The following is a 72089-nucleotide window of genomic DNA, read 5'->3' as shown; positions in this document are numbered from 1 at the left end:
TTGCACAGAAGAAAGAAAGATTCATGTTGTAATAATGAGAAATCAACTTTCCTTGCAGACTGAGAGTGTTGTATGTACCAGATGTTTATGAAGTAGCTGGAAATTCTCCTTGAAAAATTATGCCATGTCAAAGGCCTCTTGTTCCTTAGATATGTGGTATTCTGCAGCAGCATTAACTAGATTAGCTTTTGTGGGTGGGAGGTTATGCTGTTAAGCTATGGACATTCTCTATCTCGGATACTGTGTCCACTCCATGTATGTAATTTGTGCCTGCTATGGTGTAGCCAATGACAGAACCTGGATAATAGAAACTTGCCAAACCATTGCTTCTGTGTGGCTTTTTAGGGACTGATTCTTCTCCGAGGAATCCTCTCTGGTAAGCCTAAAATGCAACACAAATATCTACACAATTTGTTCCAACTCACATAGATACACCCACATGTCTCTTCCACAGACATCTTTTTGTGTTTTGACTAATCATCTGTTATTTCTCATTGCCTATAGGTTAATTCATTCTTACCTTACTAAGAATGGTAACTTCTATTTCTGCATAAGTTGAATAATCAGGCATGCTGCTTGACAAGCGTGATTGTCAAGGCATGTTGCTTGACACCACTTTTTGGGGAGATTACCCCAGATAATAGATATGCAGCAGAGATACAGGAGGTTCACTGGAGAGTCGTCATAACAATAACTCTCAAAGAGTGAAGGAAGCAGAACTGGAAGAACAGAAATGTTGAACTAAGATGCAGTCACAAAGACAACTACACAAATACTTGGAATTGGCATGAAACCTTAGAATTTCCCAGAATGAGAAAATGGCCTGGAATTTTTAATTCCAGATAGATAACTAAATGAGATGTAGACTGCCCCCAAGAGGGGCCATGAAATGAAAGAAAAACTTCTTGTGTAGACTGCATTTTTCTGTGAACTATTAGCACTAAACACTTCTAGTACCTGGGAAAAGGGTGCCTTTACGCTGGAGGAAGAATATGAGCGGTACAACAGAGCATCCACTTTGGGAAGAACATTGGTGTAAATGGAGATAATGTGAAAGGTCACACGTAAGTGGGAAGAGTCTTGGAGACTGCTGACTTTTTGAAATATCCTTTTTTAATAATTTAATCAAGAAATGAATGTAAAAGCACTTTGGACATTATAAGCATCACACCAGTATAAAGGGGCTATTATTATTAAAAGAAAACCTTCGAGGCAATATCTATCTTTATTTAGCTGATGTACTACTGAAAGAAGCTATTGTCAGCAGGCATATGAGTCAGTTAAATAATTTAAAGCTTAGCTATAGTGGCTAACAAAAATGCAAGAAAGAGCAAGTATCATCTTTGCCTGCTTAAACTTGTCAATCCACTGTAAAGATTTTTATGAAACTAGGTATAACTAAACTTTTTAGGTTCATGATGAAGCGTGACAGCAATCAGGAAAGATTTTTTCTTCAAATTTTAGGGCATCGTTTAATACTATGGTACATTGTTACAATTAATAAACTAAACTAGATTGATGCATTATGAACGGAAATCTCTTCTTTATTAAGATTGCTTAGTTTTTACCGACTGCCATTTTTCCATTTCAGAATATCATTCAGAGCACCATATTGGCCGGGCTCGGTGGCTCAAGCCTGTAATCCCAGCACTTTGGGAGGCTGAGGCAGGTGGATCACGAGGTCAAGAGATCGAGACCATCCTGGTCAACATGGTGAAACCCCGTCTCTACTAAAAATACAAAAACATTAGCTGGGCATGGTGGTACGTGCCTATAATCCCAGCTACTCAGGAGGCTGAGGCAGGAGAATTGCCTGAACCCAGGAGGCAGAGGTTGCGGTGAGCCGAGATCACGCCATTGCACTCCAGCCTGGGTAACAAGAGCGAAACTCCGTCTCAAAAAAAAAAAAACACAAAAAACAAAACAAAACAAAACAAAAAACCCACCATATTACATTTAATCGTCATGTTTCTTAACCTCCTTTTGGCCATGATACTTTCTTAGACTTGTTTTTTTATGACCTTGACAGTTTTGAGCACTACTTGTCAATTGTTTTAAAGAATGTTCCTCAATGAGAAATTTTCTGATTTTTGTTTTCTCATAATTGTCCTTGGAGTTATGTGTTTTCAGCAGGAAAATGGCAGAGGCAAAGTGTCATCGTAAAAGTATCATATCAAGAGTACATGTCATTAACATAACTTATCACTGTTCAATGTTTATAATTTACCATCTGACTGAGGTGTTGACAATCAAGTATAATGATATTTGACAAGGTTTTCTGAACTTTAAACATACATACAACCATATGACTTTATTTGGCATAACATTTAACTTCTGAAAGTCTTGTATATTCATCAGTTAAATGGGAATAAAGATGCCTGCCTTCCAAGGTTTTATATAATATACAAGATAAATAATAAATTTATAACCATTTGGTATCAATAAAACTTACCAAAAACGTAGCATATTACATTCACTAATAGACATTATTGAGTAGTTGGGGTAAAATTCACCTTTGTATTACCTTTGAGTAATTATGCAAACAAAACAGACATGTTGTCTAATTTAAAAAAAATTATGTTTAAAGGGAAATATAGAGTATGCATATAAATCACAATAGTATAAGCAAAGGAAGAAAATGTAACTCTGTTTATGAATTTTTCTCTAAAACTATAAATCAAGAAGCATGTGAAGAAGCATGTGATATATTAGAAAGTAATGTAGAGTGCCTCATTTAATCTGCTCATACACCCTGTGAAAAAGGACAGTTTTTTTTTTTTTTTTTAATTTAATTTTTCAGGAGAAAAAACCAGGTCTTGAGAAAAAATGTTTTAGCTTCAGGGGAAAATATATCTAAAATCATGACAAATTTTAATGTGTTTTTCCAATTTCAATCTGACATTGAAAAGTCTTTCTTATTAGATGATCACCATCAGGTGAACTTTCAATTTATTTTTTAAAAAACAGTTGGAGAAAAGATATGGTTGAAAAGCAAAATGTTTTCAAAGGTCACAAAAAGGGGAATGCTGACAAAAGATAACAGGACATTCTCTTAGGGAGTGCCTTACATGATAATTTAATTTCTTAAAACACTCAGATGAAAAACAGATCTTTTACTTTGGTTTTTTTTTTTGCCTGCAGAGACTGGTAAGCCAAGCTCTTCCAGTAAACAACGAAGCATGAAAAATAATTTAACATATTAGAACCTACTGTTTAGTCCTATGTTTTGGCAACTTATTTTTCTATTAACTTATGAGCCTTTTAAATCTAGTTACTTCAGCACTGAAGCTTATGCACAGCTAGTATTATAAATATTCAGTTTGTGTTGAAAATTTGAATACCTGACTGAAATTATAAGCTATTTTTAGTATAAGTAAATAGATGAAGAGATAAACAAATATGCTGAAACAAAAGAACAGAAAGACAATTAACTGTAATACATAATTTTTATCTATTATGTTAAAGCACATGATTCTTTAAAAAGTTGATTGGCATTAAGAGAGATATAATTTATATTAAAAATCTTACTTTGTTTTTACTAGACAATGTAATATTTCTAAAAGTTAATTTCATACACATATAATTTAGAAATGTATTGATTTATGTTCTCCTTTATGCATGATAATCTACAATGGATAAAAAGATGATATCACATTTGAACATTACATCTGAATTTCTGCCCTTATATCCAAGGTATGGATATAACTGTCTCTTTGATATGGAATGGAGAGACTCATAGGTAGGCATTTTTAGTTAACAAAGTAATTTCTAAATTTAAATGCTGTTACATCAGAGAATATTTCAATTTCTGAAAAAGTCTGAACACATTGGCTGGCTATCATCTCCCTTATTTTTTTGTTAAACTAGTCTATGTGCTGAAGTACAAGAAAAGAACAAAGTGATGAGAGAAAAATCAGTTTTCAGCTGATTTCCTCTCTACTTTTTTATTTTACATTATTCCTTTTATTTTTATATTATACAACATAATTACTTTGAGGGAAGTATGTACAGAAAATATATTTCTGGGAAAAAGATAATATCCCTAATTGTGTATCCATTAATAATAGATTAAAAGAGAGATAGAACGATAACAAAAATACTTTGGTTTACCCATTGGATATTAGTAGAGTAGAAGAGTCAGAAAATAGTATTATAGTAAGGAGAAACATTGGTACTATTTTTTCAAGGATTTGAAGTGATACTTAAATATGGCTTCTAGTACATAAGATAGTGGTCTAAGCCATTCTGTTTCGTAGATGCATCTAGTTGAAACCCAATTTGTTTTGTTTTCTATTTTATCAACTGTATTGTTTACATCACATATATTTAATATGATTAAAGAATGGTTGACTTTAAATTTACCAGTGTGCTGGTTGTTTTTCACTCTCACCCGGGAGGAACCCAGTATGCATTTCTATAGCTCTTTTCTTGCCTGTTTCTTTCCACAGCTATGCCTTGTAATTTCCTGTAGTCTCAGCCTCCCTAAACTCTGATATATTTTTTTTGTCCTACTGAAAATCTGCTAGACTCAATTTAGGTTTTCTTCCCAAGCCAATATTCTGGAAGGTGTCTCCAAGTAGAAATATGGGGCAGCTGTGTTGACAAATCTGTGTTGACAAATATTTGGAATATAAAAGCTTACTGGTTAGTATGTAAAATATAATACTTTGGGCAACTGTTTATTTTCCTGAAAGTTACACACTTAGTGTATAATGTTGTCCTTCCATTCCAAAAAAAAAAAGACAGCATATTTACACACAAAAACTTACTTTCACATATTTATAGAATTTTTACTTTTCATTAATTTCAAACTGAAACCAACCCATATGCCCATCCCCATGTATATGGATGAATCCAACTTTTTATATTTGTACAGTGTAATTCTACTCAGCAATACAAAGAAACAAAATACTGATAAATACACAACATGAATAAATCTAGGGTACTTTGCTATGTGCATGTAGGCAGACACAAAGTAACATATATAGCAGTATTAAATTTAGTAAGATTTAATAAAATGCAAGCAAATCATAAGTGGTTACATAGGTCCAAACTCAGTGGGAGGAATCAACTAGCAAGAGGCACAAAGAATCTGTAGGCGATTATGACAACATTCTATATCCTAATTACGTCCTTGACTTTGTGGATATATACATCTATCACAACTCCTCAAAATGTGTGCTTTACATGGATGAAATTTATTAAATTTTATTTAATAAAGTGTGAGGAATAAAACACCCACATCAATTTAAAGTATTATTTAACCCACACGTCCCCAAACTTTTTACACAGGGGGCCAGTTCACTGTCCCTCAGACCGCTGGAGGGCAGCCACATACTGTGCTCCTCTCACTGACCACCAATGAAAGAGGTGCCCCTTCCTGAAGTGCGGCAGGGGGGCCGGATAAATGGCCTCAGGGGACCGCATGTGGCCCGCAGGCCGGGCTGTAGTTTGGGGACGCCTGATTTAACCCATTGCTTCAATCTAGAAGTGATATTTTTATAGAGTAATGTTAACACGTTATGAGACCTTTTATAATAGGACTTTTGCATATCACAGAGACATTATTTGTCTTTCACCAGCATAATGCAATCCTAAGAGTGAGGAAAATTATGTACTTATTTCTTTAAAAGCTTCTTCAAAGTCATCTTACCATATTAACAGCAAAAATCAAACATACACTGTAAATGTAATCATGAATAAATGTCAAACAGAAAAATTGAGATTTGACAGCAATTTATTCTTAAATAGTTCAAGGCAAAAATGTTATTTGTACTGTCATGTTTTTCTGTACACTTGAAATTATTTAAATATCTTAAAATGAGAACATAAAGAGAATATACAATCAATCATATTAGAAATAAAAATCATGTTAATTTGTATGATATTATATGATTACCATTGAGATTTTTGTTTTGTGAACACATAAAGCAAAATACTGTCATTATGTTTGTCAGAAAAAGTGTAGATACTGCGCGTAAGATGAGAGAAATGCTTTTTTTATGGAAACCAAAAAATAAACCACAATTATTTTAAAACAATAGTCTAAATAACACTGAACTACCATTCTAACTATCAATATTATTCTAAAGATATAATTTACAAAAGATGAAAAATTTGTGTAATTTCTTTAGGAGTTTGAAAAGCATTTACTGTTTTATTTCAGTTGCCTTTATTATTTTGTCTCTTCTAATTTAAATAGTTCTTATATAAAAGCTGCTAACTCTTGGTTATTTTCTTCCCATATGCTGTACAACATATCTCATAGAAAGTCTCCTTAATAGACATTAGAGACACATATGATTCTGCTACATGATAAATACTACTTGTTGAAAAAAATCATTGAATTTTTATTTACAATTTTCTTTATGCTTTTTAATATTATTATTATACTTTAAGTTCTGGGGTACATGTGCAAAATGTGCCAGTTTGTTACATAGATATACATGTGCCATGGTGGTTTGCTGCATCCATCACCCCGTTATCTACATTAAGTATTTCTCCTAATGCTATCCCTCCCGTAGCTCCCAACCCCTCTACAGGCCACAGTGTGTGATGTTCTTCTCTTTGTGATCAAGTGTTCTCATTGTACAACAACCACTTATGAGTGAGAGCATGAAGCATTTGGTTTTCTGTTCTTGTATCAGTTTGCTGAGAATGATGGTTCATAGTTTCACCCACATCCTTGCAACAGACATAAACTCATCCTTTTTTATGGCCGCATAGTATTCCATGGTGTATATGTGCAACATTTTCTTTATCCAGTCTGTCATTGATGGGCATTTGGGTTGGTTCCAAGTCTTTGCTATTGTAAACAGTGCCAAAATGAACATAGATGTGCATGTGTAATTATAATAGAATGATTTATAATCCTTTGGGTATATACCCAATAATAGGATTGCTGGGTCAAATGATATTTCTGGTTCTAGATCCTTGAGGAATTGCCACACTGTCTTCTGCAATGGTTGAACCAATTTACACTCCCACTAACAGTGTAAAAGTGTTCCTATTTCTCGACATCCTCTCCAGCATCTGTTGTTTCTGGACATTTTAATGATCGCCATTCTAACTGGCATGAGATGGTATCTCACTGTGGTTTTGATTTGCATTTCTCTAATGGCCAGCGATGATGAATTTTTTTCATGTGTTTGTAGGCTGCAAAAATATCTTCTTTTGGGAAGTGTGTATTCATATCTTTTGCCCACTTTTTGTTTCTTTCTTGTCAATTTGTTCAAGTTCTTTGTAGATTCTGGATATTAGCATTTTCAAGGGTACCTTTTTCATAAATGTTTTCTTCTGACTTTTTTCATACCTTAAAAATCTATTGTATATCTCTATCTATGCACATACATGCATATATATGTGTGTGTCTGCATGTGTATGCACATTACAATTACTGACTTGTTATGAACTACATACTTACGTCCTCCCGAAACTCATATGTTGAACTCTAATCCCCAATGCTATGGTGTTTACAGATGAGACCTTATAGATATGATTAAGATTATATGAGGTCATGAAGGTGGTGCCATCATAAATAAGATTTGTGCCTTTATAAGTGTCACGAGAGAGCTTGTTTCCCCTCTTTATTCTTTGCCATGTGAAGATACAGTGAGAAGTCTGCGTTCTGCTGATTTCTGACTGGTGGAAGAGAGCACTCACCAGAACCTGGCCATCCCCAGATTTTTTTATTTTGAAGATCCAGAAATGTGATACATATATTTATGATTTTTAAAAGCCATACATTCTGGTACTTTATTATAGCAGCTGGAACTTAAACAAAAATATGTCTTTAACTAAAATACTTCATTGTTAAGCAGGAGACTTGTGGAATGTGAATATTGTTTTATTGGCTTGTCAAATGTGAATAATAACTCATTTGAAAGCTTGTGGTGAGTAGAAAAACAACATATGCAAAATTGAGTCAATAAACTGTAATTTTCAATATTTAGGTTACTATAAATGGAGAGGAAAAGAGACTCTAACTTACTTTACACTTCAATTCTATTTTCATTATGGTATTTATTAGAGGATCATTGTAGCTATACCCCAAGCTGGGTAAAGGTAATACAAATTCACAGTTTTGGAATTGATTCAACCAATAAGCTAACGAAGTGGAGACAGAAGGCTAAAAAGCCAGCTCTGTGGTTGGACTGGCACTCTCTGTTCTGCCATTTCCTCCAACTGTCCCATGTTTCTTTCTCCATTTATATATTTTTATAATAGTGTGAATCAACGTAATCACTCCATTTAAATAAAAACATCTTTTTCAAGCACCATCAATTTTTGACATAATTATTAAACTATACATGTGAAAGGAAAGTGAAAACATTATTACATAATGAAAAGATAATTGAATATTAAAATATTCTGCAGTCATACAGTTGAAGAATAGAGATTTTATAAGTCAGAGAAGAAAAATTCCTCCACTGGATTTCTTAATTCATCCTAAGTTTCATTGACTTAAGTTTGTTGATACCTAAATTTCAATTTACTTAAAATTTACTTCAAAATTTAAGAGAGAATAACATTGTAGTTTTTAGCAATTCATGTTCTTATTAGCTACTTAAAAAAATAGTTATTTTAGGCCTGGTGTGGTGGCTCACACTAGTAATCCCAGCACTTTAGGAGGCCAAGGTGGGCAGGTCACTTGAGGTGAGGAGTTTGAAGCTATCCTGGCCAACATGGTGAAACCCTTCTCTATTAAAAACACAAAAGTTAGCCAGGCATGGTGGTGGGAGCCTGTAATCCCAGCTACTGGGGAAGCTGAGGCAGAAGAATTGCTTGAACTGGGGAGGCAGAAGTTGCAGTGAGCTGAGATCACACAATTGCACTCCAGCCTGGGCAACACAGCAAGACTGTCTCACCAAAAAAAAAAAAAATATAAAAAAATCAAAAAGAAAAGAAAAAGCAATTAGTTATTTTATATTTAACAAAGGAAACAAGGAAATAAGGATAAATGAGAAAGTGGCTTTAGCATTGAGAAAGTGGTCAACAAGATTTTTAAAGATTTAAAACATTCATTGAATCTATGATTTTCCAATTTTAGGTGATTATTAATTATAGCATAGGATATTTGAGGATTGTGACATAAAAAAATTTTACTGTAACAAAATGAAATTTAGCTCTTAAAAACAATACTGAAAATTATCTCCTTGGCACTTAAAAACCAAGATTCTGGATATGCAGCTGATTAGGTTTAATGTAAAATGCATTAGTGTGTAGTGCTGAGCACTTCAGAATGCTTTTATCAAGAGGTCCAAACAAATTCAGCGGGTCATAATGTCAAATCAGTGGAATTATTCACGAACCAACTCAGCCCCTGACTTACTGACACTTACCAAACTGTTGACCTTAACCCCTAGTAAACCTATCTTAGAAATTAGAGGTTTACAAAGGAAGATAGATAGAAGATAGATAGATAGATACACACACACATATAGCAGAGAAATATAGATATAGATATAGATATAGATATAGATATAGATATACAGAGAGAAAGAAATCAAACAAACTTTTTACATATATATGTGAAATAAATATATTTCTATTTTGCATGTATATATATTCTTTCTACATAAATATATATTTAATGAACTTAGATTCTTGATTACATAGAGCCAAAATATAATATTTATTGACTAAATATTTATATTTACCACACTTCTTATTTTTGGGTTCATCTCATAAATTTTGTTATATTCTTAGTTGCATATAAATTACTTGCTGAAAGTGTTGTTTTTGAAGTTGATAAAAGATGGAGGTAACTCAATTTTATTTTTATTTTTGACCACTGACTCTTTTAGGATGCTTCTCTGTCTTTTCCTCCTAACCCAAATATAATATTTAGTTACTTTCCTTGCCTAGGGCATCATTCTAAACAAATATATGAATAAATTTATAAAGAAAAAATAAAATATGTGTTTAACATGCAAAGTGATTCTTGATTTGTTATTATGACAATAAAAAATAAATTTCCTTTTAATATCAAGTCATTAATTATGTATCAATCTGATGCCAAGATACAGAGTTCAGAAAAAAATCTAGTTTTTCAATAGATTCAATTATAACTGACTAATTAGAGAATAAAGGACAGGGTAATGAAATATATCACTATAAATGGCAAGTAACTCCAGGGCTCCTAAATATGGTTATGGATTACGCTTAATTTGTAAGTAGTTTTTTTAAGAAGGAATGTTGGTTATTGCTGCAATGGTAACATCAAATGTTTGGCACAACTCATGACAAAATGTCTTTTTTATGAACAAATTAGAAGAGATTAAACAACAACTACCAAACAAAAAAATAAAACCCACAGTTACTGAATCACTCTGTTCGCATACAATTTTAGGCCAAAAATAAAAATGACTCTTTTCTATTAGATAAACATCAAATTAGTAAATAGTTTATTTTCTATATTAGTAACAAAAAGATTATGCCCATGAAATTATCACCACCATCAAAGCTGTAAACATATCAATTATCTTTCTCACCTATTAATATTATTAATACTTTCCTTTGTGTGTAAAATGACCACTTAAAATAAGAAAACTTAATTTCTAGAAACATACAATCTACTCAGACCAAACGATGAAAAAATAGAAACCTGAAAACACTTATATTGATTAAGGATAGGAAATTCGTAATAAAAGTTCTCCTGGGCCAGCAGTGGTGGCTCACGTCTGTAATTCCAGCATTCTGGGAGGCAGAGGCCAGAGGATCACAAGACAAGCCTGGCCAATATGGTGAAACCTCATCTCTACTAAAAGTACAAAAATTAGTTGCATATTATGGCACACACCTGTAATCCCAGCTACTTGGGAGGCTGAGGCAGAAGAATCACTTGAACAAGGGAGGAAGAGGTTGCAGTGAGCTGAAATTGGGCCGCTACACTCCACCCTGAGCAACAGAGCAAGATTCTGTTACATTGGGGTAATTGTAGTTAGAAGGAATAAATTCTCGTGTTCAATAGCACAATAGGATGACTATAGTTAACAATAGTTTATTGTGTTTTGTTTATTTATTTTTCTTTAACTTTTATTTTAGGTTCAGGGGTATACATGGAGGGTGTGCAGTTTTACTACATAAGTAAATGTGTGCCATGGTGGTTTGCTGCGCAGATGAAAATAGCTGGGGCAAGAAATTTGAAATGTTTCCAGCAAAAAACAAAGATAAACGTTTGAGGTGATGAACTTGTTAAATACCCTGAATTGATCATTACACACTGTATACATATATTAAATTATCACATATACCACATAAATATGTATACTTATTATGTATTCATCAAACATGAAAAAAATATATTTCACAAAACATATTAAAAATGGGCTTTATTTGTCCAAATATAAATATATTATTTTAAATATGAATAACAAAACAAAACAAAACAAAAAGCAAACTTGCAACCTAAATCTACTTTTGGTACCTTTCATGCTAAACTCTAACAGAATTTTAATGCCTTCGTATAGATAAGGAAAAAGAAATGAAACCTATGCTTGGGAAATTGATAGATGGATTATTAATTCAGAATGAAAACAAAAACAAATCTGCTTAGATGATGAAGCAAAAGATGCTATGGAACTGTTGGGATAATGTGTACTGTTTCTAATTTTAGTTAGACTGTTCCTGATACCAGTTCAATTGGACCTAAAACCCATCTCACATCTTTCTATCCTTCCTATCAGTACACTACAGGCAGCTTACCTCAGAAATACCAGACATTTTAACAAATACCAGACATTTAATTTTAGTTGCTGATTACTGAAAACTGTTCTAGAAAACTGTGTATCCTTCAACCTTTAGGACTAGGTTATTATAGCACAGGAATTGACCACAAAATATTGGTGAAGTTTTGCAAAAATAAACTGCAAGGTATAGCACTACACGCATAAAATATTTTAAATTTTCATGCCATTTAAAGGCCAAGAAGGAGCTGAAAGTCACCTTTTGTTACTAATATTCCACAATGTGGCAAAAGCCATGAATCAAGACAAGAGCAAAAATTCAGCTAAGTGTCAGAAAGAAGCCCTCCTTCTACCTCTTTTTGGTCATTATCCTTACTTTCATGATATAATGCACGAAATAAGCTCCATCAGGATGAATAGAACTGCTGACTCCCTAGTAAAATTCCAGTACCTAGTACAGTTTCTCATTTAATTTTCCTCTGAATTCTCTGGCAGATAATTCTTTCATGTTGACACTTTCTTCTATATGTCACATGTGAATATTGGAATTCCTTCTGAGTCTTTTCTCTTTCCCATTAGTAATTAATATATTTCCATGCCTTTAAATTCTATGTAAACACTGGATATCTACATATTTACATTTGGGCATCTTACAGCTATCTTAAGTTTAGCACTCAAATCAAACTCTGCCTAGGCCCCCAAAAGTGAAACCACATTCCCCCTATTACAGATCAAATTTGTTAATTTTATTCCTGGTTCCTTACAACTGTTGTATTTGTCATCTATAGATATCCTTAAAACATTAACTGGGTTATTCCACTACGGTGACTACAAATCATTAAACTTTCCATTGACTTCAAATAAACTCCAACCTCCTTACTATGATCTAGAAGCTATGTTAGATCTGAGCCCTTTATATCTTTCCAAATATGCATTGCTCTACTGGGCTTTGGTCTCATGACATTTTAAAGCCAGCAGCCTTCTTTTACTTTCTAAAACACACTGAGATCTATCCTGGTCAGAGTTTTTTACCTGTGCCTTTTCTTTTGCCTGAAATACTTCCACAGGTCTTCATCATGTTGATTTGTTTACCCTTCAGGTTCACAGTTAACTATTACCATGTCAGAGAAATTTCCTTTTAAATTGCCCCAATTCAAAAGTCATCATTATACTTTACCGTTGTAATCTGTGAAAATGTTTAAGGAACTTACTACAATTTATTGTCTGCCTTCCTGACTATAAGCACCACGAGGATGAGTAGTACTGCTGACTCCCTAATAAAGTGCCAGTAACTAGCACAGTTTCTCACATATCGTTATGGACATAACAAACGTCCAAAAAATTCTCACAGTTGTTGTGGACATTTGTTAATTTTTAACTTTCGTTAAACATTATCCAAACCCAAATCTTTAATAATATATTCACTTCTTATTTGTTTCTTTCCTTTCTGTTCTTTTTTCCTCCCTCCCTCCTTCCCTCTCTCCCTCCCTTCCTTCCTTCTTCTCTCCCTGTCTCTCTTTCTTCCTTTCTTTTCCTTCCTTCCTTTCTCTCTTTCTCTTTCTTTCTTTCATTCCTTCTTTCTTTCAAAACTACCTCTGTTCTATTAGACAATGTCTCAAGGGACTGTTAATCTGATGATCATTACTCCTTTTACCAAGGAGTAGACACATAGTAGAAGTGAGAGTAATTAAACTCTTTCTTTCTGGCATTTATATCTTCAGCTAAATGAAAACCAGAATACAAATGTATTTACTTTCCTTGGTAACATTCTTATGAAATTGCTTAGTACTTCCTCCTTCATAGGTTACTGTAATTACTCTGGTGTCTCTTCACATCTTAGTGGTTTTATCCTTTGAATTTTTTGATTATTGCAGTGTACCACATTGACCTTCCTTTGTGGATTTTATTAACCAGATCAGTTGAGATGATTTTTACTTATAACAGAAAATCCAATGAAAGTGCCTTTCCGTGAAAGAAACATTTATTGTCTTACTTTAAATGCGGTTCTGAGATAATGAAGCTCCAGATTTAGTTTAGTGGCTTATTGCTACCAAAAAAGACGAGTTTTTTCTTTCTCTTCTACCATCCTCATGTTATTTAGCTCTCCTTGATATCACAAGATATAAGTAGCAACAACAGATATTATATCTTCATGCACAAAATTGCAAAAATGAAATAGAAAATATATTTTTTTTTAAATCAAGGAAATCTTTATCCAAATTCCCATGACTGCAATAATTTCTCTCACATTGTATTGGCCAATATTGGGTCACCCATTCTTTCTGTCTTAGTGTGTTTTGCGATGCTAACGGAATGCCACAGATTGGATGATTATAATCAGGCATCCCCAGGCTTTTTACACAGGGGGCCAGTTCACTGTCCCTCAGACCGTTGGAGGGCCGCCACATACTGTGCTCCTCTCACTGACCACCAATGAAAGAGGTGCCCCTTCCTGAAGTGGGGCGGGGGCCGGATAAATGGCCTCAGGGGGCCGCAGGTGGCCCGTGAGCCGTAGTTTGGGGATGCCTGATTATAATGAAAATAAAATTATTTCTCAGTTCTAGAGGCTGGCACATCCTAGAGCATGGCTGCAGCATTCCGAGAAGGCCTGCAGGATGCATCATAGCATGGCAGAGGAAGAAGCAAGCCGAGCTCCTCCTTTTTATTAGAAACCCATTCCTGTGATAATTAACCCCCTCTATCAATAACAGCATTAACTCATTTATAAGGGTAGAGCCCTCCTGACCTAAACGCTGGTTAAAAGTTCTGCTTTTTAATATAGTTACAATGACAATTCAATTTCAGCATGAGCATTGGAATGGACATTCAAACCATAGCAATTTCTATGTCAGTTAATTCATGAGGAAATAACTAATTTGATTTACTTAAAATAACCAAACTGTAGTTCCACAGATTTGTTCATTAGCCTTAAGAAAGAATGTGAAGAGATGAAAAATAAACTTTTTGAAAACAAATCTTCCCATAGGTTTCCAAACACAGATCTTTTCAAAGGTCTTATAACTCAATCAACATAAATGTTAAGTCTCAGTTTACCAGGGGTAAAATCATTGAATGGTAGTACATAATATTGAAATACCATGGATAAACCAGGTAATATAGTTACTAGTTCCAATTTTTAAATGAAATGAATGACATTTGATGAGTTACTTAATCCTCTGGTTGTTTCAGTGTTCTGATTTGGAAAATAAGATGGCACTAGAAATTTTGTCAGTAACCTTTCACTTATAACATTCTCTAAATATAGAGCTTGATCTCTGTACTAAACCAGGTACTCATCCTTGTATTGGTCCATTCATTATTTTTAAATTGATCTTCTTGTTTGTTCTGTCTTGGCTCTCAATATTAAATTAAATAAAAAATTTTAAATCCTTGTATCCCTTCAGAGCCATAGATTACATGGTGACTTATTCCAGGTCATTCTTTTTATAATTGAAAAATAAAAAAAAACCTATATATAGGAAAAAGAGCCAAATAGATAAAAGGGCTTTATCAACACACATCTACTGTAAAATTAGTGTTTAGAAAGCAGAAAATCTAAAAACTACTGCTATGCTAAACCTAGAGAAGATTTCTTTATTCTGAAAGGCAAAATATGTTGCTCTTATTTATTCTCTACTTAAAAAAAAAAAAAAAAAAAAAGAGATGTTTTTTGCAACCTTGGAAGATGAATCAATAGGAAAAAAAAGAAAAGCATGTTATTTATTTACAAGGATACTTCTCCATGAATTGCCTTTCAGGAAGCTTTCTATAATTATTCAAATAGACTTCATTCTCTGACTATGTCTCATGCCTGAATTGAAGTCTTGCTACAGATCTTTGAAATTAAAGATTGAGGTTTATCCCTATTTTTATTAATACAATCATGTTAAATAGTTTGAACTATGTTGCACACTTTTTTTTGAGTTAGGACATGAATAGTTAAATAATAGTTAAATAAAATAGTTAAAATTATTTGGTACTTTTCAGAATTAATGATTTTTGCTTTGCTTTATCTTAATATAAAAGCTTTTTGAAATTGTGCTCAAATTTGTTGTAAGGTTCAATTCTTAATCCAAATAATCACCCTCAATGTTTTGATTAGTAAATTTAAAAATGTATCAAAACAAAGTAACTAACTATACTTCCATAGGTTTACAATTAATTAAGAAAGAAAACTGAAAATGGGATTTCAAAAAGTAACTACTGGTTGAGCAATCATCTTCAGCAGAGAAGGGGATAAAGAAAAGACACCAAGGAATGTTTTGGGGTTGCTTGTCATTATTAGGTGTGGCAAGTTATGCAAACTGAGTATATGCATGCAATTGGGGTTTCAATGAAAAACAGCAGATTTGACAGGTTAATTTATAAAAATCACTAATACATTTAACTTCATCAGCATTTATGGCTTAAACATTACAGTAGCCTTATGAGTTAATGTTGCTCCGAGGGATAAGGTTGCCTGTCCAGTGAATAAATGATGAAACAAAAATTTGCACCAATTTTGCCTGAATCTCATGCCTACTCAACCTTTAATTGATCCAATAAACTGTTTCATGGGAGCATTAAGAAGGCAAAAGAGTAGACATCTTGAAAGAGGAAGGCTTTTGTAAAATATTTGTGTAGTACTGCATTATCAACTCTCTTGGGCTTCCATGTCACCCCTTGAATTTAACTTGTCATAGTTATCAAGAAAGATTCAAGTTGTCATAATTATGTTGGGGAAGTAAAGAATCCTATTTTAGAATGGGTCAAATGTGATGTCTTAAAAGTCAACCAAAGAGTGTATTTATTTAAAAAGTCATTAACAATTGACATAGACAAAGATTGAACTAGATGATCACTGAAAATGACTGTTGGTTGAGTAATTAGAAGATTATTGGTTAGTTTCAATAGAGCTTTTTGAGATAGTATTAGTGGAGCCATAAATCTAACTTAAAGTTTTATGAAATAATTAAAAAGAAAATCTAGAAAGAGAATAAAATCTACTTTAAATGAAAGTATTTATGTCAATTAAATGTTTGAATTATTAGTATTTGTCAAAGAAAGAAGAATTGCAAATTGAATAACACAAGATACACAGAAGATCAAATAGGGTTAAGAAGGACATAGGAATAGTGTGTAGGTATAAGGAGATTCTTGAGGAGTATGGATGATACAATTCCACTGTGAATGTAGAAGAAAACACAACTGATAGAAATTTTAAAAAATGAGAAGAAAAACAATTGAAAAAAATTCAGTAAGATAAAATCAGGCTTCACAGTAAAATTGTTGTACAGTCATTAGTCACTTGAGGGAGGGAGGAGTTTGAGTGTATTTTGAACAGTACAGAGGTCTGAAATAGTTATGTGGAGCAGTCAAGGGCAACAAATTAAAGAAAAGCATTTTTAAGCAGTTTTAGCAATCAACTCGATATATGGACTTATCAGGGTCTCAAAAAATAATGCTAGATTTCTCTTCATTTCATTGTAAACTGTTGAAATTTACCTCTATAAAATTGTAGAGAAAAAAGGAATATACAGTGTTCTTAAGACTCAGATGGGCAGTCCCCTCTAGAGAACTTAATACAAAGATATTTCTAGATGGCAGATGAAGCTTTTGTTCCATTTATCCTGCTGATTGAAAAATGAATCCATTAGTGCTGGTTTTAAAGGCAGTCATTTCTCTCCCAATATATTTCACCTGCCTTGATTCACATTGAACCCTTCTATATGACCCAAAAGTTCCAGTCAACATGAACTATCTGAGATGGCCTAAAATGCTCCATATTAGCAAACATTTGTTCCTGCCATTCACATCATCTAAAAGCATCTTCCTACACAATACACCCAAGAAACAGTAATTAATCTTTCAAGAACTACCTTAGACAAGCCTCTTTTATTGAAGCTTTGTTGATTTACTTACCAGATATATTTCTCTTTTGTATATTTACTTCACTTTTTCTTCATTTATGGTAATTGTCATTCTAAACCCTGAGGTTTAGTGACATATGGCTCTCTCTGTTCCTCTCCACCTCCTAACCTATTCCATGTTGCTAAATACATGAACAATAAAATATCTTGATCACCTCTGAATCCTAAATAAATAATTTCTGAATTAGTGTCTCTACATAATGAAACAGTCTTCTAATAGAGCTAACACTAATTTGTTTCTCATTTATGCTCTGTCCCTCGAACTTTTTACTCTGCTTACTCATTTGATTTCTTAATGAATATGTTAAACATGAGAAAATATGCATGTTCTATGGTCATAATGCCTTTTTTCCAAATGCTAATAAAATTTGTTTAAATGTCCTTATCAACTTTTTAATGGATCTCCCAAAAGTTTTTAATTTAGGTAACCAAGTTTTAATTAGAATTAAAAGTATTTTACATATATTTTCTGAACTACCTTGTATTTAACAAATATTAAAGTAAAACTATAGAAAATAGTTTATGCATGGAAAGCTTAGCATGTTTATAATAACTTCCCAGATGTTTTTAAAAGTAGATTAAAAAGATTGCTACATAACATGAAAAAAAGTTACCATCTAAAATCTAATGATGATGGAGCAAGATTCGATATCAATAATCTGCAGCCTCCCATGATAACAATGTCATATTTTTAGTTACCTCTTAAGGCTACCCAAAAAGTATTTAACAAACTTCTCAAAATCAAATACATAAATGTATTTGGATGTTTGTTTTTCAAAAAATCAAGAGGTAAACATCAGAATGTGATTTTTACACATTTCTAAAACTTCTTAACAAAAATTTTCACTAATGTTTTTTAAAGTTATGAACACCTAAGATTTTTTTTTTTCTGGTTTGGGACATCATATTATAAAGGTGTTCAAATATTCAAAATTAGAATTGTGTTACCATGTTATACTTTTTTCACTATTTTTAAAAAAGAAATACTGTCAATTCTATGTGGCTATGGCAATATTTCATTCTGTTTTCTGAGAGTCTTTTTTCCATAACTTGCACTTGGCTTGTTTGTATAGAAAGCAAAGAAACTATTAGAACATCTTTGAGAAAAATTATATTCCATAATAATTTTAGATCTTTGCTTCTAAAGAGCCTTAAATATTTGAAAGAGTATGCCATGTTTTATGAGAAAGCTTTATTTTTATTACTGCATCTCCCTTTATTTTATTTCTAGGGGTCTGTAAAACTTTTAATTTATACTTTATTGTTTATCAGTAGGTTACCTTATCAGCAATGCTCAGATCTTAACGTTGGCAGTATTCTTCTTTAACATTGACAGTAAGACATGAAAAATTGCTTGATCAACCTGTAGGGCAAGCATGCTTTTCATATGCTCCCTTTGGTCTTTCTGGTCAAAGAAAAGAGAACTTGTAAATCCAGAGTAGGAATTAAATACATACTTAACTATGTAGTGAGGCTCCACTGGAAAGTGAAAGAGAACTCACTAGTTTTTCTTTTATCATTGTGGCCTGGGTGGAAAATAATTAATTGAAACAAAAGACTAACATTTATGTTTCATTTGTCTATTTTTGTCCATTAAAGCTTATTTTCATTATTCAGATAGAACTAAAAACACACACAGAGGGATTTTAGTGAGGAGAAAAATGAAGTAAAACAGTGCTCCATAAATATCAAAATGAAATTAAATGGTATCTTACACAAGGTAACAGTAGAGGACGTACTTTCCATTATTTAATTAAATAGTTAAATGTTTAACAACATCTGGAGATTTTATATTTTCTGGAAGGTCTAGTAAAGTTGGTAATCAAGGATCCACTAAATGGATTCTAGTTTTTTATAACATCTTCCATTTTGGGGACTTCTTTTCCCACACATATCTATTGTACAGTCTTAGAAAGTAATAGGCTTATACTCAGACATTTTTTATGGGATTATTTCATTTATAATAATGACAGAGCAGTACTTTCTCATATCAGTATTTGTGGAATCATCAGGTCATTAATTTATTCATTCACTTCTTTGTTTGATAAATGCTTACTTTAGAACAGGCACTAGGATAAGCCTTAGGAAGTGTGCAGAGATGAACAAAGCCTGTGAAGTAATCAGGGTTCTTTTCACTATATCAATATTTACTCCACTAGAAGTAAGACAGGGGGTTTGAGAAAGGAGTGAGAACAGGGTTCAAGTCAAATATTTTTCACTGGGCGACTCTGAGGAACCCTCTGGCGATCTTTGCTCTTTGAATTGTAACTTGTTTAAATTCTACTGAAAACTTAAAATTCAGTAAATGCAGTTCCTCAAGTATACAGCAATCATTTTGAAATGTGTAGTCTCTTCCTATTATGTACAGTTATTACAAGACATTGTTTTATATTAACATTTTGTGACAAGTGTCTTTATCAGTTATTAGGACTGTAATTACCAATCCTAAAGTCAGATGGACAATGATTGTATATTGCATCATCCATACTACTAAAATAGAATTTGATCTCCTCTCCATGGGCATATGAAAAAGTAAATGCTAACACTTTGGGGTACCTCATCACAGCACAGCTTTTTGAAATATTACTAAGTTCCTATCAATTGTCAAAGCTTCAAAATGCTTCAAAGTATCTACTACCTCTGCAAGTAAATTCAGGCATGGGCTGAGACGATTTATGGTAAATTAGCAATAGTATTTGTTTCATGAAAGTGTGGCTTGAATGAAAAAATTCTATATTAGCTGTATGGATTATATAAATGTACCCAACATTAACACCTTTATATATGGTAAAATAGCCACAACTGAGGTTAATATTTACTGATTTTTCAATAAAAATATGTAAATACTTCCATGAAAATTAATAATTACTTTCTAAAAATAGTTTATCCCTTTGTATAAAATGATAAGGAAGATTTAATCCTCCTTAACTTCAAAGTGAGTAATATCTGAACAACCTTATAATGCTATAATTGCTAAAATATCACTGGCATTTGATTGAATGTAGATCCTTTCATACTGAATTTTTATTATATGTTTACCACATTAATTACTAACTGATATTTAAAAGTGATAATAGTCTACAAAAGCAAAAGTAAAAGGGTATATTGGCTTAAACATATTTCTTAAAGATAATGAAGCCTATTCAATATTTTAAAAATAATTATACAGCAAGGAGATACGAACCATTTTTCATAATTGACATTTTAATGAATTTCTTATTAATTCAAAAAATTTTTAATAATGTCGTGAATCTGTTCTCCATGGTTAAACATTTATATGTCAATACTATACACATTTATAGTTGCAGAAGTGTTTACAGATAATAAAAATACCTAATGTAGGTGATGGGGGATGGATGCAGCAAACCACCATGGCATGTGTATACCTATATAACAATCTTGCAAGATCTGCAAATGTATTCCAGAACTTAAAGTATAATTAGAAAAGAGAGAGAGAGAGAGAGAGAGAGAGAGAGAGAGAGAGAGAGAGAGAGAGATACCTTTTGTTAGGAAAAAAAGGCGAAGTAGAAAGTTGTTTTAAAAAATTAGAAAATTAATTTTCTGTATTTCTTTTGTATTCCAGGTCAGTTATTATGCAAAATGAAAATGCAACAATGTTGCTCTCCTAAAGTTGAAAGTACACATTTGAAAGTATGCACTTTTTTGTATGTACAATATATTGATTAGTGAAACAATGATAAATTTGTTGCTCATGTGTAAACAATTGCTTTCACCAAACTGGAAATCTGAAATAGCATGTGGCTCCACTAAATAATTTTTTTTTTTTTTTTTTTTTGAGACGGAGTTTCGCTCTTGTTACCCAGGCTGGAGTGCAATGGCGCGATCTCAGCTCATTGCAACCTCCGCCTCCTGGGTTCAGGCAATTCTCCTGCCTCAGCCTCCTGAGTAGCTGGGATTACAGGCACGCGCCACCACGCCCAGCTAATTTTTTGTATTTTTAGTAGAGACAGGGTTTCACCATGTTGACCAGGATGGTCTCGATCTCTTGACCTCGTGATCCACCCGCCTCAGCCTCCCAAAGTGCTGGGATTACAGGCTTGAGCCACCGCGCCCGGCCTCCACTAAATAATTCTAATGTACTCATTCCTGGTATACAGAAACAGCAGGAAACAACAACAACAACAACAACAACAACCACCAAAAAAAAAAAAAAAAAAAAAAAAAAAAAAAAAAAAAAAAACACCAAACAAACACCAAGCAAACAAAGGTTTCAACTTTTTGGTAGAAAACATATTTTTTACATCTAGGTTTTATTTATAATTCAGTTACAGATAATACAAAATGGATTATTTTCACCTCCCAGGCAAGGCTAAATATACAGTAGTAAAGACTGATTTTATCTGAAAACTAATTAGAAGGTACCTCATCAAAATCACCCTTGTCTTTTTTTTTTTTTTTTCTTTAAATCTCTGAGCTGGTAATTACCCTTTAATCAAGTTGACAATACTAGAGGCTGTAGTGAAGATGACAGTGACACAGTTTTTAATTTTTAATGTTACTTTTTTCTTTTAATTTTATAATTAGACAGGTTTTATCTTTGAAAGTGATAAATTTCTTTGTATCTCAGGAGCTAATAAAGACTAGGAAAAAATGTTATCATAATTTATATACATTTTCTAGGAGTTTACATGATAGAATAATATTCATATTTAATATAAAAATAAAATTTAATATCAAAGTGATATACATTTCAAATAACAAAACAAAAATTTAAATAAGGGTTAGTTAAATATGAAGTACATTTATAGCTTCTTTTAATTATTCTCTCTTTCATTGAAAAAATACTAAGCACCTATTATGTTTTATGTATCTTTTTTTGTAAGTTATACCTATAATAGTAATGAGACAAAGTCACACCTCTTTTATACGTCTGACAGTCTGTTAAACTGAGACAAGTATTAAACAAACAAATAGGTCTTAAGACTGACAGAAAATTAAAATAGAGTGAGGTGATAGACTCATGGCGGATACTTGTTTCTTTCTTCTTTTTCTTTTTTCTTTTTTTTTTTTTTGAGACAGAGTCTTGCTCTGCTGCCAGGCTGGAGTGCAATGGTGCAATCTCTGCTCACTGCAACCTCTGCTTCTTAGGTTCAAGCCATTCTTCTGCCTCAGCTTTCTGAGTACCTGGGATTACAGGCACACACCACCACACCCAGCTACTTTTTGTGTTTTTAGTAGAGACGGGGTTTCACCGTGTTGGCCAGGATGGTCTAGATCTCTTGACATTGTGATCTGCCCACCTTGGCCTCCCAAAGTGCTGGGATTACCAATGTAGCCACTGCTCCCGGCCCCATGGCGGATACCTTTAATTAGCAATTGAACAAGCTGTCATGAACATCTTAAGCATAAAAAGAAAAGATACAGTGGAGGGCTATGCATTCTGCAGATTTAAAACAACAAATTACATTTTAAAGAGATTTGATGAATATGAAAATAACATATATATGGTTACATAAACATATACATTCATGTAGTTATTTTTACAGGTTTCTACATTCTTTAGAATATCCCCTATTTTTATGAGTAAAATTTTTGCTTTTTTTCCATACTTAGTTCAAGATGCCCCATAGGCAGCCAAGTAGTCAGATAATAGAAACAAATTATGACTAAATTTATTGCTTTAAGAGTAGCAGGGCTAGTCTATTCTGTATAATTGGCATAGAACATGTAACTCAAAAAGATCTCTGAATTAATTTTAAAAAATAAATTATGTGAAGAACCAGAAACATATATGCTAAAAAGATAGTATAAATATAATAATTAACATTATATATGTTAATAAACCAGTCTTTATATTTGTGAACACTGAAATTGCCTTTGCAAAAATTATAACAATGACAAAATTATGACAGCAAAAGGGATCTGATGAAACCAACCCCATGTTGCCTTTAACCTTCAAGGTGCCCTTTGACATTCTTGACTGTGGGCCAAGTTAACTTTGGGAGAAATCTGGTTTATAATTTAAATTATAACAGCCCTTCCCTCATGAATAATCCACCCCTTGTTTAGCATATAATCAAGAAATAACCGTATAATCAGTTGATCAGCCCATGCCACTGCTCTGCCTATGAAGTAGCCATTCTTTTGTTTCTTTACTTTCTTTTTTTTTTTTCTGGTTCAAATAATATAAGTGAATAAATAGTCTCAACTCTAGTCCTAATAAATTCCCTTTGGCATGATTTTGAGTAAGTTTATTATCAATGAACTTATCATTAGTGTCTCACTGATGTCTTGGAGAAAGCACATGCCATGGAAAATCCCCTGAGATTTTACAGTGAACATCTTTGCCTTTTAATTTTAACTATCTATTGCTTTATCTGAGCCTTAGTTTCACATCAATGTTGATAAAATAATTGGTTAGAGTAAATTATCTTGAAAAGTCTTTTTCAGATTAGTAAAATTGTTCTAAGAATGGCTTCACCTTTGATCTATTTTGATCTGAACCATTTTTTGGAGAATATCCTATTCAAACTATTGTTCTGATGATCACTATACTAAAAGTATACATTTTCCTTTTTGATATTCTGCCTTTCCATATTATAAATTATATCATGTAATTTGAATATTTTATATTCAGGACAATATCTAAACAATATAAATGAACCAGCACTAAGAATGTAATCCCCAAAAGGGTTCATCTTGCCCACTGCTCAGATAAAGCCAATTTATCAAAACAGGGGAATTGCAATAGAGAAAGAGCTTAATATATGTAGAGCCAGCTAAATGGAAAACCAGAGTTTTATTATTACTCAGTTAACCTCCCTGAAAATTTGGAGGCTACATCAAGGGCACTTTGGTGGGCAGGGGGCTAGGATATGGGGTTGCTGATTGGTTGGGGATTCAATGACAGGAGTGTGAAAAATGGTCCTGATTTGCTGAGCCAACCTCTGGATAGAGGCCACAGAGGAGTCTCTGGTCCAGGTGGGGCCATCAGGTCACCAGAAATGCAAAAGCCTAAAAAGACATCTGAAATGGACAATCTTAGATTCCACAATAGTGATGTTATTTACAGGAGTAATTGGAGAAGTTACAAATTTTGTGACTTCCAGAATAATGGCTGCTAATCATTTAACTATATGTACATCTTAGCAGAATTCAGGACCCTCATCTTTCTAACCTGGTTGTCTTTCATTAGTTTCACAAAAATCATTTAATTTTGGAAAGGATTATTATCATCTAAACTATAAACTAAATTTCTCTTAAAATTAGCTTGACCCACACACAGAAATGACCAAGGGCAGTTTGGAGGTTAAAGCAAGTTAGACTTCATTAAAATACATCTGTTTCACTGTCATAATTTCCACACTGTTATAATTTTTCCAAAGATAGTTTCAATCAGACTGTGCAAATCAATGTTTTATGATCAAAGTGTTCAGCCACTTTAAGCACATGGACGTACATCAGTGGCTTTCAGCTTTTTCTCCATTTTAACTGAGCCAAACCAATTTTCTCATCACGGTAGCAAAATGACTAGAGCATTTGTTATGCTGTGTGGTTTAAAAAATAATATGTTGGTTTCTTACTTAGAATAAGGTATTATAAATGAAATTTTTGTCTTATTTTCCAAAAAATTAAATAATTCTCTTTATTTGAGATTACAAAAATCAATGTGTTTCTAAAAGCACTTAGTGGATATCATTATCATTAAGGGGAATAAGGTTCACAACACCCCCATGGAAAGCTGATTTACTTATATTCATGTGCTTACTCAAGAGGCAAAATAAATACATAAGCATTCAATATGTGGCATTACTTCAAGTAAAGAACTGCAGGCAAAAAAATATTTTAAGAAGATGACTTAAGATTTTTAATGGCCTACTTATTTTCCCTGGCTATCATTTCTGAATTTAGGTTTTTAATGAATAAAATAATTTTAAATGAATATGGGACCAATGCCTGAATGTAGCTACTATAAGATTCTTTAGGAGTAAAGCCCATCTCCACAGTCATCTTTGAATATTTACCTTTGCCATGTTTCACATTAATTAAAGGACTTACAAGCATGTAAAACCTTGTTATTTTAATTCCTTTAACATGATCACTTGTCAATGCTGGATATTTTTATATTCAAAGATTTTCAATTTTCATTCATAGGAATGGGGTAACAGATTACACTTAATAAGAAAGGGCAGCTGCTTAGAGTTTTCTTTATGTAGAGTAGTTGAAGAAGATCACCAGTTATAACCTGTATATCCCAGGCGGCTGCCACTAGCCCATCCCTGACTTATTTGATTACAAACCAGAAAGGGCACCTGTATGAGCAGAAGTAACTTGCTGGGAGCCATAGCTTGATGTGCATAGTGTGGACTGAATTTCTGTCCCAAATGACCCCCTTATTTGGGTCCTTTCTCTATAAATAACTTTGAAACCTATAAAATATTTCTTATAATAATAATAGCTCTGCAATTTTCACAGAAAAGGTTCAAAGGCTAGCTCTGCTATTTACTTGGTAACTTAGCCTCTGCACCTCTGAAATTCTGTAAAATATTATAAAGTTTCAGAATTGCAATAAAACTCAGTGGTAATTTATAAGACGGATTCTAACTGGATGACTGAATATAAAGTTGTACACATACATTAGGATTCATTAATGGTATAGATTATTATTATAACAGTTGTACAACTATGATATCAAATTGAGAAAATTACAACTTATTCTGTAAACTAAATAAATTAAAAATTAATTAAATGCATAAGCTTTTCCATCTTAAAGATATTAGAAGTTAGAATACTCTAATAACAATTAGAATCAGCTAGGAATTGAGACCTAAGGTACATGTGATATTGTTTGTCTTTATTAAGAAAAAACTGCTCATTACCAATCAACTAAATGTTTAATTATGTTTACTTATATTCTAAGAAAACAAAAGCAAATATGTACCTAAAATCTTGTAAAGATAAAATTTTTAAAAACATGATTTTTAAAAGAGTACTGCAATTAGTTTGATTTTTTATGTTTCTCCTTTATGTCACTAAAATAGTAGAACTGCTAACCTATCCTTAACACTTAACTCATACTCCACCCTGAAGTAAGCTACAGTTTTTAATAATTCAGTAATTAAGTCATGGAAACTTGCATTTAAAATGCCAAAAAGCCAAGGAGGCTATATTCCTTATATGTGATGGTATATCATCAAAGATGACTAAGAATGACCTTAAAATGTTTACTCATGGCAAAGAGATGAAGATGTTAGGCTGAAATCTCCAAGCACTGGTTTCCTTGGTCATCATATTAGCGTTATACCTGAAAATACAGTTCTTCATTCATGCAAGATGCATAGTTTTACCAGGATTTCACCAGTCAAATAGAGTATATCTTATTTCCCCTTTCCTAATATGCATTTTTTTGTTCTCAATTTCACACTTCTGATATAGTGGTTTACCTTATAATTACTGCTTACCTTTTGCTGAGATTTTCTCCAAAAGCTGTTATAAACCTACTGGTACAGTTTAAAATCCAGGAAGTAATGTGCTGTTTGTCTCCTCCTCCTCCTCCCAGAACTCTATTTTCAACGTGAATGTTAGTGCGAAGGGAATCCAGCATGGACGCATTACTCAGTGTACTCACGTGACAGACTTGCACTTGTATTCCCTGTATGTAAAATAAAAGTTGAAATTAGTTTTCAAAAATTAGCAAAGGGTATTCTGGAAAGAGGAAAGTAAAGGATATATAAGTATTGATTGGGGGAAGTTAGGCTGCAAAGTTATGCTTGTACATGTAATCATAGCATATAAAGGAAACCACACAAAATAGGCTCTGCTGTGCATTTATTTGCCCCATCCAATCTGGAAAGGCATGAACCTACAGAGATGTCAGGGTCTCTTAAAGACGTGACACTTTGGTCATTATGTCAAAGGCCAATTCATGTACTGTTACTTGAAGTGGCTTTCTTTCCATTATTTTTACCTTAAACAGAGCAGTTAACTGGGGGAAAAGTGTGCATACCCAGCACAAAACAGGTAACAGATTTTCCAGAGACACTAGTGAGCAGGTGAGACCCATTTTGTTTCTAATTTTGGTTTTGCCACCATTCATCACATGCTTATTATCTACTAAGAGCTTTATACTCAAGTCTTCCTAACAAAATTACAAAGTAGATGTTATTTTTCCCATTCTACAAATGATTACCTGAGGCCTAGAGAAAGGAAGTAACTTGCTCACAACTGCAAAAACAGAAATAAACAAATTGATCAATATAATAAAAGAGACATAAAATGACAAATAAAAATTGTGTATGATATTTAGCATTTCAGGTAACTGGGGAAATTATAGACTTTATAGACTTATTTTAGTAGAAATTCTAATACAATTATAGAAAATAAATATTCCGTAAAGAAAATAAGTTACATTGATTTTCCTTAAAGAAAAAAACTAAATTGGTTTTCCTGCCTCATAGTGTACACAATTGATTTTTAAAGCATGGTGTCTAGTTCAGAGTGTCAATGCAAACTACCCACATGTTAGAATATATTATCTTGGGCCCAACCTCAGAGTGGCTGAATCACAAACTCTGACAGTTGGGCGAGCAATGTATGTTATAATGAACCATCTTTGTGATACAGATGCACAACTGGATTTGAGAACAGCCTTTGTAACCACAAGTCCAGCACTTGTGAATCAAACAAGTAAAAAAACAGATACCTAAATATTTTCAAAGGGTATATTAGGTATTTTTCTGATGTTGGGATCTGAGTAAATTTCTTAAGCAAGAGTTTCTTAACACAAATTCTGTTAACCATAAAATAAAAGAATAACAAAGTTTACCACATGGAAACTAAGAATTCATTTTAAGAAAATAAAGTAAAGCAAGACTAAATCTTGAAAAGATTTTCCATATTTTACAAAAAGTTAATGTTTAGTGTATATAAGGAACGTCTATAAATCAATATGAAAAACACAAGCAAGGCAAGAGAAAAATGGGGAAAAGATATAGCAGAAAAAAAAAGAAAACACATGTTGAGTAAACATAAGAACAGATGCTCAACCTCATTAGTAATCAGGAATATGTAAATTAAGCCACAATGTGATACTATTTCACACCCACTTGATTGGAAACATCTAAGAAATATAATAATACCAACTTATTACTTGAATTTAAAGAGCCTCGTACATACTCTGTGGAAGTGCTATGCAAAAATCTCTTTTGAAAACAATTTTAACATTGGTATCCCCTTGTTCTAATAACAAGTAATTAATTTCATAAGAAATTTAAAGTAGTTTTTTCTAATTCATTGAAGAATGTAAATGGTAGTTTGACAGAAATAGCATTGAATTTATAAATGACTTTGGGCATTACGGCCATTTTCACGATATTGGTTATTACTCTCTACAAGGATAGAAATTTTTTCCATTTGTTTGTGTCCTCTCTTATTTCCTTGAGTAGTGGCTTGTAGTTCTCCTTGAAGAGGTCCTTCACATCTCTTGTTAGCTGTATTCCTACGTATTTTAGTGTCTTTGTAGCAATTGTGAATGAGAGTTCATTCATGATTTGGCTTTCTGCTTGTTTATTGTTGCTTGTGATTTTTACCATTGACTTTGTGTCCTGAGAGTTTCTGAAGTTGCTTTTCAGATTAAGGAGGTTTTAGGCTGAGATGATGGGGTTTTCTGAATATAAAATCATGACGTCTGCAAACAGAGACAATTTGACTTACTCTCTTCTTATGTGAATACCCTTTATTTCTTTCTGTTGTCTTATTGCCCTGGCCAGAACTTCCAATACTGTGTTGAATAGGAGTAGTGAAAGAGGTCATCCTTGTCTTGCACCAGTTTTCAAAGGGAATGCTTCCAGCTTTTGCCCATTCAATATAATATTAGCTATGGGTTTGTCACAAATAGCTCTCATTATTTTGATATATGTTCTATCAATATCTAGTTTATTGAGAGTTTTTAACATGAAGGGATGTTGAGTTTTATCAAAGGCCTTTTATCAAAGGCCTTTTCTGCTCTATTGAGATAATAATGCAGTTTTTGTCTGTGGTCCTGTTTATGTGATGGAGTATGTTTATTGATTAGTGTATGATGAACCAGCCTTGCATCCCAGGGATGAAGCCTACTTGATCCTGGTGAGTAGGTTTTTTGAAGTGCTGCTGGGTTCGATTTGCCAATGCTTTATTAAGGATTTTTGCATCGATGTTCATCAGGGATATTGGCCTGAAGTTTTATTTGTGTGTGTGTGTATCTGCCAGGTTTTGGTAACAGGATGATGCTGGCTTAATAAAATGAGTTAGGGAGGAATCAATCATTTTCAATTGTTTGGAATAGTTTCAGAAAAAATGGTACCAGTTCCACTTTGTAACCCTGGTAGAATTTGGCTGTGAATCTGTCTGGTCTGGGGCCTTTTTTGTTTGGTGGGCTATTAATTACTGCCTCAATTTCAGAAGTGGTGATTGGTCTATTCAGGGATTCAACTTCCTCCTGGTTTAGCCTTGGAAGTGTTTATAATATTCTCTGATGGTAGTTTGTACTTCTGTGGGGTTAGAAATTTTTTTTGTCATTTTGTGTTGTGTCTATTTTATTCTTCTGTCTTTTCTTCATTATTGGTCTAGCTAGTAGTCTATTTTTTTTTTTTTTTCAAAAAACCAGATCCTTGAGTAAATACATTTTTTGAGGGTTTTTCATGTCTCTATCTCCTTCAGTTTTGCTCTAATCTTGATTATTTCTTGCCTTCTGCTACCTTTTGGACTAGTTTGCTCTTGCCTCTCTAGCTCTTTTAATTGTGATGTTAGGGTGTCTATATGAGATCTCTCTGGCTTTCTGATGTAGATATTTAGTGCTATAAATTTCCAATTAACACTGTTTTAACTGTGTCCCAGAGATTATGGTATGTTGTCTCTTTGTTCTCATTGGTTTCAAATAACTTCTTGATTTCTGCCTTAATTTCATTATTTACTCAGTAGTCATTTGGGAGCAGGTTGTTCAGTTTCAATGTAATTGTGCAGTTTTGAGTGAGTGCCTTAATCCTGAGTTATAATTAGATTGCACTGGGGTCTGAGAGACTGTTATGATTTCATTTCTTTTTCATTTGCGGAGTGTTTTACTTCTAATTATGTGTACAGTTTTAGATTCATTGCCATGTGGCTCTGAGAAGAATTTATATTCTGTTGATTTGGGGTGGAGAGTTCTGTACATTTTGGGGTGGAGAGTTCTGTAGATGTCTGTAGAGCTGAGTTCAAAACCTAAATATCCTTGTTAATTTTCTGACTTGTTGATCTAACATTGACCATGGGGTGTTAAAATCTCCCATTATTATTGTGTGGAAGTGAAAGTGTCTTTGCATATCTCTAAGAATTTGTTTTATGAATCTGGGTGCTCCTGTGTTGGGTGCATATATATTTAGAATAGTTAGCTCTTCCTGTTGAATTGTTTCCTTTACCATTATGTAATGCCCTTCTTTGTCTTTTTTGATCTTTGTTGATTTAAAGTCTGCTTTGACAGAAACTAGGAATGAAACCCTCTTTTTTTTAGTTTTTCTTTTGCTTGATAAATTTTCCTCTATCCCTTTATTCTGAGACTATGTGTCCTCTTGCACGTGAGATGGGTCTCCTGGATACAGCACACCAATGGTCTTGACTTTTATCCAATTTGCCAATCTGTGTCTTTTAATGGGGCATTTAGCCCATTTACATTTAAGGTTAGTATTGTTATATGTGAATTGCATTCTGTCATCATGATGCTATCTGGTTATTTTGCAAACTAGTTGGTGCAGTTACTTCGTAGTGTCATTGGTCTTTATATTTTGGTATGGTTTTGCAGTGATTGGTACTGGTTTTTCCTTTCCATATTTAGTTCTTCTTTCAGGACCTCTTCCAAGGCAGGCCTGGTGATAATAAAATCCCTCAGGATTTTCTTGTCTGAAAAGGATTTCCTTGTCTGAAAAGGATTTCCTTTCTCCCTTGCTTATGAAGCTTAGTTTGGCTGGATATGCAATTCTGGGTTGAAAATTCTTTCCTTTAAGAATGTTGAACATTGGCCCCCAATCTTTTCTGGCTTATAGTTTTTTACTGTGAGGTCCACTGTTAGTCTGATGGGCTTTTCTTTGTAGGCAACCTGGCTTTTCTCTCTGGCTGCCCTTAACATTTTTTTTCGACCTGGGAGAACCTAATGATAACATGTTTTGGGGATGATCTTCTCATGTAATATCTTAGTGGTGTTCTCTGTATTTCTTGAATTTGTATGTTGGTCTGTCTTGCTAGGTTGGGGAAGTTCTCCTGGATAATATCCTGAAGTATGTTTTCCAGCTTGTTTCTATTTCTCCATCTCTTTCAGGTACTCAAATCAATCATAGGTTCAGTCTTCTTATGAAGTCCCATATTTCTTGGAAGTTTGTTCACTCCTTTTCATTTTTTCTCTAATCTTGTCTGCATGTTGTATATCAGTAAGGTGTTCTTCAAACTCTGACATGTTTTATTCCGCTTGGTTGAATCAGCTATTGATACTTTTGTATGCTTCATGAAGTTCTCATGCTGTGTTTTTCAGCTCCATCAACTCATTTATCTTCTGCTCTAAACTGGTTATTCTAGTTAGCAGCTCCTCTAGCCTTTTATTGAAGTTCTTAGCTTCCTTGCATTGGATTAGCACGTGCTCCTTTAGCTCATGGTAATTTTTTATTACTTGTGAAGCCTACTTCTGTCCATTTATTCATCTCATCCTCTGTCCAATTCTGTGACCTTCTGGAGAGATGTTGTAATCATCTGGAGAAGAGGCACTCTCGCCTTTTGAGTTTTCAGCATTTTTTGGTTGATTCTTATCTTCCTGAGTTTGTCTAGTTTTGAGGCTGCTGACTCTTTGATCGGGTCTTTGTGGGGGCTTTTTTCTTGTTGTTGATGATATTGTTGTTGCTTTCCATTTGTTTTTCTTTCAATGGTCATGTCTCTCTTCTGTAGGGCTTTTGCAGTTTGCTGCGGGTTCACTCCAGGCTCCATTTATCTGGTTTGCTCCCACTCCTGGAGATGTCACTCAAGGAGGCTGGAGAACAGCTAAGATGAGTGCCTCCTCCTTCTTTAGGGATCTCTGACCTCAAGGGGCACCAACCTGATGCCAGTAGGATCACTCTTATATAGAGTATCTGACAACCCCTGTCAAAGGGTCTCACCCAGTTGGGTGACACAGGGAACAGGACATGTTTAACGAAGCACTTTGTCTTTGGTGGAGGGTGTGTGATTTACTGGTGAGAAACCCACTCATCTAGGCTGTCTAGATTCCTCAGAACTATCAGGAGGAAAGGCTAAGTCTGCTGGTCCAGAGAGTCTGTGGACACCCATCCCATAGGGAATCAGACCCAGGGAGTTCTGGGTTCTGTCCCTGAACCTCTGGCTGGAGTTGCAGAAGTTCCTGCATGGAAGCTCCACCCAATGAGAAAGAATGAGTGAGAGTCAGGCCTGAAGAGGTGCTCTGGCTGCAGTCCTCCTCAGCTGATGTGTTGGGCTATAGGGGACACATCTTGGGACCAAGCCATCCAGCCTCCCTGGCTCCAGCAGAGGAAAAGCACAGCCTGGAACTGTAGAGTTGAATGTTGTCCTTCCCTTGCCCAGGGAGCTTAGTGTGTTAGGAAGTTGTGAGTCCCAGTGCTGACAGCTCTCCCTTCCCCAAGAAGCTCAAATGGCTTAGATAGCAGGCAGCTGCAACTGGGGTGCTGGTCACCTCCCCATGGGTGTTTGCTAAAATGTGACCATTTTAAAGAAACTTTTCACACATACACACTCAAGAGCAAACTTTCCCCCATGCAATGTTTGATGTATGAGCATAGAAAAGTCACATTTATGACAAATGTTTCCACCCATGGAGTAGCTCTAGCAGCACACCTGAAATATGATCTATAAAAGTGATATATAAATGCATAGTTATTATGTTAGGTGAATTAGCACTCATAGGTAGCATATTTACTACATGTTAAAGTAAATGAAATAAATGTCATCCAGCAAATAACATCAAAAACATTGGCTGAATGATTTCAATATGTCTGGTTGAAGTTGGTTTTCTTTGTGTTCGTTTTTTTTTTTTTTTTTTTTTTTGAGACGGAGATTCGCTCTTGTTACCCAGGCTGGAGTGCAATGGCATGATCTCGGCTCACCGCAACCTCCGCCTTCTGGGTTCAGGTAATTCTCCTGCCTCAGCCTCCTCAGTAGCTGGGATTACAGGCACACGCCACCATGCCCAGCTAATTTTTTGTATTTTTAGTAGAGACGGGGTTTCACCATGTTGACCAGGATGGTCTCGATCTCTTGACCTCGTGATCCACCCGCCTCAGCCTCCCAAAGTGCTGGGATTACAGGCTTGAGCCACCGCGCCCGGCTCGTGTTCGTTTTAACCTATAAATTTCAGAACAAACTTGCCTATTACTGATTTTTTTTTTCACATACAATGACAGAAGTAAAAATATTTATTTTATCTTAAAAATCTGGTCCCACAAAAAGGCCAACACTTTTTTCAGTTCATGGTCTTGACCCTTGAATAAAGAAATCTTTCAACTGAGAGGTAAATTGATAAAAGGAATTTCAGAGGTGCGTTCAGATTTCTTACAAGCCAATAATCCAAGCAACCCTGGACTTCTAGTTTACTGAGCTCCTTTGACTAGTCATTCACAGTTCCTGAAGGAGAAAAGAAAGAGGTTGTTTGCAGATAAGGCACTTTAGAAACCGCCAGAGAGAAACCCAAGTCTGCCAGGAACTGCGTTGTGAATCGGTTAGCCCAGAGGGCCATGAGCTGACTGGAGTGCTGACTCCCACAGCTCCGTGGTGACAGCTTCCACCTTCCTGCCCCAACACCATTCCAGCCGGCTTCCAGCACCCGCCTTGGCTCTGTGTTGCCTAACTGGCCAAGAATACATGGAAACCAGACAACTGGCCAGAGAAGAACACTGCTGCCTGAAGCTCAGGGCAGCCACTGACAGTGAGGAATGCCTTCAGAGACACCGCTGGAGCACACTGAGGGAGCAGTTCTTTTTGCAAAGATGAGTTAGTGAGGATCAGCACTTTAGCAAAGCAAAACATTTGAACATTTTTAAAAGCTGCGTATTCCTTCCAATTTCCTTTCTGGTTGTAAGCTCGAGCTATAGCCTCTAAAACTGCTAAAAATCAGGAAGGAACCCCTCCTCTGAAGGGCTGAAGTGGCTACAGCCAAGTGTGGGTAAAGAAAGCCCCCCCACTGAACAGTGATCACATGACACCTGCAGACCCTAGAAGGGCTGATCTGAATCCAGGCAGCAAACTCAACCCATTATTTTGCTTTGGGGGCTTGTGTTTAATACGTGTCATCGCGATAGCAGAAGTCTGAGAGTCTCTCTCATGTCAAGAGTACAGATGGGGACAGGGATCCTGGAGCTTTTCTTCTCCTGTGTACTGGTGGCATACTTGAATCCCAGGAAACAGTGTGACACGATGCCAATTTACTGCCAAACTTGACCAGTTTGTCAACAGAGCCAGGCAAGGAGAGAGGAGAGATTCATGCTCCAAACACAGGCCAGCCGAGGAATGCTTCGCCCTCCTTCCTTTGGCCCAGATGAGGGAGCTCCTTCCCAGAAGTCACATGAGGAAAATTGTGCTCAGGTCAGAACTGGACCCAACCTGGTTGGGTCTGGCTGGAAGTTGATCCTGTAGATTTGGTAAAGTCTCCCCAGATGTCAGTGCTGGCAGCGGTGGCAGGCTTGGGCTGTGGCCAGGGTACAGAAGCACCTCCTGAAGTGGGAGCAACTGCTGGCTGGACCAGGGATCCCCCACCTACAACTACTCCCCAGGAGGAGGGATGAGGGTGGAGGTTTTGCCCCCTGAGGGAAGGGGAAGCAAGCTCAATCCTCCGGTACCGACAGGCCGGGCTCGGGGACTCCCGGCTGCTCCTTCCTTCTTCTTCATATTTGCAATGTTGAGCTTGATGGCCTGGCCCTCCTTGAAGCCCAGGTCCAATCTGGGGCTTTGGTCTGGGTTCTGGGCTTGTTTTGCAAATTCACACTGCTGTTTCACCCACTTGAAATGATCCTGCGATGCAACAGTGAAGTCAAAAGCATCACCTCGGTCCCCGAAGCCAATTCCAATAAACGCCCGTTGCCCGTTTCCATCTTCAACGCGGATAACGAGGTACCTGCTGGAATCCGTCATGCTCTCGACAGCCGTGCCAGGAAACTGATCCACTGCGGCCTGAACACAGAGCTCCCCTGAGGTCCTGTCGTCCAGCTTGATGTAGGCCATCTGCCCCTTTGCAGTGATCCTCAGCCGGCCACTCCATGAGGGCTGGTCAAGCTGCCACTCCGCGGCCCTGTAGCCACGGTTGGTAGCCCGCGGATGGATGCGGTGGACGTGGACTTCAGGCTTGACACACAGCACCGGCTCGAACCCGCCCTCCTCCATCGCGACGCTGGGAGCCCACCCACCGGTTACTGATTTTATGGACATTGTAAGTTGGTTATTTAAGGACATTAAAAATACTCTTTAACAGTATCCCCTCTTTATTTTTTACTGTGAAGCTGTGTTAATTTCAGAGGAGTTAACATTACCAAGGAAAAAATTATTTTAATTAATATGACTTAAACATTATGTGTAGGTAAGTTATATATCTATATGTTTGTGTACTGATTTTATGTACATACAGATATGTATGTATATGTATATGTGTGTGTATATATATTATATGTAGATATATAATGCTAAATCTAGCCTTATAAACCCTTTTAAATTAAATTTCAAATAAAAATCATAAGGTATAGGTGATGTAACCTTACATTTTAATTCAGGAAACAAATCATAAAATGGAGAGAAATCTCAAAAAGAGAAGAAATATCAAGAAGGACTCAATTGCTAAAGTAGGTCAAGGGCAATTAAATCGCCCTTTTCGTATGGCTGCTCATAATTCGATTATTTCTGTAAATTATATTTTTACAAAGTTCCTTTGAAAATATTGCTCTTTTGTTTTGATAAGCTTTTAAGACTTATTTACACACGTCTTACTGTCTGTCGGCCGTTTTCTTTCATGATAAAAGTCATTTTGTTAGGGTTTTGATTTAATTATAGGCTCTATTCATTAGGGCAACTGACCAACTGAAGAATCCCTGCTGCTTTATTCAATAGAAGTAGCTCCTGGAGTTCTGTGTTTAATTCACTCCATTTCCCCTGGTTCATAAAGCATGAAAACTTTTATTTTATTCAGTATTTTTCTTGGCTCTCTGATTGAATCAGTTTCCAAGGAATAAGACATATGTGCGAGTTATATCTCCTCTATAAATTTTCTTTCTTGCAAGGAGTTACTTTTTAATTGCCAATATGGGGATTGGCTAGGCTAAGTACTCAGGTATTGTGAAAGTGTATTTTATTAAATGGCCTTAAATGTTTATGTTTATTGTTATAAAAATCCATAAGAAAAGAAAATTGCAAAAGATTTTTAAAATTTTCAAAATATGTGTATTTGTAAAGTTAATTTAATTAAATTAATTATTGTCAGTAAAATAATCTTGACACCTAAAGGACTTTTTAATAAACATGCTGACAGAGTTGTTTCTTCTGCTATGCCACCTGTCTTCTGCACCATATTGATTCCAAGGTTCTTAGGTGTGGGAATTTGTTTTGGACAATATTGGATAGAAGGCCCTTGAGGAGTATAATAGGGGTACGTGGTGGGGGAAAATTAATATTTCAGTATTTCACAATGGGGTTTAACCTATGGACTTTAAAGGGGAACAAAGAAGTTGAATCTTGATGTTCACTAATAGCTAACTAAAATTTACTATATCTTAGGTATATGCAAACAATACAAAGTAGTGTTAGAGTGCCTGTCACCAAATAAAATTTTGTATATTTTTATATCACATTACCTTGCTGCAGATATATGGAAATATGTCGAATGGAGAATAATTCTCTGAGTGATCTTACACCAACCCATTTCTCCCCATTTTCTCACTTACAGTTCTCAAGAATAATTGTAGAATGTGCTATGAATGCAGTGTCCTAAGATAAGAAAGAACTATCTGGAACAGCCTGGTTTCTTTCCCGGTCCTTCCCTAGAAACAGAATGTCCTTCAATGCTTTAACCCAGTGATCTATGGAACTCTAGGATTATAAAATCAAGGATGTGCTGGTTTCCAGGACCTCTCAGCTGTGGTCCAGTTAGGGTATGCACAGATAATACTCTATCCACACTGGGCAGCTTTCCTGAGCCATGGCAGACTGGCTTACATGCAGTACTAGGCTTCTCTTGTCTTTTTATGTCTATTTGTAAGTATTAAATCTATTTCATATAACTCATTATGTATAAGTGTTCTGTCTCATCAGACTCAAGCAAATTGGCAACCAGTGCAGAGTAAACCTGCTTCACATGTACAATCAAAATTACTGGTGTATTTTGCTACTTATTAGTCCTGCCTTAAGACTTCATCATGTGATGTATCAGTATTATCACATACATAACTGAATTTTATAGTCTCTATAGTTTGACCAATATGTTTCAAAATAATTAAATTTATTCATGATCCTAAGTATTTTATTTTACAAATGTATAAAAATCATAGTGAGCACACAGGCAATAAAGGCAAAAGTTGGCCAATGAGACCTCATTGAACTTAAAAGTTTTTGTTTGGCAAGGGATATCATGAACAGAGTAAAAAGAGACCCTATGAAATGGGAGAAGATATTTGCAAACCACATAGCTGATAAGAGGTTAATATCTAGCACATATAAAGAACTCCTACAATTCAAGAACAAAAGTTCAAGTAGTCCAATTCAAAGTGGGTAAAACTTGAATAAGCATTTCTCCAAAGATGATACGCAAAGTCCAGCAATCATGAAAAGATGCTCTGTATCACTAATCATTGGAGAAATACATTTTACTGTGAGATATCACCTCACATCCACTGGTGTAGAAACTATCAAAAACAAACAAAATCAGAAAGTAACAAGTGTGTTAGCAAGGATATGGACAAGTTGAAACTCTGGTGCATTGTTGGTTGGATTGTAAAATGGTGCAACATTTATGGAGAAGAATATTGACCTCTTCAAAAAATTAAAAATACAAATACCATGTGATACTCAACAATTCACACTTCTGGGTATTTATCCAAAAAAGTTAAAGTGAGGTTCTCCAGGATATATTTGTACGTACATGTTCATAGCAACACTAGTTACAGTGTAGATATAGAAAGCATAAGCATAATAGTTGTTACCAGGGGTTGGGAAGAGGGAGAAAAAGGTTTTGTTGATTAATCCATACAGAGTTTCAATTCTGCATGAAAAAACATTCTGGAAATCTTAACATTACTAAACTGTACACTTAAAAGTGGAAAATCATTTGCTATGTATGTTTCACTTCTGTAAAAATCATATACTGAGAACGAGTCTGTAAACTTCACTAGATTTTCCAGGTCTTTGGTGTGAAAATAGTTACAAATCCCTACACTAGACCAATATTGGACAAGTCTGATTTGCCCTTTCATACTGATTCTCTCAGAACAGGTTTATTAATTTTTAATATTCTGAGATGAATCATCATGCACTTCCTCGGTTTAGTAAAGTATCTCTGCACAGTCCAGAATTTTGAAAGGAGAGTAAAATAATAAATAATGTTCCTTGCCAACAGTTACCTGAATTTAGTTGAGACTGCCATGTGTACACATTTGAAAAATATTTGGGAATAATCAGAAAGAATCCCCTCTCTCTCCCTCCCAAATTATCTATAACTCCTAGGATTTTCTTCATAATTTCCAGAGGTACATAAACATAAAAATCTAGTAAACGAACATTTGAAGTAAAAGAAGACTTTATCCTGTAGACAATAAATGTAAGATCTGGAGATAAATGATCTGATTATCTTATTAGAATTGAACTTTTGTCACTGAGTTTTTGTATAAACCAAGACTGAAAATATTTCTGTACCCTGTAAATCACGATGACTAATGATTCTTTCCTGCTTCTGAAAAAAGGCACAAATTGAGAGGGAAATTTATAAGTTTCATCTCAGATACAAGCAATAACTTGCCATATAGGGGAGATTGATGGTAATTATCTTCACATCCCTATGGTACTATTATTAATGATAATGGTGACTCAAATTGGAAGCTCTTTGTATATGAGGAAGTCGTTTTAAAAACGGAAATTTCAACCTGATGAATTAACATGTAATCGCTTACACTTCCAGAACTTCCCAAAAGGATGGAACTGGCAATTGCAGAGAATTTATTCAATTGGATTTGGCCTTTGGATTTTATGTTTGAGAGCTTATTTTATATAGAAGTGCTCATTAAAAGAAAAAGTTAACAGAATCATATACTGGATATGTTTTTCTGAAAAATAATGTGTAAGCATAAATTGTCTTTTGCCTATTGTTTTATTAAAGCCATTCTAGTGTTTGAAAAGTGATGTTTTCTTGTTTTCATGTGCATTTTCATAGTGGATAGTGGTCTTGACATTTTTAAATATAATTTTTAGCCATACATAAGTCTCCTTTGGAGAAAGATCTATTCAAATCCACTATAAATTTTGATTTATTTTCTTAGTGATTGATCCGGGAACAACAATATGAACCTTAAACTAAAACATTTAATTTAAGAATAATAGCAGCGTTAATTATTTAAACTTTGGAGAATTTGCTTCTATATAGCTCCATTTCATTTTGGCTTTTATTATCATGCACAGGTATATCTCTGAGATATTGAGGCTCTGATTGAAGACAACTTCCATAAAGCTCTGCCATATCACAATAAAGCATGTTACACCAACTTATTTGTTTCTTAAAGTATATACAAGTTATTTTTACGTTATAATGCATTCTACTAACTATACTAGGATTATGTCTAAATCAAACAATGTATATACCTTAATTGAAAAATATTTTATTGCTAAAAACATGTCTTAATCTGTGCAGCCACACGAAGTAAGCACATGCTGTTGGAAAATGGTTTTGATAGACTTGCACTACAAAAGTTTGCCATAAACTTTCAGCTTGTGAAGAAACAAAACACAGTAACTTTAAAACACAACAAAACAAAGCACAATAGGAGTTATGCCTGTGCACTACATCTATATATGTTATAAATTTATTTGTAAATTAATTTTTATTCAAATTTATTACTTGTAAAGAACTTAAAGAAGTATATGGATTTTTACATATTTATATTTTAATATAAATATACAAAATAATATTTAAATATTTATATTTAAATATATAAATATATATTTTAAAATATTTATATTTTTGGTGGTCTCTCTGTATTTGCATGTACTTGTATTATTATCTGTTGATATTTCATTTCAGCCTAAAGCTCTTGCTTTAATATTTCTGGTAAGCAGCTCTGCCAGTGATAAATTATTTCATTTCTCCTTATCTGAAAATGTCTTTCATTTTCCATTCAACATCTCTGGACTCAATTATATGATTTTTCTTCTCTAAGCTTTATTGATGAATAAAAACTGTATATATTTACCACACAAGTATTCTAAATCCATTGCTGTCAGTTCAGTAATGTTCACAGTATCTTCCCCAAGAGCTGATTTCACCCTAAGAAATCATTTTCTTGGAAATCCATGTTTGGATCCCCTTCCACAAACACCCCTGTGCTCATGAAAGCTGTTTTTCTCTATCCTGAGAGTCCCCTTCCACGAACCCTCCCTTTGTGGAAGCCTGTCTTCCCTCCTAAACTCTATTTCTCTCTATTCCCTTCCACTCAGGAAGCTGCTTTCCTCTCCTGGATTCCATCTTTCTGGATTGTCTATGTATACCTTTTTCTCATTTTTAATCACTTATTTGTATTTTTTGCTATTGAGTTTATTATATGTTTTGAAAATTAAACTCCTATCAGATGTTGTCCATTAATGAAGCTATTGATTTTACAGTCGGTCTGTTCTAGTTAGAGTACTATGCTACAGAGCTGGGTAAAAATAGGAGTTCATCCAAGTAATAACAAGTGAGACTGCTCCTGCTCTTAGTCAGTGTTCTATCATTTATAATAAATAATACTTCCCAATTTGTTGAATACCTTTGGTTGATTTTAATAGCCCTGAAATGATTCCTAAAATGACAACATATTTAAATAAGTTTTCATTGATCCTAGATTATAAATAGTGATGAATATTTATGGTAGATTTCTTAAGAAACATGTGAAAGATTCTCTGAGAAATAAATAAAATTTATTTCCCATATGAAACAAAATATGTTAATACCATAACCACAAAGGTATACATGGATAGTGCTATTGTCAATAGTGCCACCATTTACAATACAGTCTTAAGCACTTAATGTAGTAGGATTTGCTGTTTATTCTACCAATGGTGATTGTATTCTCCACTGAACTATTTAAACAAAGGGGGGGTTAATCCCTGGTTTCTACTTTTGATGTGTCACTTCTCAGAGGCAAAATATTTTACTTGTATTACAGAGATATGGAAGGCTAACTTGAAGACTTAAGAAAGAAAAGCGGAAACCTTTCCTCTAACCAAGCTCAAGGTTATTTGATAGTGACACATGTTAGAGAAAGAAATGAGCTCACTAAAAAAATGCCAATCTATTTTCAAAAACATAAAGCATGAGTTATTTTAGTGATGTTTATTGTGCAAAAATGCTTAGTAACATGAATACTTAGTAGTACATTCTTTCCAATGTATTGTGCTATTAAATGTAACAGATTAGAATCAAAATTTCTACATATCATTAAAAAGCAGCTGTTATATTTATTTTCTGACACCAAATTCTTCTCATAAATATATAACATTTATTTAAAATCTGGCATACTTATTCAGAAACATGCCTGTAGTCCCACTTACTCGGGAGGCTGAGGCAGGAGAATTGCCTGAACCCAGGAGGCGGAGGTTGTGGTGAGCCGAGATCACGCCATTGCACTCCAGCCTGGGTAACAAGCGAAACTCCATCTCAAAAAAAAAAAAAAAAAAAAAAAAAAAGTTACTTTCACTCATTCTCTGTCAAGAATAGTTTACATTATAACACTTGTTGATGCACCCTTATTTCTGTAAATATTATATGCCCATAATTCTCTTTCAGACACTCGACCCTGATGCTTTCTTTGTGGGGGCTTCCTCTCTATCCTCTGTGATTTTCATTAAAAGTAGTTATAATATGAACTGTCTTCTTATTCCCCTGTGCCACTTCCAGATAATTGATCCATGATTCTCTTTCCTTATTAATATTTAAACTTCATATATTGTGTATCTCACCCTTTTTAATTATCCTAGTCATCTATTGTCTTGTATGACCCTGTCAAGGCATATATATAAAGATGTGTCAGCTTTTTCTTTACAGAGACCTTGGAAATCATCTTCAGTGATGTTAACAACTATATTAAGGATTCTTTTGAGTCATCGTTTTAAGATTCTTCAAACTTCTTAAGAGGACAGAATTTTATTTTCCTTCTAGATCATCATGATCTTGACTATTACATGGCAAATTATGTCTCATTCCTCTTTTTTCTACAGTGTGAATACTGTCATCTCCCTTATTCCAACTCCTACCTACACACTAAACTGCTTTGGTTTCAACATGATTCACTAATTGATCATATTCTCTAACTTTGCCAATGATTTTAGGACACGTATTCATTGCCTTCCCCCCACCCCCCTCCCGCCACCGGTTCCATAGTCATTAAAATGTAAGTGTGAAGTAAAAGTGTATTAAAAACAAACAAACAAACAAACAAAACAAAACAAAACAAAACAAAAACTCTACAGAGAAGAATTGTCCTAATACAACCAGACCTTTGCCTTTTCAATGCGGAGAGCCCAGTCCCAAAGAAGCGCCTGAAGCTTGTTTTAGCTTTCATTCTTACGGTAAGAATACCTCAAAGAAGATGAAAAAGACCCTCAAAGCACTAAATCCAAGGAAAGAATTTCATAAAGTTGCTAGATATTGTATCCTCTATGCATAATACATCAAAATACAAGGTTTTTCTAGGGATAAACTTGAACTGTCTTCAGAGCTAGGCTCCTTTATCAGGGATGCCTGAATATCTCACAGGTACAAAGTAGAATACCAAAGAGACACTTCGTTTTGTGCCTGTAGCAGGTACTTCTTTTAAAAATCTAGCTTTACTTTATTCCAAACTGCATATATTCATTCATCTCTGTGTCTAGACTTCTGCAGACCAATGGAACATCTTGTGATGATAAATATGTTGTACAGCTTCATTGTGCTGTGGTATCCACTGGGCCAATATGGCTACTGCACACTTGAAATGCAGATAGTGGACTGAACAACTGGATTTTTTGTTTTATTTAATTTAAACTCAAATAGCCACAGTAGCTGGCAGTTGCATTAGATAGAAATGCTCTAGAGGAGAATTGCTTGGACTTGGGAGGCAGAGGTTGCAGTAAGCTACATTTTCTTTTTTTTTAAAGTATCTGCTACAGGCACAAAACGAAGTGTCTCTTTGGTATTCTACTTTTTAAAAATTAACCGCAGTTCAAAATCCAGCACCTGGTTACATTTATTAGATTAACAAAATATCTTATTTTAAATTGAGCAAATTAGCTCAGAGCCTCTTTTCCAATCTTTTCACTGATTGATTGCTTAAATCTAATTACGGAGCTCTGCTTTTATTTGGCATGACCATATAAAAGCTCATCCTGAACCCCTTAACATATATATTAAATATATAATGACCATAAAATATTATCCCTTTCCTGTTACCTCATCTTTTGCATGGCAGATCAGGAGGTAGAAATAAATAATATAATGAGACTGGAGTCCTCATTAAGTAAAGGTACAGTTCAGTTTATTCAATTCTCATATAAGTTCATACCAACTCGTGAAAATGAGAACAACCGAATTTTACTTTCATTGTTTTTGCATACAGCATTTCTGTTCATCAATAGAAGGAGCTCCTGATTTTAAATATGTTCTACATAATTAGCAGGCATTTAATCATACTCATACATAAAATATGAGTAACGAATTGAATAAACACAGAAATTAGGTGTGGTGGGTTGAGGTACCACTTGTCAGCTATCACAGAGAAAGCCTATGATATTTCTTGATAAATGTGCATGTACTGTCTTGTGTTTTGGGGGCCAGGAATCCTTGCTCATTACAGGGCTCTGCTACTTGCTGTGTCCCATGCCCATAATCCCAGCATTTTGGAAGGTCAAGGCAGGAGAATCACTTGAGCTCAGGAGTGAGACCAGCCAAGGGCAACATAATGAGATCTCATCTCTATGAAAAAATTCATAAGTACTTTGTTTGGTGTACTGGTGAACACCTGCAGTCCCAGCTGCTAAAGAGGCTGAGACAGGAGGATTGCTTGAGTCCTGGAGATTCACGCTGCAGTGAGGTTGTGATCATACCACTGCACTTAAGCCTGGGTGACATAGCAAGACTGTGTCTCTAAAACTAAAATAGTTTTTGATTCAAGACACTTTGCCCTGTCTGACTTGCAGGCCCTGACCCAGAGATGTATGAACGAATGCATTCAGACATAGATATCCAGTGAAACAGTGAGCTTAGGCGTCTGGGCAAATCACAGACACCGAGGAGGGTGCTATAAAGAGTCAGCAGCCATGGCCCTCACCAGCTGGTGCTGTGGGCATTTATTGAGCGTAGATTTAATGACAAAGGCTTTGAGTAAACTCACTTGTGGATAATTAACATGGTCGTCACGCAACAAAGAAAGTAGTCTTACAGATGATTAAAGGCTGTGTTCTGACATCTGAGTAAACTAACTTATCTAAATCAGTTCCTTTACATCCCCTAGTAACTTAAGCTTTCGGGCACTGCATAAGAGAATCTGGCTGCTTTCAGCCAGACCCTATTATGAGGCTTTTGCTAGACCCTCTGGCCTTCCAAGAAGGTTTGCGTTCATTTTACAATTTTTCTCACCACATTGACTGAACTCCAACAACACTTTTAAATGATTTTGATAGTTGCATAGATATATGTATTATAATTATACATGTATAGAAAGATTGATACACATATAGAGATATGCAGATTAAATAATGTTAATGTATTATTGTTCTATTGCTTTTCTATTGTCTGTAACAAATTACTGTGAGAGCTGCGGTTTTTCTCCAGCCCCTCATGGCTATTGGGTGTGACTTTTGCATGCAGTGAACATGCCCAGATGTCCGAGCTTGGAAGGGACAGGGCATGGATGTGTGGTGTGCCCTGATTGCCTGTGGCTGTGGGGACGAAGGTGAGCACTGTACCTCCAAGAAAAAACAGAAACCTTGTTCTGATTTGAACTTTTGATGGCTGAGCCAAATGCTCATTCTATTTAATATTATAGCCATAACCTGTGGCAAAACGATCGGCATTATAAAGGAAAGATAAGAACCATTTCAAACCGTGAGGGAAGAAAAGACATCAAAGGAAGTCTGGGGTTCTTGGCCAATGGAGTTCAGTCTTGGATCCTTCTAGCAAAAGATGCCTTCAGTCGCCCCAGGACTTTACACTCTGGTCCAATGTAGTGGTTAGACCTCTCTACAGGAAACAGAGTAGGAAGGAGAGAGGTGCTAGGGTCTTGGAAAAGAGGCAGATCCGACAGCTTTGCATTTCAACTCACCCTCTGATGGAGCCCCCAGCTGAAATGGCCACGCCCAGTGGCCATGACGGGCAGGAGAAAAACCACAGCTGGCACTGGGAGCCTGCACAGCTGGCCGGCTGGCCCTTTGCTGCCTGCTGCACCAGCGGAACTCTACCTCCTGTGGCCAAGGAATTCAGCCCTGTCTGAACTAGGGAAACCATACAACGATTAAAGAGACACTGAGCAAAGGGTTCCTGGGTTCCTCCCCCAGGACCTTCCCCTTTTGTTCCTTAAATTGTTTTCTTTCTTTTTTTTTTTTTTTTTTTTTTTTTTTTCTAAGTGAGATTTCCCTCCCCAACACGCTGCTCTGATAGGGAAGTTAGTGGAGGAGCGACCCCTGCTGGCCGATAACTGCAAATTTAGCCGGGTTCTTCGGAGGTCGTTTAAACAGATACTTGAAACACTTTTCAGTCCCAAACTTGATGACAAGCTTCAGGATGAGGCCCTAGAAAGGAAAACCAGATCTGAGGGACCCAAAGCCAGGCAACGGGCACGAGGTAAATGGGCAGGATCAATTCCTGCTCACCAAAGCGCCCACCCCACGGAAGGAGACCATGCTTCATGGCATCAGTGAAACCTTGGGAACTCAAAGGTTGTCCACAGCAGGGGAAGATGGAGGCATAGGTGAGGGTAGATAATTCCTCTTCCCTACGCCTTCCCTGCTTTAGGGGTGCATGCTGCGTTGGCACCCATGGGAAGCACCTGCTGTGGTCGCTGGGACACAGGGATAAAAAGATGGAAGAGAAAGGGAGGACACTTCTTTTCTCTCTCCATCATATCCCGAGTTTTTGCTGAAAGAAGGAAGGGAAGTGAGGGACGTCTCTATTCCTTGTCTTTCAGAATGAGAAATCACTTCACCACCCCCGGCTTGCACTCTTCTGTAATGTATCCTGAACCACTGGGACTGCTTTGACCTTCAAAATCTGGAGGACAAAATGCCGCATAGTCCTCTGCACAAAGGTTTGGCCAAATTATGACTGACAGCAGAAACTGACTTGGCCTCAGGAGGGAACCATTTATTTTGAAACTATCCCGCAATTGGACCTATTCTGTAAACATGAGGACGAGTGGTCTGAGGCCACATATGTGCTTTTTATATCTTGCAGGGCAATCCCAACCTTTGCCGGCAGTGTGGGGTTGATCCAGCCCTCCTGTTGGCCCTCTTAGGAGAGGCTGTCAGGGACAATCTCAAGGAACTAAAGAAAGAAACCCCAGCGGTTCCCCCAGCAGAGGAGCCAGCTCCCTCCAACCCTGCTCCTGCAGGTCCTCCCCAACTTCCCTATCCAGCTTCAGCCTCTCACATTTCCCATCCTGGAAATCCTCACCCTAGACAAGCCCCAGTCTTCCTCTTGTCTCTCCAACAAGCTCCTGGTGAATGTGGTCCCAGTAAGCTCCAGACCCCTTCTCGCTACAGGAATTAACGCAAATTAAGGGGGATATTGACAAGTTTTTAGATGACCCTGATAGATATATAGAAGCTTTCCAGAATTTCCCCCAAAGATTTGAACTATCTTGGAGACATGTTATGTTGTTACTTGTGAATCAGGCCCAGATGGATACTGAGAAGCAAGCCATTTTGCCAGTTACAGAGAAATTTGGGGAAGAGTTTTGTGTAACATATAACATCAGGGAAGGGGGTGAACATTATCTAACTGGCAGAGAAGCATTACCATCGAATGACCCTGGATGGAATCCCAGTGACGAGATGGGAGCCTGCAAGTGGAGACACTTTCAGGTGTATGTAATGGGGGCCTTTCCTAAGACTAGGATCAAGCCTCTCAATTATACTGAGTTGTCCATGATCAGTCAGGGATTTGATGAAAATCCCACTGCCTTCTTGGAAAGGCTAAGGGCTTTGTAAAGCACACCTTTCTGTCTCCTGATTCAGTTGAGGAACAACTAATACTAAAGAATAAGTTTATTACTCAGGCAGCCCCTGGTATCAGGAGGAAGCTGAGGAAACAGGCCCTGGGAACAGAGAGCACTTTAGCGAACCATCTAGAAGTGGTCACCTCTATCTTTTACAACAGGTCACTGGAATAGATTCTTGAATTTATTATACCTGAGTAAAGGCCCGGGACATGGAGGGAGCTACTTTTGTCAACCCAGAAGGGCACCCAAAATAACGACGTGAAGAGATTGGGGACCTCAAGCTAGAAATCACAAAAGGTAAATGCTAATAACTAACCCTCCATGGATATCCTCTATATTTCTTGGCTATGCTTGCTGTTCTTACATTTGTTCTGCTCTATACCAGAGGGCACAATAGTGTTTTCAGAATAATTAGCATATTTCACTTCTTATTTCTGTGATCATTGGCACTAACTTCTTTCCTTTTCCGATACACATGTTTAACCCATACATACATGACTTCATAAAACTTGCTTTTTTTCTTTCTCACCAAGAGGCTATCAAACTCCAAACTGTCAGGCAAACAGAGCCTTGGACAATGGTTCCCTTTTGCCAGGAACCCTTAGAATTACACTGGAAGGAATCTGACAGCCGTTTTCCTCCAAACAATGTACCTGTCAGCAGGAACTACCTAAGACCCATCATTGTCCATATCCCCGCCCCCTCCCTTTTTTTTTTTTTTTTTTTTTTTTGAGATGGAGTCTCACTCTGTAGCCCAGGCTGGAGTGCAGTGGCATGATCTCAGCTCACTGTAACCTCCTCCTTCCAGTTCTGGTTCAAGCAATTCTTCTACCTCAGCCTCCCAAGTAGCTGGGATTGCAGAACAAGCCACCATTTGTATTTAGTAGAGACAGGGTTTCACCATGTTGGCCAGTCTGGTCTTGAACTCGTGACCTGGTCATCCTTCTGCCTGGGCCTCCCAAGTCCTGGGTTTACAGGTGTGAGCCACCTCGTCAGGCCTCACTGTCCACATTCTAACAGCAGTTAGAGGTGCTTCCTCAGAGGGAGGAAATGATGTGGAAGTGGGACAGGGAAGTGCTGGGCAGAGAAGGGCAGAGGCTTTGGTGAGGGTGCCGCCCTCAGACCTGTGCCTGTGGACCTAAGTGAAAACAGGCACTCTTGTTTTCATGCCTGATTGTTGCATTTTCCAAGACCACTCTGGCCTGCCAAGCCCCCCATTCTGTGTCCACATAAACTCAAGACTTTAGTGAACACACACTAGTGGCTGAACATCTACAGGGGCAGAGGAGCAGAGCAGCAGGAAATGGCAGAGGACAGTGGCAGAGGAAGGAGGGAAGAAGTGACTGAATGTTGAGAGGAGTTCATCCAAGAATGACTAAACTCTAGGGGAAGATTTTCTCCCCCGCAACTCCACTTTCTCACTCCAGATCCCCATCGCCCTGAAAGCCACCTCCACTACTCAATAAAGTCTCCACATTCCTTACCTTTTAAACAGTTCATGTGATCTGATTTGTCCAGGATGCTGGGCAAAAATCCCAGGGGATTTAATACTTACATGCTCCCAGGCGGCAAGGCTTGTAACACACACCCATTTGAGCTCTGACACCTATCCATCTGCCCATCTGCATGCTCCTCCTTCCCTCAGGGGTTTGAGCGTCAGGGCAACCTAACAGATGAGCCACATCCCTGTTACAGGTCCTGTGAAGGGAATCAGGGAACTCTACAGTTTCACTATGCATATTTTAAATCAAATAGCTCGGCTACTGAACTAATTAAATTAAATGACACATGTCTTGGTTCTTATTTATTAGTGTTAAATTTTAATTGTATAATCTCAAGGACAATTTGTTCTTTTTTTAATATGTTGATTATGAAGATGCTGAATGAGCTGATTTATTTTCAATGTTAATAATGTGAGAGATCAATGCCAATGTATCTACTGATGGTCTCAGCCATTTTTGGAGGACAAATCTAACCCCTAATATTTAATAGGTAGATATTTTAATTGCAAAAATTCCAAGTTACTATCTAAACAATAGATACACAACAACTGGAATCTTTTGTTATATTAGAAGCAATTTTAATTTATGATATCTTACTAAGGAAAAATAACCTATTGTTAGGATTGAAGTTGTAAAAATGCAATATACAGTTAACTCTATTTAATGATCACTAATGTTGTAAATAGTATTTATATTAAAATGTAAGCCAAGATTTTTAAATTTAAGAAAAGATACTATATTACTGGTACATTAGGGTTCTCTAGAGGGACAGAACTAATAAGATATATGTATATATGAAAGCGAATTTGTGAAGAATTGGCTCACATGATAACAGAGTAAAGTCCTCTGATAGGTCATCTGCAAGTTGAGAAGCAAGAAAGCGAGTGGTGGATCAGTCCAAGTCCCCAAACCTTACAAGTGGGGAAGCTGGCAGTGCAGCCTTCAGTCTGTGGCCAAAAGTCCAAGAGTTTCTGTCAAAGCATTAGTGTAAGGCAGAGTCCAAAAGCTGAAGAACTTGAAGTCTGATGTTTGAAGGCAGGAACCATCCAACACGAGAGAAAGCTGAAGTTCAGAAGACTCAACAAGCCTCTGCTTCCATCTTCTTCTGCCTGCATTTTTCTAGCAGTGCTGGCAGCTGATTAGATGGTGCCCACCCAGACTGAGGGTAGGTCTGCCTTTCACTGACTTAAATGTTAATCTCCTTTGGCAACACCCTCACAGACAAACTGAGGAGCGAGACTTTGGATCCTTCAATTCAATCAAGTTGTTGCTCAATATTAACCATCACAACTGGGTTGTTGTAATATGTAGAAGATTTGATCATTTAGGCTGCTGATGGAATTTGTGCTATGTCAGAAACTGATCAATTAATTGGGAAAAGAAATGACACATTTAACAAAAAAGTTTTTAAAATAATAGATAATCAAATAAATTATATCCAAATCTTGTTTTTCTTAGAATAATAAAAAAATATGGCATTCTTGGTATAAGTTTCATATTTATGAAATATGGAGGTAGAGTAATTTAATAATTCAATTTATTTTACTTTCAATATACTTATTCCAAACTGTATATGGTTATATTTATATAGTAATCATTAAAAATTAAAACAATTTGAAACTCTTATATATAAATATTTAATATATTATTTATAATATGACATGACATGTTAAATGTAAATTTTAAAATATATCAATCATTTTATAAATAAAATTATGATTCACCTCTACACAGTACAGGACACCTTAGAAAGTTTTTCACTGAATTAAAAATATATATATTTTTAGGCATATTATTATTCAATGCTAAATTCATATTTCATGGCTTGTCTTATAGTGAGCAATCATTGTCTAGGTGCATAGTTAATCAGGTTTTCTCAATCATGAACAGCATGAGTGAATGTATTGGTTTTCTCAATCATGAACAGCATGAGTGAATGTATACAACTTAACACTGACTGAAGATTCCCTAAAGCAAAGATTGACTAACTATGGCTAATGTAAGCCAGATGATGCTTGCTATCTGGTTTTGTAAATAAAGTTTTATTGAAACTCAGCCATGCCTACTTACATACCTATTGTCTAAGATGCCTTTCACACTACAATGTTGTAGTAGTTGCAACAGACCATTTTGCCTGCAAAGCCGATTATATAAAATAGTTGTCAAATCCTTTGAGAATAATGAAGAACTAAGCAAACACAGAAAGCAGTAACACTGAACAATAACAAGCAAAATGCCAGAGTGAGCCAGTATAACAAATAGAAATTGAGAAATAAATAATGATGTACATTTTATAAGAAGGATTTTTCTGAGTTGAGTAAATTAAGTAGATTTCACCTGTAGGGTTACATAAATAAAAATTAAATTAATATGTATGTGTGTAACATCAATTTAATAAATAGTCTGGGTCTGTGAGCTTTTTCCCATTGTCCATGAGGTGTAACAAGTTTAGAGTAGTTGCAGAACTATCCGTGAGTCTTCATGGATAAACAGGATGACCAACACAAAAATGGTTGGACATTGGCAATGGACACATCAAATTTAGACAAATGAGTTCTAAATCTAAACAACTGACATACTAGATCTAAAATCATTAAATTATTTAAAACAGTGTAAGTCCCAAGAACTTTATAACTGTAAATGTCAAGAAAGGTCCCTGGCAATAGTTGTGGGGTCTGTAGGGTTTTTGATTACTTTTCATCAATGACAGCTGAAGCTCAACAAGCAAAGTCTTCTGTTGCTGAGCAGAAGCAACAGTTTCTGTTGTTTTAATGAATCCCATTCTTTTATATTATAGATCCCTTGACAACAGTTTGATTTAGGAGTTGAAGAGGGTCGGGTCTTGAAGGTTCAACATCCACACTATTGGCATCCCTTCTTTAGGAGGAAGAAATTTGAAGCTAATACAGTCTGGTAAAATCTACTGTGACTTTATTAGATTATTCTGTAATCTATTTGCATTATTTTAATTATATGTATATTATTTTATTATTTTTATTTATTATATTCACAAAAATTATATATGCATAAATTATAGTTATATATGAATTATACATGCATAAATTATATATACATAAATTATAAATTTATACATAAATATGATTTATTATTACATTTTAATTATATTATTTATTTTTTTCTATATTGAGACTAATAATGAAAGATATCCTGTATAGTTATTCTTATTAAAAGGCCACATTAGTTTGGGTTTCTAAATTTTTTATTAACCATCAATTCTGTTTGTGAAGTCCAAACTATGAATAGCAAAGCATAGATCAGTAGATAAAAGAGAAAAAAGTTCATCCTCTTCCACAGTCCAGTAGATATTGTGGCCCAGAGAAAAGCAGTGATTATTCTTTAAGAACTTAGTGGTCCTATTAGATGAGATGATAATACTTATTTCATGATTTTTGAATAGTTTTGTGACCACCTATAATATATGAGAAAAAAGAAAATCACAAGGAAAATAATAGGTTAAAACCTGGAAAATTATTTGCTTTTTACTGAAATTGACATATCATTTTTATGCAAATGTGTCTTCCCTCTTTCTATTCTGCGAGCTATTTATCTAACAAAAAGATTTTTAGACTAATAGTTGTATCTGCCACTTGCTAAATCTGTTTTCTAAATTACAAATTCAGCTTTCTCTGCGGGTGTACTGCCAGCCACTTCTTTCACAAAAGATCTTTGTGCTAATTGTTTTATCTGCTGCTTGCTAAATCTGTTTGCTAAATTATACCTTTCATTGAAATAACACCAAAACCTACTCAGGAAGCAATTAGTAGGTATTGACATTTTTCTGAAAAAAAAAAAAAAAAAAAAAGCAGAGCTTATATACTTTAGATTGTGTAGGAAGGCCTGAAAGATAGATATACAAATAATGTATCAGTCAAGGGATTACAAGACTTTTAAGACATAATGTTACTTCATGAATGCATTTTCCAAGAGTTTACTAAAAATAGGTCTTGATACTCATGCGCCTAAAGCCATGTAAGTGTGGTATGAGACTTTTATATGTTATTATCAAAAATAAATTTTTAAAATACGTGTTTTGAATCTTAAACAATGGTTTGCTAAGTTTTTAGGTTTTCATAGATTTTCTTCTCTAAATCTTAATTAAAATTTGCCGACTATACTATAATTTTGCCTCAGAAACAGACATATAAAGCACTATCCTTCTAATGGTTAAAAAAGATGTAAAATGAACCAAAAGAAAAATGAGCCTTTTATAACATTATTATATATTACCATGTTGAATTTTAAATTCATAAACTAATATCAATTTTCTCTCTTTAAAATTAAGGTGTATAAAATTATTCATTCTTAATTGGTTTAAAATCTCAGGAAAACGTATCTCTGTTAATACATCACCTGTGTGTATTAACCCCAAGAATATGATATAAGTAAACCTCTCTGAGCCCAATAGAGATTATAGTTTCAATTTAATCTACTCTCCACCTACTGTAATTAATGGCCATAAATGGAAATACAGCCATTGATAAATGTGTACTAGGAAAAGAAGGCTGTGTCTACTGATTGTATTGTAATTAATCACTGTGGTAAGAGGTTACAATAACGTCATATGTAAATCTCCAGCGATGATCTTCAGCTAAATAATATGATATATAACTCCAAGAATGTTAAATAATAGAATGTATAAATGATCTATTTCTATCAGGAGTTATCACAAAAGCCAATAATGCATAGTATTTTAAAATCAAGAGCTGAAATGGCAATTAAAAGTTACGTAAGATGAGCCCAGAAAAAAGACCATTACAATTGGTATAGAAATCATGCAAAAGCAGTTTTTTTATACAGTTACAGGGATGAAAGGGCTTCGAGAAAGAATCTGAGAGAAGTGATAAAGTGGAAATACTATTTCCCCCACCATGAATGGAAAGACAGAAATGGAGTGGCAGCCAGAGTGCAGTGTATTTGCAACTTAGTTTGCTATTTCCTTTGAGAACAACTGGAACATATTCATATGCTGATGGGAATTTTCCAGTGAAAAATGGCCATTGGTAATTAATGAGTATACATGCTGAAGTCAAGTTCTTGCAAATGGTATAGAGTGTGGAAAACAAAAAATAATATAATGAATGGGTTGTCCTTATATAAGAACAAAAACAGCATAGTAAACACATCATTTGGTAAAAATATAAAACACATATGTCATCACTACAAAAGTCTAGGTTAATGATTTGAAGTGTGATAATGAACAAGATTCTGTTTGACAGCTCTTTTTTTCTCATTAAGGTAAGAGGCCTTCGGAAAAATGTATGTGTAGGATTATTGTCATATTTAAAATGCATTTCACATAAAAGTACACATTTTACACTAGTTCTTCATATGATCAGAACTTTAAAAATAGGAAAATATTTAACAAAGTCATTTTTAAATGTTTTTAGTCCGTGAAACCATTTCTTGCAAGCTCTGAAACAGAGATAATATGCTCCACCAAGAAAGGAGTTATTTGCTCTCCTATTAATGTGGAAAAGAGATTTCCAGGGCTTCTGTAGATTTCTTATTTTCCTTTAAAGTGGAAACAGATATATAGAATTTTTTCCTTAGTCCTCTTACTAATAACTTCTAGCATGCCTTTGGTTATAAAGATAGATAATTGAGATGCATAGCAGACACTTTTCTTAAACACAGATTGGTTGTAGGCATAAATAATCTATAATATTTTTGTAAATCCTAAACCAGCAAGCATAGTCTTATATTCATAAAAGTGAAGCAGCTGAGTAAACATGTGCAACAATATTTTCTTTTTATTTTATTTTATTTTATTTATTTTTTTATTGCATTTTAGGTTTTGGGGTACATGTGATGAACATGCAAGATTGTTGCATAGGTACACACATGGCAGTGTGGTTTGCTGCCTTCCATCCCCTCACCTGTATCTGTGCAACAATATTTTCAACTAAAATATCATGCAACAGGATGATGTTGGGGTAATTATCAGAAATTGACACAAAGGAAGTATTCTTTTAATCAGAGAGTTTTTATTAATGTAATCACACTCACTATGCCTATGAATATCATGTCTCCACTGGTGTTCCAATTTGAAGCAACAGGTTCCTTTTATTATGGAATATTATGGCTGAATATTCACTCTCAAAAAGCAATATGACAGAAATAATAAAGTTGATTACCAAAAAAGGAAAGTAAACATTCATTGACATATATTTACCTGGCAAAATAATAGTCATCCTCAGCCAGGGATGGAGAAAGACATTGCTCAATTAAATATACTGTTTTCGGTTTTAAGTCTGTGGAATGCCCGTTTTTTTTTTTTTTTTTAAATCCCATTTGTAGATATATCACACATTAGGAGAATAAATACGTTCTTTAAAATAATTTTGTATGTCAATATTTATGCATTGTTACTATTTAATAGATTATCAACTTTATTTCTCTTTCTATTCTCAACTATGGCTATGTTGTTTTCGTGTTATGTTATTAACTACTCACATGGCTGATTAAAATAAACTGATTGAAATACAGATTTAAAGCTATATGACTCATTTATTTGTAATCCAGAAAAGATAAATATATGCTCTCCAGAAAACATGATAGTTTATTGACACAAGGAAATTCCAGTGGGATCTTGAAAGTGTATGCAAATGCAAATCCAAGGCACATCAAAACCTAGGTGTTGAAATGTTGTGATTCGTGATGTTCTACCTCATGGCCACTGGATGAGTTTTGATGTGAAGAAGATAATGACCGAAGTTGAATGGACATGTAGAAAGCGTTAATTTGAATTTGAGGTGAGGCATGGAACCAGGAGACAAAAAAAATAGGAAAAAATTTACCTTTCAGAATTTCTAGACAGGCACAACACTTACCAAGAAATCACATGATTGATTTTGTCCAGATCCATTTAGCACAGTGAAGGGTAGTGTCTCCAGGACCAGCAATAATGATGCACTACCCAGAAGTGGCTTATCACTCATTATTCACAAATACTCTGGTTCCTTGTCAATGGCTTCTAATTCAAACATCCCTATAGGTCTATAATGAACAGTATGTTTATTCCAATTCAAAGCATGAGAATATTTCTTCATGAATTCTAAGCGCAACTATCCAGCAATTATGCCAGAGACCACAGGACTTTTGTAGTTTGGGCATTTTCATCAAACTTGTAAGCAGCGACAAAGCCAACAGACTTCTCATCACTGGATGGTTAATACTGAGCATCAGCTTGATTGGATCGAAGGATACAAAGTATTGTCCCTGGGTATGTCTGTGAGGGCGTTGCCAAAGGAGATTAAATTTGAGTCAGTGGACTGGGAAGGAAACCTTCCCTCAATCTGGATGGGCACAATCGAATCAGCTGTCAGTGCAGCCAGAATAAAAGAGGCAGAAGAACATGAAACGGCTAGACTGGCTTAGCCTCCAAGCCTACATCTGTCTCCTGTGCTGGATGCTTCCTCCCTCAAAGTTCTTCTTCCTCCCTCAAAGTTCACACTCAAATTCTTCAGCTTTGGGACTCAGACTGGCTTCCATGCTTCTCAGCTTGCAGATGGCCCATTGCGGGACGTCATCCTGTGATCCTGTGAGTTAATACTTCTTAATAAACTCCACTTTGTATATACATCTATCCTAATAATTCTGTACCTCTAGAGAACTCTAATACAATCACCTTCATCATTTTCTCTTTTCTGGAGTTTAGCTTCTTTTGTATCAAAACATGGAAGTTCAAATCTTGATATCACTGAAGATATTAAGGAAGATAAAACCATTCTGCCTTCACCATCAGATTGACAATCTACCCGGCGTAAGAGAGAGGGAGTAAGGAATATCACTTAGGAGGGACTTCAGGAAAAGTAAACTGGCACAACAGCAGTTTTAAATAAAAAGCTCCTGTCTAGATTTAGCTACACTTATTAGGGCTGGGAAGAAATTCTGTGGGTTCTTGGAAGACTTAACAAATTCAGCTCCTCCTTTATCAAGGAACAGCTTGCTTTCTGTAGCATGTTTATTCCTACTATGAAGCTATGACTAGGTTCTAAAGTCCACCAACATCTTTTATTTATATAAATATCTCTAGTTTGGAAAGTGAAACTAGGTAAATTTGGGCAGCTTCAAATGTATTTTTATTTCCGGAAGCATCTTTGTCCTTCTCATATTCCTCTGCACGAAAACAGAAGTTCTCCGTCAGGATGAAAAGAAAGCAGGTAAGTCAGCACTGGCTTTCTCCACTTATGGGCCCAATGAATCTTTCATGAACAGAACATGCTTCCTTAGCAGGTATTTGATTGAGAAATAGAGTAATGCTTTCAGGAGATATCATTCAGGCATGGAGATACCATCAACCTTATCCAGTAGGTTCACAGGAACAATTAACTTAACCTTTATTAACTAAATGAAAACATTTATTAGGCCAGGCCCGGTGGCTCACACCTATAATCCCAGCACTTTGGGAGGCCGAGGCGGGTGGGTCACGAGGTCAAGAGATCAAGACCATCCTGGTCAACATGGTGAAACCTGTCTCTACTAAAAATACAAAAATGAGCTGGGCATGGTGGTGCGTGCCTGTAATCCCAGCTACTCAGGAGGCTGAGGCAGGAGAATTGCTTGAACCCAGGAGGCGGAGGTTGCGGTGAGTCGAGATCGCGCCATTGCACTCAGCCTGGGTAACAAGAGTGGAACTCGGTCTCAAAAAAAAAAAAAAAAGAAAACATTTATTTACTAGTCGCTGATTATCACAGTATATTATAGGAAAATTGAAGTTTGCTTTTATGTTGCCCACTCTAAACTTGCTAGAAAATGACAGCTAGGCATTGAAGGAAGCTCCGTTATTTACCCAGGAAGACAACATGAATCTGCAGGTTCACAAAAAGGCATTTGCCCTAATTTCATCATTCTACATTGTATACATATATGATAATATCGCCTGTACTCCAATGCAACCTAAAGTTATATCTGACTATAATATTAAAAAAAATACAAACTGTCAAAATATCCATAAATATATGCTAGGCTATTATCTACATTATTTTTTCTTAAACTAACAATGGTAAAGCATTATATTTGCATCAGAAATTCTGTCTTTATTTGCATTCTGTTATGACCAAATACTATTTTTGTAAATATTTTCTAGTAAAATACTAGAAAAAATAGATTTACTAAAATTCAAATGCAAAGCCATATGAAAAAGGCATTTATGCTGAGAATATCCAATCATTGTTAATGTGCATACATATACAGACACACACACACACACACACACACACACACACACACACATACATTTCAAATAAGCCTTTATACCCATATAATTCTATTATTTATTTTCTTGTTGAACTCAAATGGCATATTCATTTGACATAGTATTTCAATGCTATATGATTAATGACGAGAAGAGATAGTTGGTTGCCATATATCCTAGCCTGTCCTGGAAAGTAGTCATTTATGACTGTTTTCCAGGCATAATTACTATAATGCCAATTTTCAGTCTCAGGAGAGTCACAGTTTAGATGATAAATAGTCATGGTTCATGATGTTAAGATGATGCAATCTTCTGAAATGTAACTTTGGAGAGGTGGATGAGTTGGAGTTAACCAGATTCTAGGACTGTATTTTTAATCTTTTTTAATTTTTAATTTTTAATTTTTAATTTTATTGCATTTTAGGTTTTGGAGTACATGTGGAAAACATGCAAGATTGTTGCATAGGTACACATGTGGCAGTGTGATTTGCTACCTTCCTCCCCACCACCTATATCTGGCATTTCTCCACATGCTATCTCTCCCCAACTCCCCACCCCCTGCTGTCTCTCCTCTATTTCCCCTCAACAGACCCCAGTGTGTAGGGTGCCCCTCACTGTGTCCATGTGTTCTCATAGTTCAACACCCGCCTATGAATGAGAACATGCAGTGTTTGATTTTAGCTCTTGTGTCAGTTTGCTGAGAATGATGGTTTCCAGGTTAATCCATGTCCCTACAAAGGACATGAACTCATCATTTTTGATGGCTACATAATATTCCATGGTGTATATGTGCCACATTTTCCCTGTTCTAGGGTTGTATTTTTAAGAGTGTTACATTGACCATGGATATAGGACACATTCATGGAGAAGTGGGATTTAATCAAACTAAAAAAACTTTTTGCAGAGAAAAAAAGAGTAAAATTACAATGCATAAAATGGGAGAAAATATTTGCAAATCATATATCCAAACCAAATATTGTCAGAAGTTAATACCCGAAGTATAATATATATATATAGCTACATATACATATATATATGTTACATATCTATGTGTGTGTGTATATATATAATATAAATATAAATTGCTACATCTCAATAGCAAAACAAAAACAAAACAATAAATAACCCAATTAGAAATTGGCCAAGGAATTTGAAAAGACAATTTTGCTAAGAAGAAATACAAATGATCAACAGGTATAAGAAAAGATGCTAAACATCACTAATCATCAGGAAAATGCAAATCAAAACCACAACAACATAAGCCTCACACCTATTAGGTTACCTTTTTGTGTGTTATTACAAAAAAGAACAGAAAACAGATAGGTGTTGGTGAGGATGTGGAGAAATTGGAACCCTTATACACTGTTAGTGGGAATATAAAATGGTGCAGCCACTATGAAAAACAACGTAAGGTTCTTCAAAAGACTAAAATCACAACAACTGTACAATCCAGCTGTCCCACATCTGGATATATATATACAAAATAATTGAAACCAATGTTTCCCAGAGTTACCCACATTCTCATATTTCTTGAACATTATTCACAATAGTCAAGATAAAGAAAAATACTCTGAACAGTCATCAATGGATGCATATAAATAAAATGTGGTAGACATGATGGAGTATCACTCAACTTTAACAAAGAAGGAAATTCTGCCCTACGTGACAGCATGGGTGAACCTGGAGGACATTATGCTAAGTTAAATAAGCCAGTTACAGAAGGGCAAATGCTGCCCGACCCCAGTTATATGAGGAATCTGAAACAGGTAAACTGATAAAAACAGAATAAAATTATGGTGATCAAGGGCTTGTGGGAAAGAAAAATGGTAAGCTGCTGTTCAACAGGTATAAAGATTCAGTTCTACAAGATGTGTAAGTTTAAAAGATTTGTGGTACAATATTGTGCCTACGTTAATAATACTGTTAAACTGAAAAAAATTTGTTGGCCCAAAATCCTGACTCAGGCCTGTAATCCCAGCACTTCGGGTGGCTGAGGCAGGTGGATCACCTGAGGTCAGGAGTCCGAGACCAGCCTGACCAGCATAGATAAACTCCATCTCTACTAAAAATACAAAATTAGGTGGGCATGGGGGCACAAGCCTGTAATCCCAGCCACGTGGGAGGCTAAGGAAGGAGAATTGCTTGAACCTGAGAGGCGTGGGATACAGTGAGCCAAGATTGTACCATTGCAATCCAACCTGGACAGCAAGAGCAAAACTCCATCCAAAAGAAAAAATATTGGGGGTATATCTCATGTTAAGTGTTTTTACCACAATAATAAAAAAATATATATATCTATAAAGATGGTTAAGCCTGGAGTGAAGAAACACTCCACAATCATGTCTAGAAGCATTTAATAAGTTACAGAGTATCCAAGAATTATGTGGAGGTAGAGAAGATGACATGGATTAAATTTTTTTAATTTGATAATGGAATGATGGTCATGAAATAACACTACTGAGAAAGTAAGACAACAAATCTACTTTGTAGTCCTGAAGTGTAAGAGACAGGGAGGAAGGAATACCTCTTAGGAGGACTTCAGAAAAAGTAAACTGGAACACCAGTAGTTTAAAACAACAGCTTAAGGCCAGGCACAGTGGCTCACACCTGTAATCCCAGAACTTTCAGAGGCCGAGGCGGGGGGAATCACCTGAGGTCAGGAGTTTGAGACCAGCATGATGAAAATACTGAAACCCTGTCTCTACTAAAAATATACAAAAATTAGCTGGGCCTGGTGGCAGGTGCCTGTAATCCCAGGTACTCAGGAGGCTGAGGCATAAGAATCACCCGAACTCAGCAGGTAGAGGTTGGAGGGAGCAGAGATCACGCCACTGCATTCCAGCCTGGGAAACAGAGTGAGACGGTATCTCAAAAATAAATAAATAAAATAACAGCTTAAGATATGACTGTATTTCCTGGATAAGAAACACCAGTTGCAAAGACTACAGTAATAGAATTCCCGCTCTGGGGAGATGGAGATTAAATGAAGGAACAAGTAGAAAGGGGACAAGATAATAAGTGAAAATGCTGATACAGTGGTGCCTAGATCTGGATCTCTGCATGTGTGCTTCAGTCTTTGTATCGTACTTTAAGAAGTCACTAATAATATTCAAGTTGTAAGAATATTAATCATTTTAGCAAAAGAGTCTTGCAGTTTTAAAAAAGTATCAAGATTTGTAAACAACAAAGAAAGACAAAGGGTGGTTTAACCCAGATGGTATGTATAAGAAGTTTAGAAAAGTTGAATTAATAACTGTGCAGTATGGAACACTGTGGCAATATAATTTATACATATATAAGAGAAAATCAGATATAATGGAGCTATGACAAGACCGAATATGTGTAAACAAAGTTGTCTATGGTAGCAAACTCTATGTATATTAAAATAATATGATTTTGAACAAAAGGAACAGATAGGCACCTGGAAACGTCCCTTGAGGGGAGTGCTAGCAGGAATCTAGAGGAATCTGAAATGGGAACAAAACAGAAAATTGATTTATTATTATTACTTTTATATACTTGAATGACATTGTGGAACCACATTATTTGTGTATGGTAACACCAGAGAAACTGAGAAGTTTCTTTGAAGTTTTCCGGTAATACCATGAACTTAATAAATCATGTAGTGACATGCATTTCTATTTTGACCTATTTCTTACTAGTTAATACCATTTCTTGCAGAATGTTGTGTAATGGTTTAGAGAGAAACAGCATTTTTGTGGCTCCTGCTAGTTGAGCTTGGATTCAGGTGTTCAAGTCATCCAACCTCTTACTCTCTCTTTCCCTTGTATTGCCTATGAAAGATATGTGATTATTTCTTCTGATGCCTAATTGCAGATCTGGCCATGTAATGCAGTGTTACCTGATGCAGGTAGCTTTCCATCTCAACATATTAATATCACCTCAGAAAGTAGGAGAATATGGAGTTCTTTTTGATGGTACATGTGTGTTAAATTGATATTGTTCTGGTAATGGCACACTGTAGCTGTGAACTCTGTCCATATTACCTTCTTCCATCGAGAATGGATAACACTATTCACAGATGAAAGTGAAGGGATCAAAGTCATGATATATTTGGACCCAGCAGCCTCTTGAAAAAGGCACGTTAGAGGTCAGAACACTTATTTCAATTGACCAAAGTCTACATTTTTGGAGTGCTGCTATAAGTCAGATGTCATATCAGTAACTGTTCTGAAAGAAGTGTGGAAATGTGTGACAGCTGTGCAAAGGGACATTAGTATAAAAGGAAATGTTTAGAAAAATATACCTGAGCTACTGTTGTAATTAGAAAAATTGCTGAAGTAAAATTAAAGTAACTACCTACGTGAGCACAATTCTGAAAGAGAGGGGTCTCTATTGTTATATAATAAATTAAGGGAAATCACCAAATGGGAACTAGAAGGTAGGAAATGTTATCAATACATTTGAATATTCTAAATAGAAATAAAAATCAATTATCATATTCTAACAAACCAATTAAGGTAAGCCTGAAGGAAAAAAAAATAGCATAGGTTTAAATTTTTAAAGGCAAACTTTTGACAAAACTCCCTATATAGACTATTATATATATTTTTAAAAAGTCACAATGTAATACTACATTGACAGCCAAAACACATATATTTTAACATTTAAATAAATACATTACCCATTTCAACAGCGATATACAAAAGAAAGAACTCCTTAGCCATTTGTTTCCTAGAATAGATGAATATGTTAAAATGATATCATTCTGTATTTGCAAGTTGGCCTATATCAATACGTTGACGATTTTTTGAAAAGAAGATTGAATTTAATTCAAATAACTCATTTTAATTTAAATGAGACCAATATAAATCAATCATTATAAAACAGATTGAAATTTCACTGCTAACCATGCTCATAATTCAGCTTGCATTTAATTTAGAAGAAATAATAGCCAAATGTATGGCTATTTTTAAAAAACCCAGAGTTTAATATATCATAGAATGCACAAAAAATATCTTTCTTTCACACTCATTATATGACTAAACAAAATTTATACAGAATATTTCTTTAGTTCTTTATTTTATTTTAGTGCAATTTTCATATTTGTTTCACTGATTACTGCATTTACCCAAGGATAAGGTTTTTTGAAGTGCATACCATTTACCATTAGTTTTGGTAACAAGAAAATTAAATCTCATCCCCTTCACTGTACTTGTATTCATTTTTTCATAGTTGAAATTGGCATAAAAAATTTCAATGTTGCAAGCCGGGCTTAGTGGTGTGTGCCTGTAGACCAAGCTATTCTGGAGTCTGAGACAGGAGACTTGAGCCCAGGAATCTGGAGCTGCTATGATTGTGCCTGTAAATAGCCACTGCACTACAACCTGGACAGTATTGCAATAATCTGTGTCAAATAAATAAAGAAACAATTCTTTCAAAATATTTTACAATATCATCATTTCTCCAAATTTTACATAAGACTTAGAGCCACCTTAAGTTAAAGGTAGCAAACACTTATATCATTACTCATTTTCCTACAGCTTTGACACTTTATGCTTTTGTCACTGTAATAATTTTAATTTATAAGTCATTTTTGAATAATATAGTATATTTGCTTATTGATTTTTAAAATGCAAGCTACTTATAGCTTTCTTCCTGTATTAGAAATGAACTGGAGCCTGTTGGGGGGTGGGGGTCTAGGGGAGGGGCAGCGGGTGTGGGAGGATTGGGGAAGAATAACATTAGGAGAAACACCTAATGCAGGTGACAGTAGGATGGATGCAGCAAGCCACTATGGCGTGTGTGACCATCTTGCACATATACCCCAGAACTTAAAATATAATTTAAAAAAAAATGAAACGAACCATCTGATCACCACGGGATGTGACAAATGAGGAAAACTTAAAAAGTAACTAATAAGTAATAGATCAACATAATACAAATAAAACCTTCCTCGTTCTCAAATTCCAGTGGAAATATTTACAAACACAGACAAAACATAAATGTTAAACTATATCTATGCATGTGTAAATTTGGATAAACAACAGTAAAAAATATTGATAAAAGATCATATATCCAGAAATTAGAGGTGTTTCTATGTCTTAATTAAACTTAACAGGGGATACTGTTGACTCTTTCAAAAATAATGGTTTTAAAGCAAGGGGCTTAAATTTTTCCTATATTTTAATAATTAAATTGATATATTTCTATTAGTGAATTGATATATTTGTATATATATCAAATTACTATTATATATAGTAAATTGATATATTTCTATTAGTGAATGATTTGATTTATATTTATCATTTGTTAATATTTTACAACTTATCTATATCTTTATTGCTTTGTGCTTTGATGTAATTTGGATATATGTCCCCAGTGAAATCTCATGTTGAGTTTTAATCTCTAATTTGAAGGTGGGGCCTGGTGGGAGCTGATTGGATCATGGGGGTGGATGTCCTCTTGTGGTGCTTTTCTGCTGATAGATTTTTCACAAGATCTGATTGCTTAAAAGTGTGTGGCACCTCCACATTCTCTCTCTTTCTTCTGTTCCCGGGCATGCGAAGTGCCAGCTCCTCCTTCACCTTCCACCATGATGGTAAATTTCCTGAGACCTCCCCAGAAGCTGAGCAGAGGCCAGCATCATGCTTCCTATGCAGTCTGTGGAACCATGAGTCAATTAAATCTCTTTTCTTTATAAATTACCCAGTCTAAGGTATTACTTTACAGCAGTGTAAGATTGAACTAATACAGAAAATTGGTACCAAGGAGTGGGGCATTGCTATAAAGAGATCTGAAAATGTGGAGGCAGCTTTGGAACTGGGTAACAGGCAGAGGTCAGAACAGTGTGGAGCACTCAGAAAAACATAAGAAGATGAGGAAAAGTTTGGAACTTCCTAGAAACTTGTTAGCTGTTGTGAATGAAATGCTTATATAGTGATATAGACAATGAAGGCCAGCCTGAGGAGGTCTCAGATGAAGATGTGGAACATACTGAGAAGTGGAGTAAAGGTCACTTTTGCTATGTATTAGCCAAGAGTTGGAGGCATTTTACCCCTGCCCTTCCAACTTGTGAAAATGTGAATTTAAGAATTATGATTTAAGGTCTCTGGCAGAATAAATTTCTAAGCAACAGATAGTTCAAGATGTGGCCTCACTGCTTCTAACTGACTATACTCCTACAAGTGAGCGAAGAAATGACCTGAAACTAGAACATATTTTTTAAAGGGAAGCAGAGCCTGAAAGCTTGAAACATTTGCAGCTTGGTCGTATGTTAGAAAAGGAAATCCCATTTTCTGAGGAATAATTCAAACAGGCTGCAGAAATTTGCATAAAGAAGGAAATTGCTGATAGCAATGGGTAAAAAACATTTACAGCATCTCGGAGACCTTTATGGCAGCTCCTCTCATTTCAGGCATGGAGGACTATGAAGGCAAATGTTTTCCTACACCAGGGCCAGGCCCAGGCCCAGGGCTCTGCTGCCCTGTGCAGCACTGGTACACTTTCCCCTGCATCCTGGCCAATCCAACACCAGCCCTGGCTGAAAGGAACACAGGTACAGCTTGAGCTGCTGCTTTAAAGGGTGAAAGCTATAAACCTTTGTGGCTTTGACATAATGTTAAGCCCACGTGGTACATGGAGTGCAAAAGTTGGTCTGGAAACCTCTTACTAGATTTCAAAGCATGTATGGAAAGCCTGGATGTCCAGGCAGAAGCCTACTGCAGGGGCAGAGTCCTCATGGAGAACCTTTACTAGGGCAGTGCAGAGCAGAAATGTGAGGTTGGAGCCCTCCCCTGCCCCCACCCCCGCCCCCCACACAGTATCCACATTGGAGCACTGCCTACTGGAGCTGTGTAAAGAGGGTAACCATCCTCAAGATCCACCAATAGCTTATACCATGTGCCTGGAAAAGCCACAGACACTCAATGTGAGTCCATGAGCGCAACCATGATGTCTGAACCCTGCAAAGCCGCAGGATGGAGCTGTCCAAGGCCTTCAGAACCCACTCCTTGCACCCAGGTACACCCATGTGTGCCCAGCATGTGAGACATAGAGTCAAAGGAAATTATTTTGGAAGTTAATGATTTAATGACTACGCTGCAGTCAGTTTCAAACTTGCACAGGCCCTATAGCTCCCTTCTTTTGGCTGATTTTTCCCTTTTGGAAAGACAGTGTTTACCTAATGTCTATACCCCTCAGTGTATCTTGGGAGTAACTTACTTGTTTTTTATTTTATAGTCTTATAGGTGGAAGGAACTTGCCTTGTTTCAAATGAGACTTGAGACTTTGGACATCTGAGTTAATGCTGGATTAAGACTTTGAGGGACTGGTGGGAAGGCAAGATTGTATTTTGAAATATAAGAAGGTCATGAGATTTAGGAGGGGGAAGGGGAAGAATAATATGGTTTGGATTTATGTCCCTGCCTAAATCTCATGTTGAATTGTCATCCTAACGTTGGAGGTGGGACCTGGTAGGAAGACATTGGATCTCGGTGGTGAATTTCCTTCTTTGGTGCTGTAATTGTGATAGAGTTCTCACAAGATTTGCCTGCTTGAAAAATTGTTCGGTATCTTCCCCACTCTCTCTTCCTTCTACTCCTTCCTTCTTCTGCTTCCCCTTTGCCTTCCACCATGGTTGTAAGTTTCCTAAGGTCTACCCAGAAGCCAAGCAGGTGCTGCTATGCTTCTTATGCAACCTGTAGAACCATGTGCCACTTAAACCTCTTTTCCTTATAAATTACCCAGTCTCAGGTAGTTCTTTATAGCAATGCAAGAATGGACAGGTACATGCTTACTTAGCCTATCATGTTCAGAGAGAATTAGGCTAACCTGCCTCACCACAGTTTAGGATATATCAGTCTGTTTTTAAATAGTTTTTCATTTATTTTCTTTATCTATTTTGGGGAGTTATTGCTTAATGAATAATGTACAAAGTGTCCAACACAATCCTTGTGTATATCTCATTTGTTCTTTAATTGATAACCTGCTAGCAATTATAATGGTTTCATTTTGGTAATGTTGAGAGAAATATTGCCTTAAAATAGAATCTATTGTAAATTTGTTATAAATGTCCCAGGGTTTGCTGGCCAGGCAGTCTATCTATTCACAGCTTTGGTGTCTGTGGGGGATCCTTTTCACCACCTCCATCACCACTACCTTCCTCTTTGTCCAATTTTTTTCTGAGTCTTCACCAAAATCACTCTTAAATGTTCCATTCATAGCAATACATTACAGGTTAAACTCCCATCAGGTCAACGTTCACATCAAAATACACCTCATTTCTTGATACCAGTTTCTATCTTCGTCTATTTGTGCTACTCTACCAAAATTATCAATAATAATTTTATTGATAAAATTGGTAAGTTATTAATAATAGATTTTTTTATCCCATTTTTGGAAAGTTCAATATTAATATCAGGCATTTGATGTCTGATGAGGGCCTTCTTGATGCATCCTTACATGCCAGAAGGCCAAACTGACTTCCTCAAGCCTTCTAAGGATACAAAATCTCATTCATGAAGGCAGAGCCTTCATGACTTAACCGTCTTTCAGAAGGCCTCAACTTTCAATACTGCCACCATGAGAATTAAGTTCAATATTAACTTCAGAAGAGACAGCATTATTCACACCATAGCTCTCACGACTGGAGCACAGAGTTGGAAGATAGGGCTATGACCACAGGCTCTGCCAGAGCAGAGGTCTGGGGTAAAAACACCAAACTCAGAGACAACTTTCTCTGACTGGAAAAAAAAAAAAAAAAAATGAAATGATACTTACTGCTGCATTTTGCAAGCATGCAAAAATAAAACATCTAGGGACAACTTACAAGTTTGCAGGAAATTATCATTTTTAAGAAAAGTTTCATTTTGTCATCTTAAAAAGAGAAAATTAAAGCTCCTATGTTAATTCAAACAATGCAAACTAACAGGCAGAAAAAGAACCCAGATGTGAGAAGGAATGCAAATCACCATACTAAAAAGCTGAGAAATTACTCAGCAGGATCCAAAAATAATTAGGAACTGAGGGAACATATTGGTAAAATATTAAAAGTACTTTGAAAAGTTTTAAGTGACATTTCATTTAGAAGATAAATTCCTCTTGGACACTATGATGAGACTTTTTTGGAAACAGATTACCGGTAGGGGTTGACAGCTGTTGCAACATTTATTTATTTATTTTTTCTTTTTCCAATAAAACCGAAGTAAAAACTGAGGTTTCTGGAAAAGTGAGTCTTGATAAATAGAAGTATTTCATTGTCTTGGGGTACTGTCTACACTGCAATTCAAGGACAGGAAAACCAGAAATATGTGACACAAACATGTTTCTTTATTCAAATTCTGGATGCATAAAAACCAGATAAACAAAAGCAAAACAAAGCAAGCAAGCAAAAAAAAAAAAAAAAAAAAAACTTCAAAATATGGGTTCTTCTGGGCAGAGTTCAAGAAATTTGCTGCTGCTTCCAATTTAACAAAAATATAGCTTTTCTTTTTTTAAAGACTTTTATTTGATGAAGCATTAAAATGAACAATAATTCGTATCTGGTTGTATGAACAACTACAAAGATTTCAGCTATCCTAAAACCTTCCGGTTTTAGTGGAAGAGTGATCTTTCAATTTGGTTATTGGATTAAAAATTAGAGTGATATCATAACTTGAACTAATATTTTAAAACGTGTTAACATGTATTTATTAATGAAGATTTAAAACTATAAGGGGTTTCCTTTTCTTTTTAAAAAAAAATTTTGAGAGACAAAAATTCAAAAAACTATCAGGTAAGAAATCAAAGGGAAAAAAATCAACTGGATAGAGCAGAACTATGTGTCCTAAGCTGGGGGAATACAGAAATAACATGAAGCATAGGCTGGTAAAAATGGTCTACAAACAGACATTGAAAAACGTAAGAAAACTCATGATTGGGTCCAACAGACAACAGACAATGAAATGGCAATGGCATCAACTGGTATAAAAAAGCTTCGATGCTCTTCTGATATTGAAGCTGAAAAAATTTAAATACAATATAGTGCATGCATGTTTAACTTTCCAACCTCCCAATTCCACTATGGTTCCTCCACACTTTTAAATCTCCAAATTGTCTAGTCTCCAAAAATACTTACCAGATCAATTTTTCTTTATCTCTTCTCAGGATCCCTTTATTGATATTGTCAGGAAAGCTATATAGAGTAACCTCACACTGCCCTTCTAAATAATGTTGCTTCTTGTGTCATCCTGAAGCTTCTACAAATAACATGTTGCCAGAGGCACTCTATGCTAAATCTGATCTGCTAAGGTGTGGAGAATCTACTTTGGTGTCAATTTGTCTAGTTAGTGAAAGGAGTGGTGGCCTTAAATTTCAAATATACCTGTGTGAACACTGTTTCTGTTTCTGTATGTAAACAGAAACTGTCATAAAAAGCGATTCTTGTTGGGTAGTTGGTGGATCAATCAACAAACTGTCAAACTGTCTTAGCCCCTAAATACACACCTGATGTGTCAACATTTTGGCAGGTGTTTAGGCTTCTTGTTGCTGAGGAAGCCTTTCTCATTTCCCATGCATCCTTATATCCCTGTGTTCTGTAATCAGCTTGTTAACACAAGACTAGTGCTTCCTTCCAAACTTTAATTACATTAGGTTGTCTTTGAAATTGCCTAATAGCCATTTGTTTTTAAAACCTATGCTAACACAGAAAAAAAAGAAATCTCATTCCTTTAGGTTACTGCACCCAAAATCTTTGATTACAATGCCTGGATTATGATTAATAGTCAATATAACTCGATTGGATTTAATAACTGGAAATACCTAGGAAGCAAATGTCCTTTTTTTTTTTTTTTTTTTTTTTTTTTTTTTTTTTCCTTGCTGGAAGGCCTGATAAGATAGCACTGCAGCACAAATCAGTATGAATATTCTGAAGCTGTTTATATATACAAAACTTTATCAGTGGACTGCCAAACCACAGTGATAAGGGAGATTAGGGTTTTATCCTTAAGCCCGTGGCTGGAGTTGTTGGAGTTTTTGCTGGGAAGCTCCACCCAGTGAAGAAGGGTGGGTCAGGGTCAGGCCTGAGGAGGGACTCTGGGCACAGCCTGCCTTAGCCAGTATGTTGGGCTGTGGGGGACACCTCTTGGTTCCAAGCCGTTCAGCCTCCCTGGCTTCAGCAAGGGAAAAGCACTGCCTGGAGCTATAGAGATAGCTGCCACTCTTGCCCTGCCCAGGGAGCTTAGCATATTAGACAGTTATCATTCTCAGTGCTAACTGCTGCTCCTCCCCCAAGGATCTCAAATGGTTTAGACAGCAGGCTTCTGCAGCTGTGGAGCTGGTCACTCCTCCCCCTAGGAACTCTGCAGATTCTAGCTGAGATGTTCTTGAGAATCGGCTTGCATCCAGGGTTGGGACCCTAGGCCCCGCTGGTGTGGGTTCATGAGTGGGATCTTCCCATCTGTGAGTTGCATGGTTCCGTGTTAAAAACACAGCTTCCCCCGCTGGGTAGCATGTTCACTCCACCTCCCTTGGCTGAGGGGTAGGGGTTCCCCTCCCCCGTGTGGATCTCAGGTGGACTGCCAAACCGCAGGGACCTTCCTTCCTCTCTGTGGATCATGCCAGTCACCTAGTCAGTTCTGGTGACATAACCTGGATACCTTGGTCGGCGGTGCAGGATTCAAATGCTATCACGGTTCTTTTTTATGGGAACCTCTGATTGCCGCTGCTTCTAGTTTGCCATCTTGCCTGTTATGTAAATTTCCCACGAGGGGGAAAAAAAAAAAGAAAATATGTGCATGTATTTAATTTGTCTTTTATAATAACCCATGCAATTATCTTCAACATCTCTTTATTTCCTCAAGCAAATTCAAGTTACTATCTAATATCACTTGCTTTAAACTTACAAAATTTCCTTTTGAATTGTAGGTACTTTGACCTGGCAAAAATGGATTACCCTAGACTTCGTTTATCTAGAAATTTGAGGTTGAGTGATTTTTCTTTGTTCTATTAGCAATTTCAATATATTTTCTACCTATCTTTTCACATTAGTCAATTCAGATGAGACATCAGCTACTAATTTTTTTTTGTAATTTTCGAACATTTGTGTAGGTTCCCTCTTGCCTTTTTCAGGATTTTCTTTTTCAATAGTTGGACTATAATGTGTTTAACTATTGATCTCTGGGGGTACAGTCTCCTAACAATTTGTTGAGCTGAATAGATGTATAAATTAATTTAATCTTATTTGGACAATTTTTGGTCATTATTTACTCAATTTTGTTTTATTTTTCTCCTCTTGTTTGGAGACTCCTATAATGTGTGAATTGGTACACTTGTATTATGTTGTGTTGTGGTAACACAAAAACCTCTGAAGTTGTGCTCCATATTCTTCATTTTTGTTTTTGTTCTTTACAAAGGATAATATGAATTGCCCTAATTTTTTCTGG

General features: G+C 35.6%; 1 pseudogene; it reads right to left on the bottom strand.

The window, feature by feature from the left end:
* Positions 1 to 34980: 34980 nt before the first annotated feature.
* On the bottom strand, positions 34981 to 35956 carry LOC101027895 (adaptin ear-binding coat-associated protein 2-like; annotated as a pseudogene).
* Positions 35957 to 72089: the final 36133 nt, after the last annotated feature.

Source organism: Saimiri boliviensis, chromosome 18 (assembly GCF_048565385.1).
Source record: "Saimiri boliviensis isolate mSaiBol1 chromosome 18, mSaiBol1.pri, whole genome shotgun sequence".
Classification (NCBI taxonomy): Eukaryota; Metazoa; Chordata; class Mammalia; order Primates; family Cebidae; genus Saimiri; species Saimiri boliviensis.
The sequence above is the reverse complement of the archived record's forward strand: the minus strand, read 5'-3'. Positions and strand labels throughout refer to the sequence as shown.